The following is a 72,089-nucleotide window of genomic DNA, read 5'->3' as shown; positions in this document are numbered from 1 at the left end:
TCTGGAACAGCTTCCCCGCCTGTCTAAAACCTGAGCTTTAACACCCCAGGGTTTGGAAGCATTGAAGACTTTCCTTTATGCTTCTGCTTTCTCTTTCTCTCCCCCGCTGCTGATGTTCTCATTGTGCTGCACTAACTGGTTATCTGGCTACTCTCTAAACCTTATGGGGGCCAGGTTCCCTCCTGGCCAGTAGCTCAATAAACTGCCCCCCGGTCCACCATGCAGCATGGACTATATCTGCAACCACATGGTGCCATGCCTATTTGCACTTAGTTAGAGCCGGCCATCCCACCGTCACTTATTGGAGGTTGCTTATTGGACTCTCCCCTTCCACCCCATTGGCACTTTTCCTCTCATTTCTCCTTGCACTTGCATGATATGAATGCCACAAGGCCTAGCAAGATCATTTGTTCTGTTTCTCTTTGTTTTTCCCTTCCTTGTTGTTGCGACTAGCTACACCTTTGTACAGGGCATTATAAATGACTTATATCATATCATTATTGGGTAATTTTTTAAAGAAAACATAAATGTATTGGGAACAGGGGCCTTGATACCGGTAAAATGAAAGTAAATATTGTGATATGTGGTTTACTTGAAATATTTCGTTGTTTTTTAGTACACTGATTGCCAGTAATATTGTTCATTTTTGTGGCATGTGTTTCCAAAAACAAAACTGACTTCGCCATCTGCGAATACTAGATGAAGGGTCTCATTGGTATTTGTCCTTCAATACACCGCACTAGGAATTTGAAGGATTAAATGTGTTGAAAACCCACAAAGAAATGATAACATTCACTGGGCCTCATTACACGGTAGGAGGTAACCATGTTGCTATTAGCGCCATGGCTACCCCTTACCGCCTTCTGGGTCCGGGTAGGCGGTATGGGGACTTAACGGGTCATTCCCACCCTGGAGGACCCGGTAAATCCCCATGCCAATTACCATTCCCCATTTTCATTTGAGCCCCCCCCCATAGGGCTCAATGGGAATGGGGAAAGAGCTAATAACGGTAACGTTATTAGCGGTACCGTTATTTGCTCGGAAGTCCCTCAGGGGGTCCCTTCCTTAACGTGTGGTCTGACCACACGTTAAGGACTGGACACGCTGAGGGACCTCATAGTAGGGTGGTAGGGGTTACCGGCACCGGTGCCCTTACCGGTGCCGGTAATCCCCTACCGCCTACCGTGTAATGAGGCCCACTGTATTGAAAGTGTACATCAGAAAGTAAAGTTTCTATTTCAGAAAACTGTGTTTTGAAGCGGTTGGGCCTCCACTACATCAGAAGAATGGATTTTCAAAACACAGTATAAGAAAGATTTTAAATAATATTTATTGAAGTGTGGATTGAGTGTGTGGTGTGTGCAATATGATGAACTTTGTGACAGATGAATGTTCAATTTTACGCAAAGAATAGACATTGTACGTTTTAAGTGTAACTTAAATGTATAGTCAAAATAAGAATGTACTATGTATATTTAACTATAAAGTGGTTACTGAAATATGTTTTTGTATTCTCAATTTTACATAGTTATCTGATCCCTAGGTGTGCCTGTCATGGATACAGCCTACCGGCCAATGACTTCTTCAACAGTATTTGGACAATAATTAACAACAATGGATCTGTGATAACAATCATCTGGGACGATCACCAGACAACAATCTGTCCTTTCACAGTTGCAGTAACAAAGAGCAACATGGGAGCGTATAGGTTCTAGAAACATGTGGATGTGAAAGAGTTGCATTTATTTCAATTTTAAAGCACTAATTTCCTTTTTGTAATGGAGCGCCATGTGTGTAGATTACTCATCGGCCATGGAAGATCTTTTTTGGTGAAGAACGCAAAGAGTTGCATTAATCGAACGACGATCAGATTTGGCATTAGAAGATCACCATTGACAGTTACACTAAAAATTAGAACGATGGAAAGTTTGGTAGCTATGAACTGTGTTGGAAAACCTTAACCAAGATTTTGTGGACTTAATTAAATGTTATGATCATTGTGTCAAAATGAAAAGTACTTGTTACGGTCCTGACTATTGCTTTATTTCTTCCAATAAAATGTTTCTACAATTTTTGTAAAACAAAACAAATGTTTTGCATTTATTGTGGATGTGTGTGTTTCAGTTCCCCGTTCTGCGTTAGAGAGCCTTGTGTCCTTGGTGAGGACAGGGTACGTTTGGATATGCAACCGACTAACGTCATTCAAATAGGGGGAGCTCATACTGAGCCTATAGTGATGTTAGCGTTAAGGGCAGGGAAACGTAATCAGTGCCGCTAGGGCCTTTGAAATTAGGACGATAGAATGTTATTGAGTCTATATACGTTATTGAGAAATTTAAAGTATATGGAGTCCATAAGATTTTTTTTGCAGAAAGTTCAGTTCCGAAGTGTCCACGAAGCACGGGCACACTCGCAAAGTGTGAACCCATTCGGGAACGTGTCATTATGCCATGCACAAGTGTGCGGTCACGTGACACTGTCCAGAAAGTCCACGCTGACGTTAGACTTTCGTGAACGTCGACGAGCACAAAAACAGTGGAAAAAGTTGCAAATGTGTATAAGTGTTAAAAATGATGCTAGAAGGTTGGAAATGGCAGCGTTTTAGGGTGAATCTTTGTAAATTGGACACAAATGTTGCTATATTGGAACAAGTATGATATTAGTCATTTATAGGAAATTAGCCTGCACTATTAAAAACACATGAAATTCACTGAAAAAACTTTGTTAAAGGAACATTATGGTTAAGTTCCACTTAGGGTTACAAGTAAAACCGAAACCCCCCAGAAATTTGCCAGGTATGGTAAACTAAGCAACCATAACTCACACCAGCACCGTGCACTGCTAATAGTAACACCCATGAGATAAAAGATGACATCACAAATGTAATTGAAGACATCAATGATGACATCACATATGAAATTAATTTTAATAAACAGGGGTTTGAGATTATAATGTTGGAAACAAGATTTCAGGGGTGATCCAGAGACCTATAATGAAATATTTAATCTATTAAAGAATGTACTCATCTAAACAAAACATTATATTGGAGTGCTGTTGTTAATCCAGGAACCTAATAATACATAAACATAAGCAATAGCTGCAGCATGCACCATAGAAGTACAATATTTTTAATCTTGTATTTTTGGATTCCAAAATAATCAATGCTACCTTATCAGAGTTGTGAGTAATGTTAAACATGTAATAAATAGCTAACAATTCAAGACAATCAGTACACATGAGGACCCACAATGCATACAAATCAGAGGCACATACAGGGAAACTTCAGTAAGGAAGAAATAAACAGCATCACCAGAAAATTTCAATAACATTATAGTTCATCCTCACAGATACAAATGATTCACGGATACAAATGAATGGTGTGTTTGAGGCCTGCTTATTGCCCCATGTATGTGCACCATCAGCTGAGACCAAACCCTAAGGAAAGTACTTTAAGCACACACGACTAGGTCAATGGGCCTCATTACGAGGTTGGCAGTAAGGGATTACCGGCACCGGTAAGGGCACCGGTGCTGGTAATCCCTTACCGCCCTACTACGAGGTCCCTTAGCAGGTCCCTCCCACAACGCCTGGTTTTACCAGGCGTTATGGACGGGGCCCGTTAAGGCACTTCAGAGCTAATAACGGTACCGCAATTTGCAGTACTGTTATTAGCTCCTTCCCCCTTCCCATTGAGCCCTATGAGGGCTGAAATGGGAATGGGGAATGGCTTTTTCAATGGGGATTTACCGGTCCCGCAAAGGTCAGAATAGACCGGTAAGTCCCCATTGAACGAGGACGGACTCGGTACCGGTATTGGAGGTAGTCATGGCGCTAATAGCGCCATGACTACCCCCAACCTCGTAATGAGGCCCAATGTCTAGATATATAGCACCTTTTGAATGATCATATTTTGACTGTAATTAATCAGAAACACCTGGCCTAGATATGTCAGTGAACAAAAACAGGTGGCCTAGATATGTGATGTCATCAGTGATGTCATCAATGACATTTATGATGTCATCTTTGATGTACTGGGTGTTAGTATTAGCAGTGCACGGAGGTGGCGCAAGTTATGTTTGCTTAGCTTATTAGTGCAAATTAACTATAAAGTCCCGTTAACAACGTTTTTTCAGTGAATTTCATAGGTTTTTATTAGTGCAACTTAACCATAATGCCCATTTAACAAAGTTGTTTCAGTGAATATAAATATATATATATATATATATATGTATATATATATATATATATATATATGTTTCGCACAATCTCTGATGCGTGAAAAGGCAATCACTCTTCCACAGTACACTGATATACAAAGATAACCCGGGCACTCATAGATGGGTGCTTTGTGAAATGTATTTAGTGCATTGTAAACAACAAACCTTAAAAGATTGGTTAAGCATGCTCAACCATAATAGAGCAGGCAAAGTTAAAACACTCACCCACAGCGGTACAAAATGTGTGTTCTGTGCATTACAAGAGCTTCTTTGGGCTCTGATAAAACAGTTGTTCTTAGTCTCTTCCTCAAATATAAACAATCCATATTGTCACTGTTCTCAAAGCCATGTGACTACCATGAGTTTGTCACAATAACAAAATGACCATCTTGGAATGGAGTTAAATACTTCAATTGCTATATAAATCAAATACTTCATGCTGAATAGATTAAGAGGCCGATTCATGGAATTAATGTGTGCTGAAAATGTTGGCGCAAGCATGCGAAAACGTGCGATTCGCATTGAAAGAGAGAAAATCGCAGTGCAAGTGCGAATATCGCAGGGAAACCAGCGCACGTCTATTCATGGAAGTCCATGCGCGAGTAAAATCAGGGATGTGCGCTGAAAAAGTGCACGGAGCACGCAGCCGCACAGGTGATCTAACGGCGTGTGCTAAGGCCACAGAGAAAGCGCACATAGGGCGGCGCAGATAACCAAAGTAGGCGGAACACGGGGCGTAACACTCGGAATGGGGAACAACTCGTGAAAATGTGGGCGTCACGGGGGAAGTACAGGAGGCAAGTGCGTGGAACGCCCACACGCTCGCCCACAACACGTATTCATGGAATCGAATAGGGCAAACCAGCGCACGGGCAAAGACGCACACAGACCCAAACCCGTCCGCCACACGAAGGCAGGCGGTAGCGTCCCTGCGCTGGAAAAAAATGGGTGCTAAAATGTGCGCTAACAAAAAGCACGAATATACAGCTCTGATGAATGTCCCATACTGTTTCATTTCGAGCTGAGGACCCCGTATACAGAGGTACGCCGGACATACTGCGATCTGGGACCCACTGTGGCCCTTCACAGTCAGCGGGAACCCGAGAGATGTCGGCCTGAAGCACTCTCAGGCATATTCCTAAGTGCAATCACGCACACACTATCCTTCAACCACGTGAGGATAGTTCCCAGCTTGCCACTGCCACCGGAGCAGCAGAATCAACGGACAGCACCACCAATGGTGCCTTTCCTGACGAAGGCCAGCATATAGACCGGCTTCAATCAAGCCATGTTTTGGCCGAAACACACCTGTGTCGATCCCCGTGACACAACTGTATCTTCCCCCTTGTGTATGTTGTGTAAATATCTGTTGTGTACACCTTGTGTGAACTAACCCTGGGGCCATTTTCAAGCCTCAGGCATACTTTCCCTGCTTGATAGCTCTTTCTCTATCACATCCATACAGGGAATGTACTTCAGTGTGGAGTTTTAACCTCAATACATCAGAGGTTGACACTTAAACCGTGTTACCATCGTTCACAATCACTTTTGTCCGTTTGATGCCAAAAAACTTTCGTGCTTATCGAAAGACCTGTAAAATAAATTGTTGAATGAACTAAAAAAGGACTGTGTCAATGTAAAATAAACATACATGCACGGCACAACTGGCTTACTTGTAGGATCTTCTTCATCCTGATTATTCCTTTTTTTGTCCACACTGTGGCCCCCTAGGACAAATGACGTGCAAAGGGGTACACGCAAACAGCGACTCCCGCTGTGTGAAAAATGTGCTTGTGCGTGTATTTCGGGTGTGAGCAGGAAGTTTTACACGCGATCGGGCCTGGGGGAGCGGGGTACGTGTATTTCAGGGGTGCGCGAGAAGTTCCACACGCGATCGTGCCTGGGGGAGCGGGATACGTGTATTCCAGGGGTGCGCGGGAAGTTTCACACACGATTGGCTTTGGGCGAGCGGGGTGCGTGTAAATCTAGGGTTCGCAGTAAGTTTGACACGCGATAGGCCCTGTGTGAGTGGGGTGCATGTATTCCTGGGGTTCGCGTGAAGTTGCACATGCAATTGGCCTGGGTACGTGTAAATCTCGGGTTTGCGGGAAGTCTCACACACGATAGGCCCTGTGCGAGTGGGGTGCGTGTATTCCTGGGGTTTGCGTGAAGTTTCACACGCGATTGGCCTGGGTACGTGTAAATCTGGGGTGCGCGGGAAGTTTCACACGCGATTGGCCTTGGGCGAGTGGGGTATGTGTATTTCGGGGGTGCGCGGGAAGTTTCACACGCGACAGGCCCTGTGCGCGTGGGGTACGTGTATATCTGGGGTGCAGGGGAGTCCTACACGTGAATTGTCAGTGTGGGTCCTCCCAGGTGTTCCCTCTACACCCCCCACGGCCCCTGCAGGCAGCCCACACCACAGGGGACTACCCTGCACCCCTGGTCATGTCCGCAGGCAGCCCATCCACCATGGGCATGCCCCCCAGGCAAGCCACATGTCAGCTTGCACTACTGATCACCAACGCATGACCGCCTCCACCCCCACCCCCCAGCAGTGCAGGGCACCTGCCAGCAGGCCCCCACTCATGTCTCCTTGCACACCCACCCCCCAGCACTGAGGGGCACCTGCCAGCAGGCCCCCACTCATGTCCCCTTGCACCCTCACCCCCCAGCAGTGCAGGGCACCTTCCAGCAGGCCCCCACTCATGTCCCCTTGCACACCCACCCCCCAGCACTCAGGGGCACCTGACAGCAGGCCCCCACTCATGTCCCACTCATGTCCCCTTGCACTCCCACCCCCCAGCAGTCAGGGGCACCTGCCAGCAGGCCCCCACTCATGTCCCACTCATGTACCCTTGCACACCCACCCCCAACAGTGCAGGGCACCTGCCGGCAGGCCCCCACTTGTGTCCCCTTGCACACCCACCCCCCAGCACTGAGGGGCACCTGCCAGCAGGCCCCCACTCATGTCCCCTTGCACTCCCACCCCCCAGCAGTGCAGGGCACCTGCCAGCAGGCCCCCACTCATGTCCCCTTGCACCCCCACCCCCAGCAGTGCAGGGCACCTGCCAGCAGGCCCCCACTCATGTCCCACTCATGTCCCCTTACACCCCCACCCCCCAGCAGTGCAGGGCACCTACCAGCAGGCCTCCACTCATGTCCCACTCATGTCCCCTTGCACCCCCACCCCCCAGCAGTGCAGGGCACATGCCAGCAGGCCCCCACTCATGTCCCCTTGCACACTCACCCCCCAGCACTGAGGGGCACCTGCCAGCAGGCCGCCACTCATGTCCCCTTGCACACCCACCCCCCAGCACTGAGGGGCACCTGCCAGCAGGCCCCCACTCATGTCCCACTCCTGTCCCCTTGCACCCCCACCCCCCAGCAGTGCAGGGCACCTGCCAGCAGGCCCCCACTCATGTCCCCTTGCACCCCCACCCCCCAGCAGTGCAGGGCACCTGCCAGCAGGCCCCCACTCATGTCCCCTTGCACCCCCACCCCCAGCAGTGCAGGGCACCTGCCAGCAGGCCCCCACTCATGTCCCACTCATGTCCCCTTGCACCCCCACCCCCAGCAGTGCAGGGCACCTGCCAGCAGGCCCCCACTCATGTCCCACTCATGTCCCCTTGCACCCTCACTCCCAAGCAGTGCAGGGCACCTGCCAGCAGGCCCCACTCATGTCCCCTTGCACACCCACCCCCCAGCACTGAGGGGTACCTGCCAGCAGGCCCCCACTCATGTCCCCTTGCACACCCACCGCCAGCACTGAGGGGCACCTGCCAGCAGGCCCCCACTCATGTCCCCTTGCAAACCCACCCCCAGCACTGAGGGGCACCTGCCAGCAGGCCCCCACTCATGTCCCACTCATGTCCCCTTGCACACCCACTCCCCAGCACTGAGGGGCACCTGCCAGCAGGCCCCCACTCATGTCCCACTCATGTCCCCTTGCATCCCCACCCCCAGCACTGAGGGGCACCTGCCAGCAGGCCCCCACTCATGTCCCCTTGCACACTCACCCCCCCAGCACTGAGGGGCACCTGCCAGCAGGCCCCCACTCATGTCCCCTTGCACACCCACCCCCCAGCACTGAGGGGCACCTGCCAGCAGGCCCCCACTCATGTCCCCTTGCACACCCACCCCCCAGCACTGAAGGGCACCTGCCAGCAGGCCCCCACTCATGTCCCACTCATGTCCCCTTGCACCCCCACCCCCCAGCAGTGCAGGGCACCTGCCAGCAGGACCCCACTCATGTCCCCTTGCACCCCCACCGCCAGCAGTGCATGGTACCCGCCAGCAGGCCCCCACTCATGTCCCACTCATGTCCCCTTGCACACCCACCCCCCAGCACTGAGGGGCACCTGCCAGCAGGCACCCACTCATGTCCCAATCATGTCCCCTTGCACCCCCACCCCCGAAGCAGTTCAGGGCACCTGCCAGCAGGCCCCCACTCATGTCCCACTCATGTCCCCTTGCACCCCCACCCCCAGCAGTGCAGGGCACCTGCCAGCAGGCCCCCACTCACGTCCCACTCATGTCCCCTTGCACCCCCACTCCCAGCAGTGCAGGGCACCTTCCAGCAGGTCCCCACTCATGTCCCCTTGCACCCCCACCCCCCAGCAGTGAAATGGCGATCCCATGACACAAAGCAAAAGTCAACTGTGTACATCAACAAATGTCCGCCACACGAAGGCAGGCGGTAGCGTCCCTGCGCATTAAAAAAATGTGCGCCAACAAAAAGCCATATATACAGCTCCGATGAATGTCCCATACTGTGTCTCTCTAGGACAAATGACGTGCAAAGGGGTACGCGATAAACACGGACACCCTGTGTCATAAATAGCGTGTATTTCGGGGTGAGCGGGAAGTTTCACACGTGATTGTGCCTGGGCGAGCGGGGTACGAGTACTTCAGGGGCTCGCGGGAAGTTTTACACGCGATTGTGCCTGGGCGAGCGGGGTACGCGTACTTCAGGGGCTCGCGGGAAGTTTTACACACGATTGGGCCTGGACGAGCGGGGTACGTGTTTACTGTGGTGGGCGTGGAAGTACAGGAGGCAAATGCGCGGAACGCCCACACGCACATGCCAAAAAAGATGCGCTAATCTGGAAACACGGACGCCAGCAGGAAGCAGGCGTACGTCGACCCACGCAGCATAAAAGTGCGCGCAATCAACAAACAAACTCAGATGCCAGGATGAATATACCGTTCCTAGCAGCAGTGGCCGTGGGATACCGCAGGAGGAGGAGGAGGATAGTCAGGGCCAGAATATTTACACCCAGAACCAGCCTTTTTGGGATGCCTGATGATCACGTGTATGGGAGGTACAGGTTTCCACCTCACATAATACTCGACCTGGTCAGTGAGTGGGAGGATGACCACACATCACCCACCCTCTGCTCCCAAGCATTCAGCCACCTGGAGAAGGTCCTTAATGTACTGCACTTCTTGGCCACTGGATCATTTCAGCGGACAAGTGCCATAGTGGGGGGGGTCACAGGCCACGCAGTCACGCTGCCTACACCAGGTCTTGGCCATCATGACTGCACGCCCATCAGTACGCAGGCACATATACCTGCCCAGAACACCTGCATAAAGGCAGGCTGTCATCCAGGATTTTTACGGGGTGGCACACTTCCCCAAAGTGCTAGGTGCCACTGACTGCACCCATGCGGCTCTACGTCCCCCCCAAGGCATCTGAGCACATCTATAGAAACCGCAAGCACTGGCATTCCATCAACGTCCAGGTAGTATGTGATGCCAAGGGAATTATCACCTCAGTATATGCCAACTATCCAGGGTCCACCCACGACATTTACAGAATGTCAACCCTAAACCGGGACCTAGAAGCTGGGCGGCATGGCGATACATGGCTGATCGGTGAGTATAAATGCCACAGCACATGCATGCGCATGTCAGATACTGAGTAATGTTACAACCCTACCCTCTGAGCACCCACATGATGACGCCAATTCGGAACCCCACCACGCCACCCGAGGTGAGATACAACACAGCCCATATTGCAAACCGGGGCATAGTGGAGCGAACATTCGGAGTGCTCAAGTCACGCTTTCACTCCCTTGACCGTTCTGGCAGGCAGCTGTTATACGCTCCCCCAGTAGTGTGCAGGATCATAGTGGCAACATGTGTCCTGCACAACGTTGCAACACGCCGGGGCCTGCCCGTGGACATGGTGGTGCCCCTACATCCCCAACCACATGCACGCCCGCTGCACATGGGAGGGGAAAGGGCACGGGGTGAGGCAGCCCGTACGCAGCTGGTGGCTAATTACTTCACCTAAAATCACACCCCTGTGGAGTGCACACAGCCCTGGCAGATACCAGCTGGCTATCAATGATGATGAGTCAAGTGACAGTCAACTGTCACAACCATACCAGCCTGAGATTGTTCACCTGGAAGTGTTCCATTGTGTGCATCCCTTCCTACACAAACACCACCAATGCTGTGTCATCAAAAGACACACTTCTATGCTGCTAAAATCATTACCCCCTTGCAAGATACAACATGACAACAGTGCCATGTCACCCAACACCTCCCCAGCACCGCCACCCAACACACCATGGCATGTCATGCTATGTGAGAGCAAACAAAGGAATCCCCAAAACATGACACAAGTGTCACAAAGTACAGTGTCCCGAATGGAAAATGGCCACACACAATATGCTCCCATTAATGTAGAACTGACAACAAACATGACCAAAGACTTACCACAATGCAATGCAGCTAGCCAACCCCAAACATAGCATTCACATGACAGTACTAAATTAAAGGTTACGTAGTCTTACAACCTGGTGATGCTAGCACACCAACCACTTCCAACTGTACAGTGTTGGTGCCACGCAAATCTGGAAGTGCACTGCTTACAACATGAACTCCATCTCCAATGTAGACGGCCTTGTGAAGACATGAGGAATGAACCTGCAAATTAGGAGGGAGACATGGATGCACAAGCACCCATCAATACACCATGCAGTGTACAATACTACAACAGTATGCACTAGGAATGTATACACAGTATTGACTACAGACTGCCCACACATCAAATGGGAGTCCAACGTCACTGTGTAAGTCACTGTCACTTGGGCACACCCTTTGCAAGCCCATGGAAACGGGAAGCAGGAGGGGTGTGTGTCTCACGAACCCAAGCATCTAACCCAAACTCAGGACAAGCCTGCATGTGCCCAGCCGGAATACAGTGGATGCCCACGGGAGCCACACAAGGCAACACACTGTAACAAAAACTCAGAATCAAAAATCAAAAATCAAAAATCAAAAATGGCCATGTGGGGGCCAGGGGGGGGGGAGAGTTCACCCAGGAGGTCCAAGGACAGGGTGCACACCAACAGCCACCTGTGTGGATGTTGCGAAAAAAAAACACCTCCATGGGCTCATGGCCTGCATGGCTACGCTATCGTGCGAGAATCAGAATCGCTGTGGTCGCTCTCATCACTCTGTGCTGCTGCTGCCACAGGAGGTGGTGGTGCTATGGGAGGCAGCCCACGCAAAGCCCTAGTCTGGTCCTCCATGGCAGCAAGCATGCAGGTGTGGAAGGTCTCGTTTTGGAGGAATATGGTGCGGAGATCCCCATGCACCACCTGACATGATGCCCGGACCTCCTCCCGAGTTGCCTGCATCTCTGCTGAGAGCGTACTTGTGACCCGCTCCAGCAGCTGTTCTGTCCTTGTGACAGTGGAAGCCTCAAGGTCCACAAGAGTCTGCCCGAGGTGATGGACTTCTACCCTCAGGGCTTCCCTCTGGCCCTGGGACTCTAAAGAAATGGCTTCCCGCAGAGTGTCCAGGGCCGCCCGTCTGTCCCTGTTGGACGCCAACATGTCCTCCCTGAGTGATCGGCAAATGGAGTCTGTTGCCTGCTGTAGTTGCTCCATCTGCCTTTCTGGGGGGACAATGGAAGTGGCCACCCTCTCCATATCATGAGCCATCATCTCAGATGCTGCTGCCTGTTGGTTTGCCATACTGTATATGGATTTCTCCCATGCGGTATTGCCTGGTGGCGTACGGCCACCGCGTTGGCGGGCACCACACCTGTCTGGGGCAAGGCGAACTGTGCCTTGCTGTGTTGGCACTGCCTGAGGCTGCAGGACTGCATTCCCCCTCTGATCTGCTGGCCGAGGAACAGGATCAGATGTTGCGGAGTGTGGCCCTGCATCCGTAACCACCAAAGGCGGACCTACCAACACTGACATCCCCATAGTGGGATGTACTTCTGGTGCAGGTGGGTCAGACAGAACAGAATCCCTTCCAGAAACACCTACCTACGAAGCCACATAGGTCTCATCATCCGAATCAACACCTGAATAGAGGTCTGGGGAGGTGCACCCAGAGACACCCTTGGAGAGAACGGTCTGCAGCAAGAGTGGGTTCTCACCCACCACCACACCCTGTCCCCCACTGGTGCCCGGTCGTGCCTGAGATCCCTCCTGGGTCTGCACCATCTCCTCACCCTCAACAGCATCAAGTGCGTCATCCCCTGCAAAAACATGAAAGCCAAAAAATGGAAACAGGCATCAGCACCATGGCACACAATTAGGCCTCACAAGCTACAGAGCCAGTACATGATTGACACATGTCCCGCATGACTATAACCCTCCCATGCATGCACTGTCACTGAGTTTGAAGGGGAGGAAAATGTCAGACACTGATGACAGCAAGATGGAAGAGCAACACATTAGCTGAATGCTGGCTAGCAGAGCCATCACACATTGGCCTGTGAGTGGCATGTCCAATCCACATAAATGACAGATGCCATCACACAGATGGCATGCACCATAGGCATGTCACATATCGTTTGACAATAGGGCTGAGAAATGCGTAGTGAAAGTGGGGGGATCGAAACAATCAGCCTGAATAAACAATGAGAAATACAGAACAATGTTGTTGCAAGATGTCACTTCAAGGGAAACTGGCGTGATGTTGCACAAAATGTCTACTCTGGGCAGAAGGGATACTGTAATACCCAAAACCAGGGGCGCAGAATGTTTTGGATGAAGCACACGGGTGACCCAAACCACTCAGGCACAAACACCCTCACCTGGCACTCAATCAGAACCCCTCACACACACAACATACACATGGATCACACACACATGCATGTGCACTCACCGGACAATGCCTCACAATCTGGGAGTTCTCCCACACCTTGGATCTGTTCCTCTGTGGCGTAGGTCCCAGCAACAGACTCATGTACAGTGAGTTCAATGTCCTCTTGTGGATACCCACCTCCAGTCACCGGAGTAGCGGCATGACTTGAGGCCAGCTTTTTCTTTGCCCTGCGCTTAAGGTCATTCCAGCGCTTGTAGCACTCACCAGCTGTGCGCCTCACTAATCCAAGGGCACTTATGATGTCCACGACGGTCTGCCAGTGTGCCTGACGTCGAGCAGGTGTGGTCTTGCACCCTGAAGTGATCAACATTTCGCTGTCATGTGCGGACACATACTGCACAAGTGCATCACGTTCGGCATCATTGAAGCTAGGCTTCCTTTGCGTGCCGGACTGCGTAGCCGTGTCTGGGGTATCAGCCTGTAGTGGACGAGCACTCTTCCTCTTTTTTTTGGGGATCCTGAGTGGCCTACGCCGCTCTGGCCACTAGGGGCAGGAGCACCGGTGGACTGGGTAGTTGGAGTGTGGGAATGCACACTGAGCATGGGACTTGGTGCAGGCATTGGCTGAAGTGTTACGTAGTCAGGGGGAAGGTTAGCAAGATGGACTAGGACCAACACTGCCCTGGCTGGGAGAATCAGAGCTGGGGTGGATGGAGCTGCAGCTGCCCCTGCAGCCTCCCCACCCTGCCTACTCAGGGCAGCAGATGACATAGCTGCCCCTGATCCACGTGGCCTGGTGACACCAACTTGGTGACCTGGAAGTCAGCCTGGGAGTCACCCTCTGCCAGGTCAGGTGCCAGAATGGGCCGGTCCAACAAGGGCTGAGCAGAGATGGTGTCGCCACGTTTCCCTCAACTATGGGGGGGGGCATGGGTGTCCCTGACTGGTCCTCCACACATGGGGGGCTAGGGGTACCCTGCAAATCCCGGCCACATCCCCTATAGCGCCCACCATGCCCACCTCTTGAGGCTCGGCCACCTTTGCCACCCTTACTGCTTGGTGGCCTCCCAACCATGGCACTGATGTTGTTGTGCGTATGGGAGTTGCAGTAAACTATTGTCCTGGGCAATTGGGGGTCAGAGGGGTAGGGTACTAGATGGAATTCGTACCCTAGTGCTCTAGAAAGGATGTATGTGACCCCTGGGGAAAGATGACGGGTCACACAACGCACAGGCACCCCAAAAACAGAAAATAATGTGCACGCAACCCCTCGTAGATCACGTGCGTGGAAAAATGAACCTGCACTACGCTGTGGCACCCAGAAACACAAAAATGAATGTACGTGTGTTACACGCAGCCTACAATGACCTCTGAAGGGGTACGCGACACACGGGGCAAGCACAGTTGGTAAATACGTGCCCGACTCACCGTCTGCCTGGAAAATGAGCGTGAAAAATATGCGCGTGTGCGCGTTGGCAACACCCCCGCCAAAAGAAGAATTGTACGCTGTCTGAGGAGACAGGACAAAAGAAGAAGTGAATGCTGTTTGAGGAAACAGGCCCAATGGAAAATCAGAAAAAAAGCTGTCAGAGGTAACAAGGAGTACGAACTAGAAATGCTGTAAATCACGTGTGAACCGACAAGAAGTACAGAATTCACCCACTCGCTCTCCACGAAAAGCATGTACAAGGAAATTACGTCCTACACGTACCTTTTGAACCGGCCCACACGTCCAACGTCACTTCCGCATCTACGCGCTAAGGCCCTATCCTCCAATTACACGAGCTGACATTCGGACGTGCAGTTCTTGGACGTGTAACATGCACCCGGGTTCAGGGAAACGTCCGTGCGAGCACGTCACAGACGCGCTTATGCGCTAAGGGCCTTTCGTCCAATGAAATTGCATACGCGTGCTGACGCGCTTATGCGCTAAGGGCCTTTCCTCAAATTACACGCTGACGTGCTAGATTTTCACGTGCCAAATCACTCCGTAACAAGCTGGCCACGCGTTCGAACATGGAAGACCATGCTCCTGCCCAGAAGGCCGAATTACTGCCCCCAAGAGCCCCGAGCATGCTCCCACCTGCCATCTGATGCTGCCTGATTGCCTGCTGCCCACGTGCCCTGCCATTTGCTGCCTGCACGTTAGCCCGGGGTGCTGTTGCTGTGACCACCCCTGCTGGAACCGAAGACTCCCGACTGCTATTGCATTGCCTCACAGCCGAGCCCCAGGACCCAGTTGCCTACCCACACCTGCCTCTGGGGTTGCCATGTCGGGCACTGCACCATCTGGCACCACTGGCAACCCCAGCCAGAGAGGAAGAGGACCACCAGCTTCAGTGCCATGGAAGTTGGTGTCCTGGTGGAGCAAGTCCTGGGGCAGTATGATGCCCTCTTCAGAAGGTCGGCCGCCGCCAAGGAAGGACGGACTCGGATCTGGACGGACATCGTGACTGCCATCAACGCGCAGGGGGTAGCAGTCCGCGACTTCCAACATGTCAAGAAGCGCTGGGAGGACTTCAGGTCCAGGACCCTCAACAAGGCCCGGCGCCTCTTGAAGGCAGCGGATGCTAAGGGGTGCCATGGCCACCTGTCGGAACATCAGATGAGGGTCCTGGAACGCATAGGCCCAGTGCTCCACGCCCTGATCCTTCAGAGGCAGACCCGTCTGGAGTTGAGCGGTAAGTGGCCAAGCATTGCTGTGTGAGACAGGGCATGTTGCAGTGTGCTGGTAGTCTGATGCTTGCCTGTATGCGTGACATAGGCCATGTATGGATATGTGTGTGCAGGGACATCATGGTCATGCATGTGAGACCAGTTATGTGTGAGCCACATGGTTGGTGCATGTGTTTTAAAGCAACATGGGGAGCTCTATGTGGAATGCACACATGAATGCATGGCTGTCTCTATTCCTGGACATGGAGGGGGGTGAGGAATGGGTGCTGATGTCATGTACATGTATGGTGCACATGTGTGTGTGTGTGTGCCTGAGAAGTGTGTGTGTGACTTTTAAACGCCATGGATGCATGTGACTTTGAAGGCAACATCTTGGTTTACAGGGGCCCTTCTACATGGATGTTGATGTTGATTGCAGGCACCCGGACTGTTTCTGCATGTGTGTTGTGTGCATTCACCCATGTGTTGTGGAATGACAGGATGGAAGTGACATTTGACAGTGCCACTCTTGTGTTATTGCTTCCTGTCTAGGGTATTTAGTACTGTACCCTGATGCTTGTGTTCTATGTCTCCCGCTACGCAGCGTCAAGTGAAGAAGAGGGCAGAGACGGCGCTGTGGAGCCAAGTGGCGGGGATGCCTCCACTGGGCAGCGACGCAAGGCCCAGCCACCCTCCCAGGAATTACCATCATCCGGGAGCGAGGGGGCTGGTGCTGCGTCTGCCTCAACGGCTGTGGCGGAAGGGCCGGGTGAGCCCCCACAGGGTCTTCCAATGGCGGCAGACGGTGTGGAGGTTGGTGGTCTCCACAGAGGAGGAGGAGCCCGCTACTGAGCTGCACATGGGGCCTGGTGGGGGTAGTATCACTGGTGCAAGTGGTGCAGTCCAGGGCCAGGGTCAGGAGGCAGCACAGGTCACCACAGAGGGGCCTGTGCATGTCGCTGTCCTTGACCCTGTGACTGCACCATCATGCACCAGCAGGGAGGCCCCATCCCAGGCCCGTCCGCAGGTAGGGGAGAGTGCCATATCACCTGCCTCTCCACTACCTGCGGGCGAGGGGTCCCGCGACCAAATGGGTTCCGTCCTGGTGGGTGTCGCGTTGCGCACGCGTGTCATTCGTGATGACATGCGTTCTTCCTGGGCGGAGAGCGCACACCATCACGAAGAGCAGCGTCGTGACGTGGCACTGCTGGGAGGGGCCCTGGTTGGAGACCTCTGCTCCTCTGTGGAGGCTATGCGCCGGTCGTTCTCCACATCGTCTTCCGGCCCAGATTCCACCAGGGCCCCCTGTGGACCTGGCCTGACCAACACAGCCAGCTTGGTGGAGATCCCATCCCTGCCACAGTCGTGAGTTGGCGGTCCAGCAGGGGTGGACACCACAACTGGAGACCAGCAGATGGAGGATGTGCAAGCACCATCGGACAGGGCACATGGACAGCAGCAGCAGCAGCAGTAGCAGGCTGTAGGTGGCAGCAATGATGGCTCGGGGCTATCAACATCGGAGGGGCAGGCATCGGCCGAAGGGCAGGAGGACCCTGGACGGGAAGTGTCTTCCGTGTGGCAGCGGTTGGGCCATGCGATAGATGCGGAGCGGCAGCGGGAGGAAGAGGCACGGCTCATGATGGTCAGGGCGGAGAACTCCATGCGTAGGGCCCTGAGGCAGGCCGAGTGCCTCGAGGCAAACCGCAGGGACCTGGGGTTCCAGTTGTCATCGTCCCTGCGAACCCTCAGGGTCATGGAAGAGGACCGCCTCCGGGAGATAGAGCAGGAGTTCGATGATGCCATGAGTGGTACATGAGTGGGGGCCTACTGGCAGGTGCCCCTCAGTGCTGGGGGGTGGGGGTGCAAGGGGACATGAGTGGGGGCCTGCTGGCAGGTGCCCCTCAGTACTGGGGGTGCAAGGGGACATGAGTGGGGGCCTGTTGGCAGGTGCCCCACACTGCTGGGGGGTGGGTGTGCAAGGGAACATGAGTGGGGGCCTGCTGGCAAGTGCCCTGCACTGCTGGGGGGTGGAGGTGCAGGGGGACATGAGTGGGGGCCTGCTGCCAGGTACCCCGCACTGCTGGGGGGTGGGTGTGCAAGGGGACATGAGTGGGGGCCTGCTGGCAGGTGACCCTCAGTGCTGGTGGGTGGGGGTGCAAGGGGACATCAGTGGGGGCCTGCTGGCAGGTGCCCTGCACTGCTGGGGGGTGGGGGTGCTGGGGGACATGAGTGTGTGCCTGCTGGCAGGTGCCCTGCACTGCTGTGGGATGAGGGTGCAAGGGGGCAATTCGTTGGTGATCACTAGTGCAAGGTGACATGTGGCTTGGCTGGGGGGGCATGCCCATGGTGGATGGGCTGCCTGCGGGACATGACCAGGGGTGCAGGGTAGACCCCTGTGGTGTGGTCTGCCTGCAGGGGCCATAGAGGGTGTAGAGGGAACACCTGGGAGGACCCACACTGCCAATTCACGTGTAGGACTCCCCTGCACCCCCGAAATACACGTACCCCACTCGCACAGGGCGTGTGAAACTTCCCGCACCCCAGTAATACACGTACCCTGCTGAAATCGCGTGTGGAACTTCCCGCACACCCCAGTAATACACGCACCCTGCTGAAATCGCGTGTGGAACTTCCCGCGCACCCCAGTAATACACGCACCCTGCTGAATTTGCGTGTGGAACTTCCCGCGCACCCCAGTTATACAGGTACCCTGGTGTGATCGCGTGTTACACTTCCACGCACCCCAGAAATACACGTACCCTGCTGAAATCACGTGTGGAACTTCCCGCACACCCCAGTAATACTGGCACCCTGCTGAAATTGCGTGTAAAACTTCCCCGCACCCCAGAAATACACGTACCCTGCTGGAATCGCATGTGGAACTTCCCGCGCACCCCTGTAATACACATACCCTGCTGGAATCGCGTGTTGAACTTCCCCGCACCGCAGAAATACACATACCCTGCTGAAATCGCATGTGGAACTTCCCGCGCACCCCAGTAATAAACGTTCCCCGCTCGCCGTTTGCTGTTTGGAAGCCCTATATACTGGTCCAGGGTTAGCGCAGCCCTTTGCGATGAATTGGGAATTTTGATGGCTTTTCCATGCGCGAGGGCGTTCTTGGGGGCGTAACTGGCACAGCTGCAGGGCCGCTGCGCCACTCTGCGCCACGGCTGGTTTTGGAGGCTGAAATCCATGAATACGCTGTGTGCGGATATCGATTTTAGCACACGCGGCTGGCGCAGACATTCGCACGCGCACACTGTGCGCCAGCCGCGTGCGCCACTTTTGTGCGAAATTCTATGAATTATCCTGTAAATGTAAGCAATGTTATTTGCATCCAATGTGTTTTATTTCCAAGGAAAATGACAAATGGATTTACTAAATGTATTTAAGAAAATACTGGAAGCATTTAGTTGCATGTGAAAATAGTATGTTGATAAGGTATGAGCACACACGACATATGGTAAGTTTAGTTAAGGCTTTATTAAGATACATTGGGCATCATTACAAGTGTGCCCGTCCGTTAACAGTGGTGCCGGTAAGCCTAACAGCACCATTGTTACCGGACCGGCACACTACGAGTCTGCAGGCGGGTGTGGTCACATCCACCAGGGTCAGACCTGGCATGTGGAAAAGCACCTGCCCGCAGACTTTCACAGGAGCACCGGCATCGTTATTAAAGGTGCCGTTGCTTCTGTCATCCCCATTCCCATTGAGTCCTATGGGACTCAAATGGGAATGGGGATTAACAATTTACCTGCGCCTGACTTCCCAGATCCCCGGGGTCGTAATGCACAGGTGATTCCGGCAAGCCAGGCACTGGTAAATATTACAAGTCTGGTGGCAACCCACTTGCAGCACCGTCAGGGTTACCGCCAGTCTTGCATTGAGACCCATAGAGAACAGCAGCCACCACAGCTGCCAAACTCTCGTAAACGACCACAGGTTCCAGAACCACAAGTGGTTCTGGAACACAAAAGAACATAACACATCTCCCCCTTAATAATAACAACACATAGCACCCCAACGGCGAGCCTCCCTTTACAAAGCATTACAATAATACGTGTATAGGTGAAGACCACCAAATTTAGAGCATCATTAAACACTCAGGAAATCCTAAACTTGACAGGAAATGAGTCTTCCACCAACACACTGCCTGCCCATCACCACACTACTCTCAACATTACTCTTAGTGCTCACGCTTCCCCCATCCACCACCATATTACAACCACCACTCTCACTCTCCCTTTATTCAATCTGAAATTTACTCAAACCCAGCTTACCCTTCGATCACACCTGTCCACCATCCACAATCGCTACACTGTCCCTCACTGCCTCAATCCTTTTGGATCCTAAAAACTTACTTTCCAAACACTTGAGACCATACCTGGGATTCTTTATAAACATCAAATCTCCAATAACCCAATCTTGTTCCTTTACTTTGGAAGTATAATCAAATGCTCTCTTGTGTTTACACTCCTCACATCTCTGATGTCTCTAGGAAGGCACACAACAGCTGCACCTCTTCAGAGGTATTCTTCTTTTCCTCTCCTTCCCACAGAAGCTCACTTTCTCTAGAGCTCTGGTTCTGTCTAGGCTGGACTACTGCAACAGCCTCTTTCTAAATCTGCCTGCATCTACTCTCCGCCCTCTGCAAGTCATCCAAAACAGGACTGTGAGTCTTTTCCATGGCCTCAAGCCCAGGGATCATATCTTTCCAGGACTGGAATCTCTGCATTGGCTCCCACTGGCGGCAAGGATTAAGTTCAAAACCCTGTACATTGTCCACAAGGACTTCTGGGGCCTGGGGCCTCAATAGCTTCAACTCTCTTTTCCTAAATATGTTCCTTCTCGAGCTCTTCGCTCCTCCGCCTTCAACTCCCTCAGGGTTAGGCCCTTCTCCAAGCAGCGAGTTGGTGGTAGATCTCTTTCTCCTGCTGGGGCCTCCCTCTGGAACAGCCTCCCTACCTCTCTGAAACTTAAGGAGAACCATCTCTGTTTCCGGAAGCACCTCAAGACCTTCCTGTTTACTTCTGCTTTCTCTCCCCTGCTGATCTCCTGGCTGAATCTGAAACTGCTGGTTACCTGGCCACCCTCTGTTCTCGGGCCCAGGTCCCCTCCCCACCAGTTGCACACCTGCACTGCCCCCCTGGCAACCATTGCACTCAGGGACTGTTTCTGTATCCCTACAGCCTCTACTAGCACTTGAAACCTGATGTCTGCACTTACCCTGGCACTTGCCACCTGCTGGCGCACGTTTATTTATTATTTATTGTCTTTATTTATTATACTGTTATCCTATGTACTGCACTGCCCCTCAACTTTGCCCCCGCACTTTTCCCCTTCCCACCTCCCCTGTACTTGCGCAATCTCATTGTCAGCTGGCCTAGTTGGATCGCTGTCTCTGTTTCCCTCTGTTTCCCCTCCTTTGCCTTGTTGCGCCTTGAAACACTTGTGTATAGGTGCGTTATAAATGCTATATCATATCATATCATACACTGAGCCTCCTCCGCCAATCTCATCACTTCTTTGCGATCAACATTCACGCTGCATGCCAACCCCAACCAACCTGGACATAACTTGGTACTAGGTTGCCGTCCTTTTAACGAGACAATGGGAGACACCCTCGAAACTGAGTGTAACAAAAATGTCCTCATGATATCTGAGCAAAACTGCACACCATTATCCGTCACAATTTCTGTGGGAAAACCTTCACAAAAAAATATTTCCTCCAGAAATGTTACTAATTCTGCCGTTGTGGCTTCCTTTAGCCCTTTCCACTCCATCCACTTCAAGTGATAATCCACCAACACCACAATAAACTTGATACCATCACCCAATCCCTGGATAGGACCCATCAAATCTACTGCCACTTTCTGCCAAGGCTCTTCTGGTCTTTGCACTGGACAAAGTTGTTTCTCCCTCGCCACTTTACTCTTGTCACTTGCTAAACAAACATCACACTCCCTGACCTTCCTATCCACTTTGCTACCCATAGCTGGCCACCAGTAACTTTGTCTTAACATCCTTTTTGTACTATTCATTCCACAATGTTCGTGATGAGCAATGTCAATTAGTTTGTCCCTCATGCCCTCAGGGGGAATCACTTTGTGCCCTCTCCTATGCCTCCCCCCAGCCATCGACAAACTTGTCCCTTACCTCATAGAATCGATCAAATTTCTTCTCTACTTCATCTTTACAAGGCCAACGTTTCACAGACCTCTCCTTCACCTTACTGAGTACTGAGTCACCTCTCTCAGCTACTATCCAAGCCTCTTCACTCAAGGCCCCCTGTTCAATATTGGCCACAACCATCTCATCTTCCTGCAACTTCTCCTTAATTCTGCTGTCCCCTCCACTGGAACTCGCGAGAGACAGTCCGCCACCACATGCTCCTTGCCAGGGACATAACATATCTGGTAATCATAGTTCTGTAAACCTAACATCCACTTTGAAATTCTGGGCAACCCCTTGGCCCAATTCCCTCCAGCTAACATTTCCACCAACAGTCTGTGGTCCATCCTTACCATAAACTGTTCACCCCACAAGAAAAATGTAAAGTGCATGACAGCCCAAAACACTGCTAATGCTTCCCTTTCCACCACTGAATAATTCTTCTCTGCCCCCCTTAACGGTCTGGAAGCAAAATGCAAATATTCAAACGAAATAAGTTGTCCACTTTTCCGTCTATAAATTTGTCGTGGTGTCCCTCCTTTAATGAGTTGGGGCACAAACTTATTCCCATGTTGTCCTTGCTTAAGCCGTCATGCAGTATTGGGCAAGGGGAATAACGAGGAACTAGTCACATTTCTGTGTATTGGTTAAGTCTGAGTCTGCTTATAGAAACAACTTCAGCCAAACATGTGGTGACGTATGTTTTATATGCAAATAAATAAAGTCAAAAAGAAAATCAAAACAGTCAAAATGTATAGTGCAATGACAATTTTCTCAGTTAAAGTGTGGGGTGCAGTAACAGTTATTGACAGTGGCAGATATATTCAGTGTGGACAAAAAACACATTCAGCATCTTGTGCTTAATTCTATAGTCAAAAGAAGACAAAACATATGTACGACCCTAATGGTTTACAATAACCTAACATATTTACAATGACATAAAATAAAACAGTTAAATCAGAAAAAATGTACGGAGACTCCACATTAATTCTGTGGAGCAATCTCCTAAATCGTTTTCAATTGAACAGGGTTTGTGGACTGAATTATTTCTGGATGTGAAAAACAAAACCAATCTTGTATTACTTTCCCCAAATCCTACAATCCTAAACTCCCGTTTAGGTTGACCTGTGAGGTCTGGGTCTTGGACTTTTCAAGATATCTTAATGTTAGCCTGGACTGCAAAATGGAAGCAAAATGCAATCACATGCTCCTCCTTCTCGCAGTCCAATTGCGACAATGATGCACCGAACCCCAGCAGGCTAGCATCCACTGTCAGCACTGTCCTCCGTACACTTGCAATTCCCCCCAAGGACGATGCCTAAGCTATTCCTTCCTTTATCTTCTGGAAGGCTTCTTCACATTTTTCCATCCACAGGAAGGTAACTCCCTTCTTTAGCAACTCTCTTCATGGCGTTGAGATAATAGCAACATTACAAACAAATGTGTGCTAGAACTCTGCCATTCCCATAAATAACCTTAATTGATCATTATCCCGTGGGGCTGATGCTTTACTTATACTTTCCACCAAACTGTGCTTGGGAGAAATCCCTTGAGATGAGATCATGTGCTCTAAATATTCTACCTCCTGCACACCAATTTTGCACTTACTGTGCTGTACTGTCAAGACAGACTCACTCATTTTCTCCAACACACACCTCAATACTCTATCATGTTGTTCCATGTCATCAGCAAAAATCAAAATGTCATCTTGGAATACAATGACATTGCTGACCCCTTCCAGCACTTTCTCCATCACCTACTGGAAAACCACCACAGTCGATGATAGCCCACACGGCATCCTCAGATATTTGAAAGTTCCTTCCTGTGTAATGAATGCTGTGAGGTCTTGACATTCTTGGGACTCAAGCACTTGGTGATATGCTGCTGATAAATCTATGACTGTGAACCATCTAGAATCTCCCAACACAGATAGAGCCTCTGATATAACTGGTAAAAGGTGTCTCTCGACTAAGATGTTCTTGTTGCGCTCTCTCAAGTCAACACACAAAAAAATCTTCCCATTTTTCTTTGCCACTAGTACTACTGGAGATAACCATTCTGTACCATGTGCCTGTTCTATCACAGCCCCTTTGGAGAAGACTGTCTAACTCCTCATGCAATTGCTGTTACATGTTGTGGAAACTGGATGCACTTTGTGCACCACAGTCTGAGAACTGCTCTTCACTTTGATACAATATTCATAGTCCTTTAATTTCCCCAGATTTTCCGGAAATACCTTGAGGAACTCTGCGACTCATTTGTCATCCACTTCTGCTATTGACACTGCAATCTGTGCATTTTGCATTTCTCGCCAGACAAAACACACTGGTTGCTGCATGCCTAAGGTTACCACACCTGAAGCACTTGTTCCCTATCCACTCATTCCTTGACCCAAAATGTTTCTTTTTGTCACAGCGCACATTTCTTTACAATTCTTTTCCATTTTCATTTACTACATATATTGCGTTGTTTGTTCAATACTCCTAGTCAGTTTTACTGCTTGTTCCTACATCATATACATTGCCAGCAGTTTCTCTTGCACCCTGGGATTATTGGTGCACCTCACCCGCTGATCACGAATCAACAAATTTGTCAAAGCACCAAATTCACAAGTGTGGCTTAATGTTCTCAGTACAGCCACATACCATTCTACAGACTCCAATGGGTCTTGTGTCCTTTGGAAATATGTGTGTCTTTCAAAAGTCACATTCTTCTTTGGCTCAAATTGCGCCTCTATTTTTTTCACCACCAAAGTGAACTCACCTAGGTCCACTGCGCCTTCACTTTGTGGTTCAGGGAGTCCATCAAAAACACTGCACCCCTCTGGGCCTAAATTGTGAAGCAGCCCTGTAGTTTTGGTTAAGTTGCTCAACCCATTGGAAAAGCAGTTTTTGTGCGGCTTATAACATTGACGCTGTTTGACAAATTCTCATCAAACCTTGGCAAAAATGTATATGGCCACCTCTGAATGGTTGTGCGAAGTATGGAGCTGTTTCGTCAAGGGGCGGGGGCAAAGTTATAGAGGGGATCCCAAAATGTTTGAATCCTCATAGACATAATGGAAAAATATATGTGTTCACGTCAACAGCCCAAACCGCTGGATAGATTTGCACCAAACCTGCGTGAGGAGCGGTGGCTTGGCCTCAAAAGCGTGATTTTACAAATTTGGTTATAAATCCGTCCAGTAGATATTTAAAAAATGGCCAAAAGGTAGGTCTGATGACTCACTTCCTGATTCGGTGTACACAGACACTTCTGGACATCAAGATCGTAGTTGGGCTGATTTAAGGTTTCATTTATTTTCCTGATATCAGTTTCTGACCAATTAAGTCGATTTCCCTGGATATTGGACTCGATATTTACAAAGTATTTCTTCTTTATATATGTAGTTTCAGGGCCATAATACCAGTTTAGGATTGCATGATCACTTAGGTTGTTAAATTTGATCTTGATCCGACTACATTTTAAAATGAGGTCATAGTCCACCATCATATAGTCAAAGGCCATATATCTTGTGGGCCAATGTAACCTAGCTGCCCATTGATGTATTGTAACTAAGGCATTAACTTGTAACAGTGCCTCGATGCTCCTGGGCAGTGTGCACGCTATATGAATGCAAATAAATAAGTAAATAAATAAATAAATAAGTGATTTATAAATACCATTCATCCATTTATAGTTTCCTTTTTGACCCCTGGGTATCTTTTCAAATTGTAACAAAACTTGACCAATAGAATGTATTTTTGTGTACAACAGAAGGAGAAAAGCTATGGCTTCCTGTGCTAAAATCACCTGCCAAGATAATAGCGGCAGAGGAAGGGATACCATGCCATTTGACAATAATGCAATCAATTCCAGCTTGAATATCTTTGGTATGGATCCCTCTCGGCACGTCATAGACATTTATTATCAATATAGTTGACATCTTACTTCTTTTTCCTCTAAAACTAGCTGCTAATATATAAGGAGAATTAATTTTGTCCAGAAAACAAATCAGCTCATGTTCCAGCTTGGTACCAATAGCCAGGCCGCCGCTTTCATGGCCTCTATATGAAGGGACAGCAGCATTGTAAAAAATCCCCCCGGGGGGGGGGCGCCAGAGCCCAGCATGAAATGTAAAAAAAAAACATGTTTTTTTTTATTTTTTTTATTTTGAAAGATTGGAGGAAATGGGAAGGGGCAGCTCACATGGTCAGACTGGGCCATACAACGGTTTTAGGCACCAATGGAAAAATGGCCAGCAGTTGCAAATGGATAGTCAGTGTTTAGTCACAGACTGTTTGAATAGTACCCACGGGGTTGTTTTTTGTTCAAATGTAAACAAATGGTGATATTTAAAGAATATTTATCCAGCAACAATGGTCAAAAAAGTGGCCCATTTTTACTGGCCTACACTAGCATTTTGCATTTTTGGTACGATCATCGCCCTATTGCCCTATAGGCCAGTCCAAGCCTGCCGGTTCATCCATAATGGGTGAGGGGGCGTCCACCCACTGGCCACCTCACCCATTATGGAGGAGCTAAGGAGCCAGCCCAGTGAAACACTGAGCACTCCCTCAGCTGCTTTTTCCAGCTGAGGGAGTGCTCCTGGGCTGGCTGAACTGTCAAAGGGAAACTCTGTTTGCCTTTGACAGTTCATTTCCCCAGCCGCACATGATCACTGAGCCATGCAAGGCTAGGGGTGTTTTACTTTGCCAGCATTGCATAGCTCATTGGAAATGCTGGCTGGGGCACTGCATGTATGTATGTGCGAGGGGGTGTTCCTGTGCATCCTCACACATATCGGCAGAGCAACCTGGAGCGGGGCATTTTAGCAACCACACGAGGTATGTTTATGGCAATTTATTTTTTATTTAAATGTGTATGGATGTGTGTATGCTTGTGTTATGGGACTGTGGTGGTAGCAGGATGTGACGGCAGCACTGGGATAGTGGTGGTAGTAGAGTGGGGAGAGCCTAGGGTCTGTACTGGGAGTAGGGTGCGGTGACGGCACGCAAAGGTTCATAGCGATCTCTACATACTGTCCATCTGGCACTTTTGGGGGGGCCCGGCTTGCCCACACTTTGCTCAGGGGGGGGGGGGGCCCAGGCCAAAAAAGTTTGAAGACCACTGCTCTAGACCAATGGGATGTACTAAAAAGAACTGATATCCATGAGTATTCCATGAGATCCACTTTAAAGAGTTCTCCGGGATAGTGCCCAGACATCTGCCTCTAAGTTCTCCATATGGAACTTGTTTGTAAAAAGGGGTCAACGTATTGCTCTGTCCATATTCTCTGGACCTCTTATCTGCATTGCTTTGGTTAAAGGTTTGATTTGATTCGGTCTATGCATAGGTTTTTTTGTCTTCCGACAGATGGTAGGTGAAAGACCCAATTTTGTCAAATCTGAAATATTTGACTTTAATAAAGCCACAATCAGATCTGTAGTGAATTAATCCAAGAGCCAATTTGTGTGGCTGGCCATTGTATGAAGTTCAATACAGGCAAGGTCAGATGAATTTATCAAACCTAAACTGGGAAGCTGCTCTATCATGGCCAAAAGATAGGGACAATTTAGAAAGGGGCAATAGGGTGTAGGTTGTAGGTTGTATCTCTTCTAACATAAACCATTTGCACAAGTTCCCACTTGAGCTGGAGTTTATATCAGACATTGCAGTTGTCACCAGTCTTTTTTATGACCCAGATTTTTGGGTGATACGCCGGTTTTATTAGGCATTGAACCTACGGCCCTTGAGTTTCTTAAGAGTTGTTTATCCAAAAGCAGTAGTCCGGGTTTAGAGAGCAGCAAGATGAAATAGCACGGGATTTAGGACAAGCCATATTTAAAGGGAATGGTGCTGATGTATACAGACGATTTGGAAGAAGTGATGCAGGCCGACGGCCCATTGCGAAATGCCTGGCAAATAGAACCATCTGTAAGGGTGCTTGTTAAAAGTTTTTTCTTTTCCCATAGCAATCGGTTTTTAACATCAATCGACCCATCAGCTGGAATATTTATTTTGGTAATGCGTTTAATTACTTGGGATTGAGCGGCTACATTTTGACCACATTTTACCATTTTTACAGGCTTTGATTACACAGGCCTCTGATTTATTTTGCTTATGGACTCAAACTCGGGTGAGAAGAAGATCTCTTCATAGTCCCTATTGTCAATACGGTATTCCTTCTCAGATGAATGAATACACGGTCAGGAGGCTAATGAAACCCTATCCCGTGCTGATACAGTGACAATAGTATGGGCTTCCCACCATTGCCTTGCACCATTCCTGTGATGGAATTAGAAGGAGGAGGCTTATGATGTTTTCTTTGCTGTTGTTCCACTAGCTTGACGAAGGTCACCTTAATTTCAACCTGGTCCTTAGCTATAGTGGCTATACTTAATGATAAATCGTCCACTTTGGATAGTAGTACATTCTAGTCACTTTGCAGCATGTTGCCATTAGTTGTGCACTCCGATTCCTGAACATTTAAGCTTGCATGAGCACTGTCAGCAGAGGTAACAGATGAGTAGTAGGAATCAGAGGACGAAGCCAAAGCAGTAAGGGAATAAGATACGTTTATATCTATTACATTGGATCAGTTTTGTATTACTGTAAATCCTTCTCACCGCCTAAGGATGCTCTTTTAAGACCAACAACCATTTTCAAAAGATTGTTGTTGTTGTCTATCGTTTGTGATGGGGATTGATCGAGCATGTCGTCAGCGATGCTCGTGGTCTTCTGATTCGACTTCAGTGGTTTGGAGGAGTCGAAAAAGTGTGTAAAGGTGGATTGTGAGGTTTTGTGAATCTGTTGTTTGCCGATAGATCTTTTAGCTGTTACGCTGCTTTCTGCTCGCACAGAAGTGTTGGCTAGACAATTAAGCAAAAAATGTTTTCGCACTGCGAAACGTTGCTTTTCGCATATTAGATTATTTAAACTTCAGATGAATCAAGACTTTGCAAATACCAACCAGTATAGGAAGGCTTACCTCTGCCGTGGTTTCAATTCCTCTCATTAGTGCTGACACACTCTGGCTGCCTGTGAGAACTTCACCGCTGCAATTATAGTTTCGCCCAACACTCTTTTGCAATGACTGAAAAGACTGCAACACCTTTGCCACAATTTCTCCACAACGCATGCAATATCGCGCTTGTCCTGAGATTTTGTCAGTTAGGCCGGGCCAAAGAGTAGAACCCAGAGTTGCCAGGCGCAGCAGTTGAGTTCAGCACAGATGAGTGGCTACTGCAAAAACTGCCACACCTTTGCCACAACTTATCCACAATGTGTGCGCTAACATGCTCCTCCAGGGATTTTGTCAGTTGGGCCAGGCCAAAGAGTACAGCCCAGAGTTGCCAGGCATAGCAGTTGAGTTCCGTACAAACGAGTGGCTACTGCAAGGACTGTCACACCTTTACCACAACTTCTCCACATGGCTACAATATGTGTCTGGGGCTGCTGATGGTACTCTTGTTCAGAGAAGATTTGCCTAGCTTCAGTGCTAAACTGCCCTTGCAGGTGGGACTAGACTGTTCTGCAAATAGTTTTTTTCCCTCTTGAAGGGTGCAGTGAGATAAAACGTGGTTGTAGAGACTCTTGAGTGGAAAACATTCAATAGAACTTTATGTGTGAGCCATGTTCATTCTCAGTAGAGGGGCTCCCATACTTTTTCTACATTTTGTAAAACGTGGGGTTTTACCCAAAGTTACTAAAGGGTAATTCGCTGAGTTTTGTTCGCCCCACCAATCAAGTGAAAATTGAATCAGGCTCTTGACTAACTCTGCCTTTGAATCATATAACAGCAACATTTTCAATATGCAAGTAAAGAACCCAACTGGTGTGCAGAAACACTATCAGGGTAATTCATAGAATTTCGCACAAAAGTGGCGCACGCGTCTGGCGCACAGTGTGCGTGTGCGAATGTCTGCACCAGCCGCGTGCGCTAAAATCGATTTACGCGCACAGCGTATTCATGGATTTTAGCCTCCAAAACCAGCCGTGGCGCAGAGTGGTGAAGCGACCCTGCAGCAGCAGCAGTTACGCCCCCAAGAATGCCCGCAAGGAAAAGCCATCAAAATTCCCAATTCAGCGCAAAGTGCTGCGTTAACCCTGGACCAGTTTACAGGGCTGCCAAACAGCAAACGCCAAGCGGGGAACGTGTATTTCTGGGGTGCGCGTGAAGTTTCACACGTGAAAGGGCCTGTGCGAGTGGGGTACGTGTATTACTGGGGTTCGCAGGAAGTTTCACATGTGATTTCAGCAGGGTACATGTATTACGGGGTTCGCGGGAACTTTCACATGCGAAAGGGCCTGTGCAAATGGGGTACGTGTAATACGGAGGTGCGCGGGAAGTTTCACATGCGATTGGCCTGGGTATGCGTATTTCAGGGGTGCATGGGATGTTTCAACCGCGATTGGCCTGGGTAGCTGTATTTCAGGGGTGCGCGGGAAGTTTCACACGCGATTGGCCTGGGTACGTGTATTTCAGGGGTGCGCGGGAAGTTTCACATGCGATTGGGCTGGGTACGTTTATTTCAGGGGTGCGCGGGAAGTTTCACACGCGATTGGCCTGGGTACGTGTATTTCAGGGGTGCGCGGGAAGTTTCACATTCGATTGGCCTGGGTATGTGTATTTCAGGGGTGCATGGGATGTTTCAACTGCGATTGGCCTGGGTAGGTGTATTTCAGGGGTGCACGGGAAGTTTCACACGCAATTGGCCTGGGTACGTGTATTTCAGGGGTGCGCGGGAAGTTTCACATGCGATTGGGCTGGGTACGTTTATTTCAGGGGTGCGCGGGAAGTTTCACACGCGATTGGCCTGGGTATGTGTATTTCAGGGGTGCGCGGGAAGTTTCACACGTGATTGGCCTGGGTACGTGTATTTCAGGGGTGCGTGGGATGTTTCAACCGCGATTGGCCTGGGTAGGTGTATTTCAGGGGTGCGCGGGAAGTTTCACACGCGATTGGCCTGGGTACGTGTATTTCAGGGGTGCGTGGGAAGTTTCACATGCGATTGGGCTGGGTATGTTTATTTGAGGGGTGCGCGGGAAGTTTCACACGCGATTGGCCTGGGTACGTGTATTTCAGGGGTGCGCGGGAAGTTTCACACGCGATTGGCCTGGGTACGTGTATTTCGGGGGTGCGCGGGAAGTTTCACACACGATTGGGCTGGGTACATGTATTTCAGGGGTGCGCAGGAAGTTTCACACGCGATTGGCCTGGTATGTGCATTTCAGGGGTGCGCAGGAAGTTTCACACACGATTGGGCTGGGTACGTGTATTTCGGGGGTGCGCGGGAAGTTTCACACGCAATTGGAGTAGGGTATGTGTATTACTGGGTTGCGCATGAAGTTTCACACGTGATTTTGCTGTCAGAGCGGGGAACGCGTATTTCGGGGGTGCACGGGGAGTCCTACACGTGAATTGGCAGTGTGGGTCCTCCCAGGTGTCCCCTCTACCCCCTCCACGGCCCCTGCAGGCAGCCCACACCACAGGGGACTACCCTGCACCCCTGGTCATGTCCCGCAGGCAGCCCATCCACCATGGGCATGCCCCCCAGCCAAGCCACATGTCATGTTGCAATATGATCACCAACTCATGTCCCCCTGCACCCCCAGCAGTCAGGGGCACCTGCCAGCAGGCCCCCACTCATGTCCAACACATGTCCCCCTGCACCCCCACACCCCAGCAGTGCAGGGCACCTGCCAGCAGGCCCCCACACATGTCCCCCTGCACCCCCAACCCCCAGCAGTCAGGGGCACCTGCCAGCAGGCCCCCACACATGTCCCCCTGCACCCCCACCCCCCAGCAGTGCAGGGCACCTGCCAGCAGGCCCCCACACATGTCCCCCTGCACCCCATCCCCCAGCAGTGCAGGACACCTGCCAGCAGGCCTCCACTCATGTCCCCCAGCACCCACACCCCGCCATCATTGACAGGCACCTGCCAGCAGGCCCTGACACATGTCCCCCAGCCAACACGTCATCAGAATCCAGATCCCTGGCTCTTATGGCCACACAAATCCCACCCCACAGCACCCCAGTCCAAACACCCAACCAAGCTTTACATCCACTCCAAATTGAAATCCCCATTACATGATAGATCACAAATAAGCAGTATGCGCATGAGTACAAGTCTGTCCAACCCACACAATGGCAACACGTGACTGAGAAAACCCACATTGTGACATGCATGAAACCAATGAGAGAAGACCACACATTGAAGTAAGAAACAAAAATGTATTCAAGTCAAAATGAAGGAATTAAGTAAAAACACACAATAATGCCAATAATAATGAAAATGCAGCATGTCCCAAAAAATGATAAATAAAAAAAATGACAATCCAAATTAATCCAAATGAAAATGTGTCCAAAGTCACCGGCCATCAAAGCAAATCCAAAGGGAAAGAAAAGCGTAATATCCATTGCTCCATGGTGAAGAAAAATAAAGATGAAGGAGAAAAATCCACTGTAAAACTATGTACAAATAGCAAATCCAGGGTCCATGAGCCCAACGACATAAATGAAACCTACAATGAAACCTACCTAATTACTAACTATATACAAAAATGTGGGGCATAGTCCATGCGCCCCAAATGAAAGAAAAAAGAAGTGAAACTTAACACTAATGAACTATATATAATGGCGGCGGGCAAGTCCAATGGCTCACTTGTTGATGTCATCGGCCAGGGCATCATCGAACTCCTGTTCAATGTCTTGGAGGCGGGCCTGTTCTCTGTCCCCGAGGTCTCGCACGGATAACTCCATGTCCACCTCCAACTCCCTGCGAATTCCCTCGAGGCACTCAGCCCGCCTCAGCGCCCTGTGCATGCAGTTCTCCGCCCTGACCATCGTGAGCCGTGCCTCCTCCGCCCGCCGCCGCCACACGGAAGACACTCCCATTCCAGGGTCCTCCTGCCCTCCGGCCGATGCCTTCCCCTCTGATGTAGATTGCCCCGAGCCATGATGCCTCCCACGTTGAGCCTGCCGCTGCCTCCGACGCAACTGCCTCTGCCAGCATGACGGCATCCAGGCTGATGGAATCCACCGACGCTGTTGTGCACGTGCCCTGCTCGATGATGCCAGCACATCTTCCATCTGCTGGGGTCCAGTTGCTGTGGTGTCCACCCCTGCTGGACCTCCGACTCCCAACTGTGGCAGCGATGGGATCCCCACTGAGCTGGCTGCGTTGGTCAGGGCAGGTCCACAGGGGGCCCTGGTGGCATCTGGGCCGGAAGACGGCATGGAGAACGACTGGCGCATAGTCTCCACAGAGGAGGAAAGGGCCGCCAGAGTGGCCGACACATGTACAAAACCCCCGACCATGGACACTCCCAACTGGGCCACGTTGGCACGCTGCTCTTCGTGATGATGTGTGTGCTCCCCCCGGAAGGCACACAGGTCATCACGCGTGTCATGCGTGCGCAGCACGACACCGATCAGAACGTTCTCCATACGGCCAGGGGTCCCCTCGTCCGCAGGTCGAGGAGTGTCATATGACATGGACATCCCGCCTACCTGCGGACGGGCCTGGGATGGGGCATCCCTGCTTGTGAATGGTTGTGCAGTCACAGGGTCAGGGACAGTGACATGCACAGGCCCCTCCGCGGTGACCTGCGCTGCCTCCTGCCCCTGCCCCTGGACTGCACCACTTGTACCAGTGGTACCACCCCCACCAGGCCCCATGTGCGACTCAGTAGCGGCCTCCTCCTCCTCTGTGGAAACCACCAACCCGGATGGCTGCACACCGTCTTCCGCCGTTGCAAGCCCCTGTGGGGGCGAACTCACCCATTCCGCTGCAGCCGTAGTGGCAGACGCAGCACCAGTCCCCTCACTCCCAGACAATGGTAAATTCTGGGAGGGTGACTGGGCCTTGCGTCGCCGGCCGGTGGGGGCATCCCCGCCGCTTTGCTCCACAGCGCCATCTCCGCCCTCTTCATCACTTGCCACTGTGTAGAGGGAGACATAGAACACAAGCATCAGGGTACTGTACAATGGTCTCTAGACAGGAAGCAATAGCAGATGAGTGGCACTCTCAAACATCACTTCCATCATGTCCCTCCACAACACATGGGTCAGTGCAGGCAAAACACATGCAGTAACAGGCATGGCGCATGCTATGAACATTAGCATACATGTCCAAGGGACTCTTGAAACATACAATGCTGGTTTGAAACTCAAATGCTTCATGGGTCATGCCTATCACATGCACACACTGCACCGTAGTTTCATCCATCTGGCCTCGTACACCCCAGACACAGTGGATACAAGGATGAGTAGGCTGCATCAGTGAATCTGAACATTGTCACAGACATGTATCATGCATCCATGGCATTCACAAGTCACAGACACGCAAGTCAGACACACAGACATGGACAACATACATGTCCATGACCGCAGCACCCATCTCTCGCACCCCATCCATGTCCAATAACAGAGACAGGCATGCATTAATGTGTGCATTCCGCATGCTGCTCCACATGTTGCATTGTAACACATGCACCTACCATGTGGTTCACACATTACTGGTCTCACATGCATGACCATGATGTCCCTGCACACACACATACGTACATGGCCTATGTCAGACATACAGGCAAGTATCAGACAACCAGCACCCTGCAACATGCCCTGTCTCACACAGCAATGCTTGGCCACTTACCGCTCAACTCTGGACGGATCTGCCTCTGAAGGATCTGGGCGTGGAGCGCTGGGCCTATGCGTTCCAGGACCCTCATCTGGATGGTACTCATGCTGCCCCGGCCCCCCTCCATGAGGCGCCGGGCCTTTACGAGGGTCCTGGACCTCAAGTCCTCCCAGCGCTTCTTGACTTGCTTGATGTTGCGGATTGCCGCCCCGTCCGCGTTGATGGCAACCACAAAGTTGTCCCAGATCCTATCCCGTCCTTCCTTGTTGGCGCGTGATGTTCCGAAGAGGACATCATAATGCCCCAGGACATGCTTCACCAGTACACCAACTTCCTTCTGACTGAAGCTGGTGGCCCACTGCCCCTCTGGCTGGGGGTCGCCAGTGGTCTCAGATGGTGTTTGCCCCGACATGGCGACCCCCGAGGCAGGCGTGGGTGGGCAACTGTGTCCTGGGGCTGGGCTGTGGAGCGATGGTATCCCAGTCGGGAGTCTTCTGTTCCAGCAGGGGTGGACACAGCAACTGTACCCCTGCAGATGGCTGATGTGCAGGCACCAAATAGCAGGGCACATGGGCAGCAGGCAGGCAGGCAGCAGCAGATGGCAGGTGGGAGCGTGCTCGGGGATCTTGGGGGCAGGAAAATAGCCTTCAGGGCAGGAGCGTGGTCTTCCATGTGTTTTCACGTGGCCAGCTTGATACGGAGTGATTTGGCACGTGAAAAAATTGCACATCAGCGTGTAATTCAAGGAAAGGGCCTTAGCGCGTAAGTGCATCAGCACACGCACTCGATTCCATTGGACCAAAGGCCCTTAGCGCGTAAGCGTGTAAGTTACATTACACGTGCGGGCGTTTCCCTCATAGCACGCGATGACAGAGCACACATGGAAAAACTGCACGTCTGAGTGGCATCGCGTGTAATTGAATGAAAGGGCGCGTACACGCGTAAGTGAAGTGTACGTGTGGGCCAGTTTAAAAGGTACATGTAGGACGCCATTTTCGTGGAGGGCGAGTGGGTGAAATCTGTACTTCTTGTCGGTTCACACGCGATAGGCCTTGGGCGAGCGGGGTACATGTATTTCTGGGGTGCGTGGGAAGTTTTACACGCGATCGGGCCTGGGCGAGCGGGCTACCACTCACCGTCTGCCTTGCGTGTAGAAGAACGCGCAGCCAACACCCACCCACTGTGAAGTAATAGCGTGTGAACCCCAACGCCTGGAAAACACACGCACCGTACCCCACGAAAAGCAGGTACAGAGCAATGGAAATCCACGTGGGATCTTCAAGCCCTGCCAGGGCAACGCCCATGCGTGATACGTCACAGACACGCTTACGTGCTAAGGGCCTTTGGTCCAATGGAATCGCATGCGTGTGCTGACGCGCTCACGCGCTAAGGCCCTTTCCTCGAATTACAAGCTGAAGTGCAATTTTTTCACGTGCCAAATCACTCCGTATCAAGCTGGCCACGCGAAAACACACGGAAGACCACGCTCCTGCCCTGAAGGCCATTTTCCTGCCCCCAAGAGCCCGGAGCACGCTCCCACCTGCCATCTGCTGCTGCCTGCCTGCTGTCCACGTGCCCTGCTAATTGCTGCCTGCACATCAGCCAGGGGTGCAGTTGCTGTGACCACCCCTGCTGGAACTGAAGACTCCCGACTGGGATACCATCGCTCCACAGCCCAGCCCCAGGACCCAGTTGCCCACCCACACCTGCCTCTGGGGTTGCCATGTCGGGCACACCACAATCTGGCACCACTGGCAACCCCCAGCCAGAGAGGCAGAGGACCACCAGCTTCACTGCCTCTGAAGTTGGTGTCCTGGTGGAGCAAGTCCTGGGGCAGCATGATGCCCTCTTCGGAAGTTCGCACGCCGACAAGGAAGGACGGACCAGGATCTGGACGGACATCGTGACTGCCATCAAGACGGAGGGGGTGGCAGTCCGCAAATTCAAACATGTCAAGAAGCGCTGGGAGGACTTCAGGTCCAGGACCCTCAACAAGGCCCGGCGCCTCTTGAAGGCAGCGGATGGTAAGGGGCGCCAGGGCCACCTATCGGAACATCAAATGAGGGTCCTGGAACACATATCCCCAGCGCTTCACGTCCAGGTCCTTGAGAGGCAGACCCGTCTGGAGTCGAGCGGTAAGTGTACATGCATACTGATTGTGAGCTGTGCGTGTGGTGGTGTGCCAGTAGTGTGCAGGTTGCACATGTGGTTTTGTAGGGCCATGTATGGATGTGTATGTACAGGGCCGTGAGGCTAACACATGCGAGTCCTCTCATGTGTGAGACACATGGATGGTGCATGTGTGTGCAAGCTTGCATGCCAAATGCAGATGTGTGAGCACACATGTTTGAATGACTGTGTATGTAAGTTGGCATGGTTGTGGTGTCACACATGGATGTCGGTTCCAGCTGCATGTATCTGCACTGTGTACATGTGCATGAGTGTATTTCACAAGGGTGCAACAGTGATGCAACATGGATGCTTGGGACACTGATATGTAGAAGACTGATTGCCAGATGTGACATGGATGCCGATCTCATCACTGCGACAGTTGGTGGAGGTGTACACATGCATGTAAGTGTGGTGGCTTGTGTGCATGTCTAGTGCACTCCCTGTGTTTCATGTGATGTCTGGCTCGCCTTTGGCTGCTCATGCTGTTGTATGTGTATGGATGGTGCTGGCTGTTGCCATATGGCTGTGGAATTGCTCATGTGTGTGAGTTGACATGCCATGTGTGTTGGGGATTGTGATGCCATGTCTAAAGTTTGACGCTGCCACTCATTTGCAACTGGCATGTGTGTATCAGTCCATTGTACAGTGACCTGATGCCTGTCTCCAATCTCTCCCTGTCTGCAACGTCAACCGATGAAGAGGGCGGAGAGGGTGCTGTGGAGCACAGTGGCGGGGATCACACCACCAGCCGGAGACGCAAGGCCCGGCTCCCCTCCCAGGTTGTGATCTCGTCAGGGAGTGAGGAGTCAGGTGCTGCGTCCCAGGCTGCAGCTGCCGAGGGTAGGTCCAAGAGGCGGAGGTCAGAGTTGGACTCCTCGGCAGCAGAAGGAGCAGCTGAGACCCCACAGGGTCCGACGAAGGAAGATGGCACGGAGTAATACAGGTTGGTGGGGAGTTTGGTGGAGGAGGAGGCCACGCAAGGGACAGAGACGGGGTCTGGAGGTGGGGATTCCACTGGTGCCAGTGGTGCAGTGCAGGGGCAGTGACAGGAGGCAGCACAGGCCGCCGCGGAGGTGCCTGTGTGTAATCCTGTCCCCGATCCTGTGAATGCATGATCCCGCACCAGCAGGGTTGCCTACGTCCAGACCTGTTTTCAGGGAGGGGATCCGCTTACAACAACTGGCCTTCCTCTCCCTGCGGACGTGGCTATCCGGGACCGGGTTGAGCCTGTCCTGGGTGGGGTGGCGTTGCATCAACGGGCCATGCAAGGTGACCTGCAGTCTTTTCATGGGGAGACTGCACGTCTTCTTGAATGGCTCGTTGACCACGTCAGCCTACTGGGACAGGGCACCCAGGCCGGATTCCTCTGTTTGATGAACATTGCTTCGACCCCCTCCTCTCCTGAGCACCCTATGCCCCAGTCGTCCTCCGTGCCATCTTCCCACCCATGTATCACCTGGGTACCCTGTGGAGCTGCCTCTGACCTTGCAGCCAGGCTGGTGGAGGACACATCCCTGTCACAGTCGGGAGTCGGACGTCCAGCAGGGGTGGCCACCTCAACAACTGCACCCCAGCCAGAGGAGGATGTGCAGGCAGCAGGAGCGAGGGCATGGGCACAGGCACAGCAGCAGCAGCAACAAGGTGGGAGCCATGATGGCTCGGGGCCTTTGACATCGGAGGGGCAGGCATCGGCCGGAGGGCAGGAGGACCCGGGACGGGAAGTGTCTTCCGTGTGGCAGCGGTTAGGCCATGCTATAGATGCGGAGCGGCAGCGGGAAGAAGAGGCACGGCTCACGATGGTCAGGGCAGAGAACTCGATGCAAAGGGCTCTGAGGTAGGCCGAGTGCCTCAAGGCAATTCGTAGGGACCTGGAGGACCGGATGTCATCGTCCCGGTGAACCCTTGGGGCCATGGAAGAGGACCGCCTCCGGGACATCGAGCAGGAGTTCGATGATGCCCTGGCCCGGGAAATCAGGAAGTGAGCCGTCGGACTAGCCCGCTGCCATTGTATATAGTTAATTAGTGTGAGGTTTCCTTTTGGTTTTCATTTCATTTGGGGCGCTTGGACAATGCCCCGCCTTTTTGTATATAGTTGTTCATTAGGTAGGGTTTTTGTAGGTTTCCTTTCAATGGTTGGGCTCATGGACCCTGGATTTGTACTTTGTATATGGTTCAACATTGGATTTCACTTCATTTAAGTTTCTTTTTTACCATGGATCAAGGGATGTGTCTTATTTTTACACTTTGGATTTGGTTGGACGGACAGACTCTTTGGACCCATTTGCTTTTGGATTGATTTGGATTCTGCTTTCACACATTTCTTTTGAATATTTTGGACATGCAGCTTTTTCTTCATAATTTCCATTATTGTGTGATTTTGTTTTATTCATTTTGTTAATTATTGAATACACATTTATTATATACTTTACTGATATGGTCTTATATCATTTGTTTTGTGCATGTCACAATGTTGATATTTTCACAGTCATGTGTCACCATTGCGTGGGTCTGAGGGACATTGATTCATGGCCATCCTGGTTATGTATTTTCTATCATGGCTTTGGGAATTCAATGTGGGGTGTTTGGACTGGGGTGGGATTTGTGTGGCCATGAGGGGCATGGGTCTGGAGTGTGATGACCTGTCGGGGGGACATGTGTGGGGACCTGCTGGCAGGTGCCCTGCACTGCTGAGGGGTGGGGTCCTGGGGGACATGTGTGGGGGCCTGCTGGCAGGTGCCCCTGACTGCTGGGGGGTGGGGGTGCTGGGGGACATGAGTGGGAGATGAGTGGGGGCCTGCTGGCAGGTGCCCTGCACTGCTGGGAGGTGGGGGTGCTGGGGGACATGTGTGGGGGCCTGCTGGCAGGTGCCCTGCACTGCTGAGGGGTGGGGTCCTGGGGGACATGTGTGGGGGCCTGCTGGCAGGTGCCCTGTACTGCTGGGGGGTGGGGTTTCTGGGGGACATGTGTGGGGGTCCTGCTGGCAAGTGCCCCTGACTTCTGGGGGTGGGGGTGCTGGGGGACATGAGTGGCACATGAGTGGGGGCCTGCTGGCAGGTGCCCTGCACTGGTGGGGGGTGGGGGTGCTGGGGGACATGTGTGGGACATGTGTGGGGGCCTGCTGGCAGGTGCCCCTGCACTGCTGGGGGTGGGGGTGCTGGGGGACATGTGTGGGGGGCCTGCTGGCAGGTGCCCCTGACTGCTGGGGGTGGGGGTGCTGGGGGACATGGGTGGGACATGAGATGCGGCCTGCTGGCAGGTGCCCTGCTCTGCTGGGGGATGGGGGTGCTGGGGGACATGAGTGGGACATGTGTGGGGGCCTGCTGGCAGGTGCCCCTGCACTGCTGGGGGTGGGGGTGCTGGGGGACATGGGTGGGACATGAGATGCGGCCTGCTGGCAGGTGCCCTGCTCTGCTGGGGGATGGGGGTGCTGGGGGACATGAGTGGGGGCCTGCTGGCAGGTGCCCTGCACTGCTGGGGGTGGGGGTGCTGGGGGACATGTGTGGGGGGCTGCTGGCAGGTGCCCCTGACTGCTGGGGGACATGAGTGGGGGCCTACTGGCAGGTGCCCTGCACTGCTGGAGGTGGGGGTGCTGGGGGACATGTGTTGGGGGTCTGCTGGCAGGTGCCCTGCACTGCTGGGGGGTGGGGGTGCTGGGGGACATGTGTGGGGGCCTGCTGGCAGGTGCCCCTGACTGGTGGGGGACATGAGTGGGGGCCTACTGGCAGGTGCCCTGCACTGCTGGAGCTGGAGGTGCTGGGGGACATGTGTCGGGGGCCTGCTGGCAGGTGCCCTGCACTGCTGGGGGTGGGGGTGCTGGGGGATATGTGTGGGGGCCTGCTGGCAGGTGCCCTGTACTGCTGAGGGGTGGGGGTCCTGGGGGACATGTTTGGGTCCTGCTGGCAGGTGCCCTGTACTGCTGGGGGGGTTCTGGGGGACATGTATGGGGGGCCTGCTGGCAGGTGCCCCTGACTGCTGGGGGTGGGGTTGCTGGGGGACATGAGTGGGGGCCTGCTGGCAGGTGCCCTGCACTGCTGGGGGGTGGGGGTGCTGGGGGACATGTGTGGGGGCCTGCTGGCAGGCACCCTGCACTGCTGGAGGGTGGGGGTGCTGGGGGACATGTGTGGGGGCCTGCTGGCAGGTGCCCTGCACTGCTGGGGGGTGGGGGTGCTGGAGGACATTTGCGGGGCCTTCTGACAGGTGCCCCTGACTGCTGGGTGGTGGGGGTCCTGGGGGACATGTATGGGGGCCTGCTGGCAGGTACCCTGTACTGCTGGGGGGTGGGGTTTCTGGGGGACATGTGTGGGGGCCTGCTGGCAGGTGCCCCTGACTGCTGGGGGTGGGGGTGCTGGGGGACATGAGTGGGACATGAGTGGGGGCCTGCTGGCAGGTGCCCTGCACTGCTGGGGGGTGGGGGTGCTGGGGGACATCTGTGGGGGCCTGCTGACAGGTTTCCCTGACTTCTGGGTGGTGGGGGTGCTGGGGGACATGAGTGGGGGTCTGCAGGCCGGTGCCCTGCACTGGTGGGGGGTGGGGGTGCTGGGGGACATGTGTGGGACATGTGTGGGGGCCTGCTGGCAGGTGCCCCTGCACTGCTGGGGGGTGGGGGTGCTGGGGGACATGTGTGGGGGGCCTGCTGGCAGGTGCCCCTGACTGCTGGGGGTTGGGGGTGCTGGGGGACATGGGTGGGACATGAGATGGGGCCTGCTGGCAGGTGCCCTGCTCTGCTGGGGAATGGGGGTGCTGGGGGACATGAGTGGGGGCCTTCTGGCAGGTGCCCTGCACAGCTGGGGGTGGGGGTGCTGGGGGACATGTGTGGGGGGCTGCTGGAAGGTGCCCCTGACTGCTGGGGGACATGAGTGGGGGCCTACTGGCAGGTGCCCTGCACTGCTGGAGGTGGGGGTGCTGGGGGACATGTGTCGGGGGCCTGCTGGCAGGTGCCCTTGACTGCTGGGGGGTGGGGCTGCTGGGGGACATGAGTGGGACATGAATGCTGGGGGGTGGGGGTGCAGGGGGTCATGCTTGGTGATCAGTAGTGCAAGGTGACATGTGGCTTGGCTGGGGGGCATGCCCATGGTGGATGGGCTGCCTGCGGGAGATGACCAGGTGTGTAGGATAGTCCCCTGTGGTGTGGGCTGCCTGCAGGGGCCGTGGAGTGTGTAGAGGGAACACCTGGGAGGACCCACACTGCCAATTCACATGTAGGACTCCCCAGCACCCCCGAAATACACGTACCCTGCTGAAATCGGTGTGAGACTTACCGCGAACCCCAGGAATACACGTATCCCACTCGCACAGGGCCTATCGCGTGTGTTACTCCACGCATACCACTGAAATACACGTACCCCACTTGCACAGGCCCTTTTGCGTGTGAAACTTCCCGCGCACCCCAGAAATACACGTAACCCACTCGCACAGGCCCTTTCGCATGTCAAACTTCCCACGCACCCCAGACATACACGTACCCGGATCCAATTGCGTATGAAACTCCACGCAAACCCCAGTTATACACGTACCCCACTCGCCCAAGGCCTATCGCGTGTGAAACTTCACGCGGACCCCAGAAATACACGTTCCCCACTCGCACAGGGCCAATCGCGTGTGAAACTTCACGAGAACCCCAGAAATACACGTACCTGGATCCAATCGCATGTGAGACTTCACGCGAACCCCAGTTATACAAGTACCCCGCTCGCCCAAGGCCTATCGTGTGTGAAACTTCCCGCGCACCCCCGAAATACACGCACACACTATTTTTCACACAGCGGGTGTCCGTGTTTGTCGCGTACCCCTTTGCACGTCATTTGTCCTAGAGGGACACAGTTTGGGACATTCATCATAGCTGTATGTTCGTGCTTTTTGTTAGCGCACATTTTTTTCATGCGCAGGGACGCTACCGTCTGCCTTCGTGTGGCGGACGTGTTTAGGCCTGTGCGCGTCTTTGCCCGTGCGCTGGTTTGCCCTATTCGATTCCATGAATACGTGTTGTAGGCGGTCGCGTTCCGCGCACTTGCCTCCTGTACTTTCCCCGTGACGCCCACATTTTCACGCGTTGTTCCCCATTCCGCGTGTCACGCCCCGTGTTCCGCCTACTTTTGTTGTGTGCGCCGCGCTATGTGCGCTTTCGCTGTGCGCTTAGCGCACGCTGTTTGAAGGCGTGTGCGCCGAACAGGATTTCAGCACGCATCCATGGATTTCCACACACACAGACTTCCATGAATCGCTGTGCGCGGGTTTCGCTGCGATTTTCGCACTGGCACTGCGATTCGCACGCTTTCGCACGCTTGTGCTGAAAATTTCAGCGCACATTAATTCCATGAATCGGCCTGTAAATTTATTTATTTTTAATTATTAGACAAAATCATTATTCACACAATGATTATCAATAGGCAAGCCACTCCACTCTGTGGCAGAAAGCTTTTCCTTTTCTGACCAAGCTCTCACTACCAATAAACTGAAAACACAGTTTGCTCTTGAAATCACAGGTCACTTACATATAAGACAAAATCACATATATAGATTTCAGTTCTGGATTCTACTCCCCCCTTTTCACATATAAAGAGAACACAGATCTAATGAATACTTCAGATAATTGTGTTGTTCACAAGAATAACCGAATAACCCTAATGGGAAGATAATTAATCCAGCACCCTGGAACATGACAGGACAAATGGGTTTCACATTGTACTTTGTATGTGGCCTACTTAAATAACAGGTAGCACCTTTTTATTGAACAAAAACGATGACATTGACACGTGCAGCACCTTTTTTCTGACATCCCTATGCACTTTCAATTTCTAGCAACATTTTGGCACAAAGATATTTAATGAAATACTCTTCTCAACAGATAATGATCCCCTTTTTCTTTGCCTCTATGTAGTGAGAATGCCCCCTTCAATGTTGAGTTCCTTGCTCACCCTCTATAGAGACTGGGCTGTTAAATTAGCTATCTCCCCCTGGCTTCACAAGGATTTCACTTTTCTGCACCAGCACAGACCCAGAGATTCAGTTTATTATTGGGATTCCTTCTGTTTTAATGCAGGGTGCAGGGAGTGTTGAATAGTTTGAATTTTGTTTTTAAATGCACCTCTGCCCTTTAGGGGATTTCTGGAGTTGGTAAAGGTGATATTGGTGATGCTCAATTACTTTCAAATGATTATATCATTATTCACACTTTGCGAGATGTCAGAGATTTTGAATTTCTCCAAAATCACTCATTTGTCCATTGACTATGTGGGAATTAATACAATGATGCACTAATAAGGAAATGCTAGGGATCTATTCTGGATGCCCATCCCATTAATGTTTATATAGGGGGAATATTATAATTCAAAAAGATACCCACCAATGCTTTGTTCAGTTGGAATAATGCACTTACTCTGAATCTCTCTGGTTTCTGCACAGGAACAGTCAGCAGGGATCCCAGGTCATCTCATTACAAGCAATGGGACATGGTAATGGATGCCACTCCTGTCTCTGTTATGGATGGTCCAAGCCTCAGCCCTTTTGTCTGCCTCTCCTGGTCTCAGTCATAAATGATACTTCAGGCTCAGCCTTTCTCCTGTTTTTCTCTCAGATTTTGGTTCCACCTTTCTTCCAAGAAGATTTAGTTCTCCATTGTGTGTCCAGTTTTAAAACCTCCTAGCCACCCCCCAAAATATCTAAATCGGGATCTACCTGCTCATTGGCTAATTATTCTTATTGAACATCTATTTTTCTTCTCCGACAAGGCCTTGCCTCTTCCTAATGATTGGTCATCGGGTCTCCAGGCCCCATTTCTGGGAGTTCTTTCTCCACCCCTCTGAAATTGCATTTTTGAACATTCAAATATGAAGATAAAAACTTTAAACATGGCATTTTTCTCCGATTTTCAAATATCACAACCCATATATTTCTATATTGATCTGATCATGTTGGTCACAAATGTCTTGTGTCGGCTGGTGGTTGCCTGCACAAATGACAGATTTCTTGTCATTTACACACAAAAGATTACAGTTAGGATCACAATATTTTACAGAGCGATATTCAATTCCATAAACTACCAGATACCTAGCTCTTTAATACATAATTTATTCTGGGAAGTTGCAATCATAATTGACCTTATAGTTTTGGTTCCCAGGGTTCAATTGTGAGGGGAGTCCTATCAGCAGCCAGTTTTCTTTATGTCTTTTTCAATTTCAAAAATGTATGAACCATCTCTGTACCTGTCATGGTTCCCATGTTTTTGAGCAAAATATTATTTCCATAGAGACCTATTGTATCCCCTTAATTATATGCATATTATTAGTTCAATAAAATAGCACATTTCTCTTCCTAAGCCCTGTGGTCCAGCCTGTTCATCGCCTCTGTTGACATAGTGTGCAATAAAACCTCCTTACATTCTTACCAAGCCCAAGGTCACAGACAGACTACATAAGGAGAGGTTGACCTGACCAAAATGTGCTCTAATCATTTAAAATATTTCCATGGATTTCTTAATTGAAGAATATTACCAACTGGTGTATCGTTGTTCCTGTTTTACTGGATAAGAATAAATATTTGTACAACAGCCATAATTTAACCCATCGGTGTGCTGAGTCTAACATATTCAGCACAAATCAAGAATGTTATTTATTAAGGCTTTATTTGGTTCACACCACAGTAAACCTTTTGCCATTTCATCAGATTTAAATTTAGAATTAAACATCAATCTTGGTCCATTTTCCCTCTTATGATTTCCAGTCTCAGTTCTTCAAGGGAGAGGTTGTGTCCTCATTTATTTGCTTCTATGTCTTCGAAGATCGTCATCACCAGCTTTAGCAGTGCCAAAGTTATCGAAATCTGGTCCCCTTCTATAAATTCCTTTCACCCATCCTCCGGCGTCCTTGAAACATACTTCTTGATTTCCTCACCCAGTAATTTCATTCTTGCATCATTTATCGCGGGGCAGAAAATTACTAGATGCTTCAGCGTTTCTTGTGACAAAGTCTGCGGGTGGTATCTTGGCCTATCGGTCTTCATGGTCTCAATATTTCTCTTGTAGGGAACAAGTTGAGACTAAATCTCAGAAATTGCTCCCTAAAGTACCAGTTTGGAAAACCTTGGAGGTATTTCGGCAATGAGTTTAGCCTCCTTGCTTCTTTGAAGGGTTTACCGTACAGCTTGTATGTTTGTCGTTCCTCCTGAGTTATAATCCAATCCTGAATGAATCATTTTCTTTTGATCTTATTTGGGTACTCTATCAGGGTTTTATCTGATTCAGTTAATTCAGTGAATATTGCTTGGCAAATTGCTCTCCACTCCGATAATGTGAGTTCAGTGGTTTTGTTACAGGACTTTCTTTAAAACTACTAACCCCACCTTTGGTGTCGGTTCAACACATTTCCGATAAAGGGAGAAAGATGTCCAGGTCACAATGGCAAGTATCGATTTTAAACCCAACTCCATCCTAATTGCCTGGATTGGTGTACTTTTGTGTAATTCCCTCTATGTTTGCCTTTTTCTCTGAAGGAAATTAGAAGGATGTTTCAACACCGTAGGTTAAGATCGGAAGGACCTTCATGCGCTAAAAAGAAATCATCTGGGATATTGAGAAACCACACATTTTTTAAGGAGGATTCTGCCATGGCTTGCTAGATTCTTCACCTTCATTCTTAGTGCCTCTTGGAGCTCATGGAGCGTCCGTTTTACTTGTGTTCACACACACAACCCTGATAGGTGAATGATCTTACCTCTGGGATTTTTTCCTCTGTTTAAATACCACCCTTTGGCCTTTTTATAGTTATTTCTTTTAGCTTCTCCGAAGATTATGATCCTCGATTTCTTTGGCTTTATGAGTAGGCCTTTCTTGTCTAGATGTTTCTGCAGTGCATCTAACTGCCGTTGTAAACCTATTTGCGTCTGATCCACCTATACCACGTCATCAGCGTATAACAATCTTCCTATGGGAATCCTGGCTAGTTTTGGTGGAAAGCAGCGGGTGTTCAAAAAGGCTTTGTTTAGGTCTGATATAAACAGGTTGAAAAGTTCAGGTGCCAGGGGGAATCCCTGTTTTAGGCCTGTGTTAGTTGGTATGGAGTTTGACAGCAAGCCAGATTGATCTAGCCTCACCTTTATGGAAGTTTTTGTATAAAGATCTTTTGTTATTTCCAGGATAGTGTTCGGACAGCCACATTTTTCCAGCTTCTTCCGTAGATTTGGTTGTTTTACGGTGTCAAAGGCCTGGGTGAGGTCTATGAACGTCATGTAAATCTTCAGCTCTTTCTTCCTCTCCACTCGAGCCTTTAGAGTATTTATTACGAAGATGTTCAATGTCATCCCAATTCCCTTGACAAACCCTGCTTGCCATTCAGCTCTCCGTCCTGATTCACTACTCCACTTTGTCAAATCCTGCAAGATCAATGATGCAAATACTTTACCAGCAACATCCAGCAGCACTATTTGGCGGTAATTACTCGGATTTGAACTTGCCCCCTTTTTATAAATCGGTATTATCACTGCTGTTTTCCATATTGCTGGCACCTTCTTTGATTCTATAACATATTCAAACAGCTCAAACAGGAATTTAGCCCATTGAATTAATTGAATTTTGCTTTAACATGGCATTAGTCATCACGTCTGGCCCCGGGGCTCTTGTATTACTGGATTCTACAATGATCTCTTGAGTAGCTGATGTATCAAAGCATAAACACGCTTGTTCGGGTCACTCCTTTTCCTCCAGAACGAAGAGTTTAGAAACGTGCATTTACCATACTGTTCCTAGCATAGGATTTGTTACTAGGGTGTTCATGGAGAATCAAGCCCATTGATTAAACCCCAGAATTCTGATGTATTTTTGAAGTGATTTTTGACAACATGGATTCCGCATCTCGTTGTAACAGCCTCTTTCTGTGCAATCGTGTCCAGTTCCTATGTTGTTGTTTAAGTTTATAGATTTGTAGATTCGACTGCCTTGTTGGAATTGTGTTTAGCCTACGGATGTTATATCGGAGGATCTTCTTTTTATTGTGGCTGTCTTGGTTGATATCGTGTCGATGACACATGTTTTTTTTTTCTCCACCCTTCTTTATTTCAAAGTCTTGGAGCAACCAAGAATAATTAATCATTTGATCTCCTTCGTGATCATTCAGAAGGCATACTTCCCGCTGTAACTTTTTCATCAGGCCAGCAATTCTTTCCAGACAAATCCTCAATCTGTTTCTTCCAGGTGTAACCCCTATCACATCTTTGTATATGTCTCCATGGACACCCATTATGGGGCACAGGTCAGTCTCAACATGTTGCAATCACTTGTATACATTTCTTCTACCACCAATATCCGAATATTGGTGGACATGTTGCAAGATGTACAAATGTAGTCATGAATTTGGCCAGTTTTCCTTGCTTTTATCGTTATCCTCTCCGGGATGTCCCTTTGTGTGTAACCATTGAGGATATATATGTCTCTAGAGCTGAGGCTATTTCTTCACTTTTGACCCCGTCTTTCCGCTTGGGTCATGATGGGTAAATCATCTTCAATTTCACCTCAGTTTTTATCAAAGCATATGGAGTTCAGATCTCCATATAAGATAAACCTGGGATCTTTCAATGTTTCCCTTTTGTTGTCCATTAGGTCAGCGACTTGATCAGGACGGTTACCATTTTTTCTGATGGACAGATTCCAATGTAGGTTCATGATGATTAATACATTCTCAGTTTCTCCCTCCCGTCCACGTCAATCTTTCCAACCAATAGTTTAATGTAGGGGTTTGGATAAAGCTTTTCTAAGAACATGAAGTGTAGTTGATTTTTTTATAGTGAGCAAGAAGCCTGACATTGGTCTTCCTCTATTACCGTTCACCGCCAGGTTCAGGTAAAGCATGTATCCCTCCAAAATTGTAGACATATTATATCAACCTTCCCAACTGGCAAATCTCCTTTAACGAACAAATGGGAGAATCCCCTGGTATTCCAACTGGCAAGAGTGAATTCCCTCTCCTGTTAATTTTCTTGTCATTATGGATTGTTGATTCTATCTGCCAGTAAGCAGGCCAACCACCTCCATTTATCCTTGTCTCCCTCCTTTTTTGCCAATATTATGTCTGTCTTGCTCCTGCATTATGATTTTCTTAAGATTTTCGGATGTTTTTGATTTTGTATCTTTGTACTTATGTGAGTCCGCCTTTTTTGTGTCTACTACTTCTGGTGTCAAGGTCCTAGGTTCTTCTGAGACCCTCACCTCTGCTCACAGCTCCGTGAACGATTTGTGTTGCAGGCTGTGTTTTAAAGAATCTGTGCCTCCAAATTGCAAAAACAGTGTAGAAAGACTGCCAACTTCGAAATGAAGCTGGATACACAACAGCAGCACCTCCTGCCTCGACTGTCAACACCTCTGCTCACAGCTCCATACGACATAAGACTCCATGTAATATTGGGAAACAGCTGAAACCATACCATCTTTCAATTAAGTGCCCTAACAGTTATTCGTTTGGACATAGGATGTTGACTTCATTGTTTGGACTTTCTGGATTGCCGCAATGAAGAGGACCTTGCATGGGTAGAAACATGTGTTGCCTGTTGTACAAATATATATTCTTATCCAATAAAAAAAGGGATGAGGTAAGCATTGTCACCTGTTGATCCACCAGTTGTTAATTGTCTTCAATTAAGAAATCCATGGAAGTAGTTTAAGTGATTAGAGTGCATTTTGGTCAGGTCAACCTCTCCTTCTGCACTCTTTTGTCCTTAGACTGTAATTGATGTGTAATTGCGGTGTGTACATTGTAGTTTGATGTGAAAAGTGGTATCAAAGAAAGCACTACATGTTAGTGTGATCTCATGATTTTAGTAATTGTGGGTTTATGTACTGTAGTACTTTGATTACTATTGGAGATGTGTATTTTGAGGTTATTTAATGAAAATTGTGGTTGTGGGTACACATTTTGAGTTCATTTAATATATTTAAATGTTAATGTGTGTGTTTTCCAATGTATTGGATGTTTGGTGTGTATGTGCTGTGTGCTGAAACGATATAGTTATGCGATTGTGTTACTTTTCTAATTATTTGTGAGGGTGAGTGAATTGAAGCTACAACCATTTGTCAATGAATAACAAATGGCAAAACCGTTGGCTACAAATGGCAAATCTATTGGCTCTGCTATTTGTCTTATATCATACATATTTACCCAACTGATTGTTTGTAGTAATTAAACCTATAACCATTTGTTTGTCCGTTAACATCTATGAAGTAATGGGGTTGTCAGGCTGACACACCCAGGTAAGTTTCAAGGTAAGTTTATTCCAAGTGTCTTAGATAGTACAGGCACACTGGCACATCCCATCCTGCCAGCTTCCAGATCCCAAGTGACACTCAAGGAACTCTCATTGCCACTTGTACATGACAACACGAACCATAACTCACATTATGACAAAATACATACATCAAAACTATTAGTTTTGCGGATGCTTGTTATTTTATACATTTTTACCTAAGTGATTCCTCATAGAAACGCATTTGGAAAGGCACTTCATAGTAAAGAGCATTTTGAGAAGGGAGCACTGATGCTGTATGTATTTGAATAGGCCTCATATATATTTTATTACACTTCATACATATTTAAATTTTCAAGAATATAGATAAATAAAAGATTTTTCTGAAGTGCACATGGTACGTTTTTCAAAATGTTTGTGAGACAATCAAGTGAATGGCAAACTTCAAAATTTGTGACAAAAATGAAAATAAATCGAAGTGGAATGTTTTGAGAAATCGTCTTTTAAAAATCTGTTATCCCTCAGAAGATGCCCATTCTAAGTAACTGGAAAAGTTATCGGGAAAAGATTTTTCTTTTCATTTTCCTATTTAAACTTTGATGTTACTATAGAGCTGTGTGGGTCTTCACCGCACTGAACTTGCAATGCAGCAAAGTAGTGTGCAGCGAGGGGAAGGTGCAGGATGGTTTCTGTATGGGGTGAGGTAGTGGGCGGGTGGCGTGCAGCAGGGGGGCGATGTGTGGGATGTGCAGTCGCTCTGCTGCAGTAGAGGAGGAAGCAGAACGTCACCTGGAGATGAAGGTACGTGCAGGTGGGGGTACCACTGACACATCCACCCTGCCCCCACTCCTCCTACCCCATCCACCCACCCTACCCCCTTTCCCTCTACCCCTACCCAATCTACCCCCTTTCTCTATCCCCACCCACCCTTCCCCCTCTCTCTTTACTCAACCCTACACCCTCTCTCCTTAACACCCCACGCACCATACCTACTTTCCCGCTCATATTTCCTCTTGCTCATCACCAATGTCACACTCTATCTATGGTTTCCTCTCTTGCTCTTTTCCCCTTCTCATTTTCTTTCACACATGTACCCTTTATCACATCTAACCGATGTAGCTGGTATTGTCTGTCATTATGTTGCCTTTCATGCTTTGTTTACAACTTACTGCTCACTTATTCTACCTCTCTCCATTATGAAATACACTATTCCAGTTCACACGTCCTACCGCCCTTCTGGTTATTGACATTCTCGTACCCTTTCTACTTCTATTCTTGCCTATCCTCCTATTCTATCTCAGCCTCCCTCCCTCATTTCCTTAGGCATCTGGAATGCCAGATCCTTATGTAAAAAACCTCAAGCTACCCTCGATTTATTCCAGCGACTGAGTCTCACTGAATCCTGGATATCCCCCTCTAATACCACCACTCTGCCTTCTCTTTTTTCTTCTACTTCTAACATTGCCCATTCCCCCCACCAATCTGGCCATGGTGGTGGGGTAGGTATTCTATCTTACTCCTCTTGGGTACACCAGACTTATTGTAGACTCCTGTTTTTTTCCCTTCATTTGAGTATCATTTCTCTACTTTTCTTAAACCTTTTCCTATTTCATTATTTTCATTGTTTATTGACCTCCTGGACAACTTCTCTCCTTTATCTCTGATCTTGACACTTACATCTCTACTTTTCTTCCATCTTCTCCTCTCTTTTTACTCTGTGATTTAATTTGCATCTTGACTCTATTCCCTCTTCCTGTGCATTTCTACCACTTTTGGACTCATATCATATTTTTGCTCTTGACTGCCCTCCATCTCATTCTTCAGGTGTTTCTCTTGATCTTATTTTCTCTTAAATTCTGAGTTAGTTTCTTCGTATCCTATGTAATCTTCTGATCATTTCCTTCTATAATTTTCCATTCTCATCTCTACTAAAAACTTTCTGTGTCGCAATCTTTGCTTTTTTGATTTACCCTCCTGTCTATCTTCCTTGACTTATTCTCTTCCTTCCTTGAGTTCATTCTCCACACTAACTGTTCATTCCACTCTTGATCCCTTCCTAACTGTATTTACATATGCCTTGGATTATTTCTATCTGTTACGGAGAATTCTCTGTTAAGGCTAATTTCCCAAACCTAGTGATTCCCCCAGCAGCTTTCCTGGATTTTTGGGGTTTATTTTTTTCTCCTGCTAAGAGTGCGACTCTTTTACTCCCAGTCTTAGGCATGATTTGAGAATGTCCTTTGACCGTGAATGTGTTTTATGGGCTATGGGGGTCTTTTACTCCATAGGGCTTCATGTGTTTTTCGTATGTGTGTTACACAGCACCCTCAGTGCAGTAACACAGGGGTGTCATAGTGACCCCCAAACATAGAATCCATACCCTGGGACTGACTACTGTCTCCCAGGGCATGTAAAGTCACCATTGGCTTTACTAGTCTCAAATTGTGAACAGAACCAGTACAAACCATCATATTGTGGAAGTACTGGTAGGGGTAATTCGATTGCCCCTGGGTCTGTTTACCAAGGGGGCACTGTCCAGTCCCCGCTTGTCGAGTTTCTGGCTGGTGGCAGTGGATACCACGCAAAATATTCCACTGGAATATTTCTTATGGGATTTTCCCATTGATTTTAAACACACCACTTTTTGGTGCAATGTTAAAGATACTGCTGGGTTATTTATTTAACATTAATTCCCCGGTTGGGTCTTTTTGCCAGGACTCGGTTTTAAAATGACACTTGTGCTCGCCTCTGAGACTCTAACCCAAGTCGAGCCCTTTGTTCCACTTTTTGGCAGGCTTCTGCACAGAAGCCCTCCAAATGGTGCCAATCTGTCTGGGGTCTACAGGATGTGTGGGAGGGGGATTAGGCACCCGGAACTGAGTTGCCTCGGCAACTCAAGTCGCACTGTTGTGTGATTGGCCCAGTGTTGAGCCGCCCGGCTCACCACTTAGCATGTTTGAGTGACAGCTAGGCTGTTGAATGGGGTTTTTTCTGCATAAAAGCAGGGCTTTGGGGACTGGAACTTCAGAAGTCGCCATAGGACCTAAAGAATCCAAAGAGGGGAGAAGCTGAGCCATCTACAACGACGATAACACCGGTGGAGCCCTGCTGTAAAGAACTCACCACTTCCCCGACGACAGAGGAGATCTTCTTCCAGGAGAGTCTTCTTCCCTTTGAGCTGGTGGGACCAACCAGTTTGCCTTTTTCGCCTTCCAGGACGTCTCGTGGTCGAATCACCCATGGATAGCCACGCTTCACCACTGACCGCGAATAAAAGGGTCGTACCTTTTAATCGGGAACTCCACGGCTGGTTTCATCCCTGGCAGTGCAACGACTTCCAGCTTTCTTCCTCGTCGAGATCATCTCTTCCTCTGGTCGAAGCCATGACTTGCACCCACTGCCAGGAACAACTGCCCCCGCTGGAACGTTCTCACCATTTAAGGTACTGTGTCCCGCCTGACCACCCTTGTAACGGACTGTCCAAGGTGTCCCGTAAATCCTTGACTTTCCAACTGGGTTGGCCTCCAAACCTCCTAACTTTATCTTTCTGAACTGATCCAACCTCTTTTCACATTTTCTGCCAAGACTTTGAGTGCATTTCCATTGTGTGATCTTGGGCACATTCAGCCTTGCTCTCTCCAAGAGTGTGCCTGGCCTATGGACTTTGGCTCTACAGTAGACCCTGTCTTTCTTGACTTTCTGTGGGTACTTAAAAGTGTTGGCACTGTGTTATTTCCATTCTCTGCCTTTTCTCTCCCTTTTTAACGAATTATTGGAGTGCCATCTAAGGTTACGCGCTCACCTCTGTTTTGCTAATAAGTGGTGTCTTAACCTAGACTTGTCGAATAATTTACTAGGGAGGTGTATATACTTATAGTGACTGTGTTTGAACTTGCTTGATATATTGGTGCCAGTGTATTTTCATAAGTGTGTTTTAAATAAATAATTATATACTTTTAATACCAAAGCTCTGGTCAGTGTTTGCTTGTTCTACTGTATTGTTAGCCCTATTGTGTATGCTCAGTATACTGCCTAACTCTTCTTGAGAGAAGTCTGACTGCTCAGCCACAGCTACCAGGTAAATCTGGGTGGTGCAGACTGCTACCAATTGGGTTTACTGCTTACTCCTGTGGTCTTAAACTTTTTGCAGTAGTCCCTAAGGGAACTGCACAGGTTTCTGCCTAACACTATCCGACTCGTCCTTTCACTCCTTCACGCAAACCCCCACTTCCGTGGCGCACCTCTTCTCTTTTAACTCTTCGGTCCTCTCTCTGGAAACTTGAACGCTGTTGAAAAAAGTCTCAAACCCCTCTTGACCTTGAACATTTGTCCACTGAACATTCTTCCTATTACTCTCTTCTCCTTGTGAGTAAATAGCAATACTTCTCTTCTCTGACCTTTTCCCTTTCTCCTCATCCTCTTCGTCTACTTGAGCTTGTTAATTCTATTCTTTCTGCTTGCTCTTCTGACCCCTCTAATTCTTCCTCCATCTCTGCCACTGATCTCACTGACTACTTCACCATTATAGTCTCCAACATCTGTGCTTCCTTCCTTTCTTCTTCTCCCCCTTCTGTTTCCTCTTGCTCTCCTTCTTCCTTTCTGTGTACCTCTTTCTTCGCTTTTGTCTTACTGAGTCTCATACTGCTCAGTTTCTCTCGTGCGCACCCACTGCTTCTTCTTCGGATCCTATTCTATCTCAATGAATCTCTCTAATCGATCTTCGCGCTCTTTCGTTCCTTACTATTCTTTTTAATCTCTCTCTTATTTCTTCTGTTTTTCCTGATTCTTTTAAACACGCTACTGTTATTCCTATTCTAAAGAAACCTTCATTTGGCCCTTCCCTCCCTGCTAACTTTAGACCTGTTTAGCTTCTTCCTTTCCATTCTAAAGTTTTCCAGAGGATTGTTTATCCTCAAATCTTGTTTTATCTTCACGGTCATTCTCGTCTTCCCCCCCACTTCACACTGGCTTTAGACCCGCTCATTCTACCAAAACTGTCTTCTTGCATGTTTTGGATTTTCTTTTTTCCGCTCGTCACATCAAACTTTCTTCTATTCTGATTCTACTTTACTGTTCCACAGTTTTTGATACTGTCGATCACCCTCCCTTGATTTCTACTCTCTCCTCCTTGGGCATTTCTGGTTCTCCTTTGGCATAGTTCAAGTCTTATATTTCTGTAAGTCCTTATTCCGTGTCTTCGGCCGGCCAACTCTCTCCTCCGCATACTCTTCTCTATGGTGTGCCCAAAGGCTCTGTCCTTGGCCCTCTTCTCTTTTCACTATACACCATTCCTTTATCTTCTTTGATTTCCCCATTCAATCTTTCATGTCATTTCTATGCTGATGACTTACAAATCTTCTTCTCTTTTTCTGAATTCTCTCAATCCCTTCACACTAAAATCTCTGCTTGTCGTTCCTCTGTCCAAGCATGGACGGCCTCTCACTTTCTTCACCTTAATCTATCAAAAACTGAAGTTCTTTTCTGTTCTCCTTCTTCTGCTTCTCCCTTCCTTCTTCTATTCCTTCCCCCTTCTCAGCTCCCCTTTTCTTCTTCTGCCCATAATTCAGGTTTTCTTTTTAATTCCTCGTTTTTCTTTCCCACTCATATTTCTCTAGTGCCTGCAACTTTTGGTTCCTCCGTCTTCATCTTCATCGCATTTGTTTGTCCCTTTCCTCCTTTTCACGTGACCAAACTTCTTATCCTTGCTTTAATTTTTTCTTGTATTGATTATTATTTCTCTTTACTGGTTGGATTGCCTGCCTCTCCTCTTGCCCCTCTTCGCTCTTTCTGTTATTCGGCTATCCGTCCACTTTTGGGATTTTTTCCTCAATCTTCTATTTCTTCTGCTCTTTTTTCGGCTGCTCTCCTTTCCTATGAGTCTTGCCTATTGTTCCATTTTCTGTCTACTGTATTTACACGTCTTCATGGTCTTGCCCCTCAGTATCTTGCTTCTCTAGCTCCTTTTTATTCACCTGCTCGTGTTCTCCACTCCCAATCCACTTACTGCTTGGTTGTTCCTACAACTCCTTGTGCTTCATCTCGTTTTCATTCTTTTTCTCTTCTTGCCCCACTTCACTGGAATCCTCTTCCTCTTTCTATTCGTTCTTTGTCTACCTACAGTCTTTTTCACGCTCGCTTAAAGTCTCACCTCTTATCCTGGTCCTCTTCTTTGTGATTTGCTTCCAGATTTACAGTGTATGATTGTGCCGTTTGTTCTTTTTAAATTGTAATCACACTTTGGCGAAAGTGCAATATAAGTAACAATAAATACAAATACAATACATGCCCCTTTAAAAAGTTGTGCTCTCCTCCTTGCACCCTGGTGCCTATAAATACACAATACAAAGAATCGCAGTAAACGTCCAAACTATTGACTTTATCAATGCTTGTTTCTGTAGGCAATGCCCAATGGGCAGGTTGTCACAGTGCCACAACCATCATAACTACTGACATGGTGTCTCCGTCCTTGTCAGTCTCAGCATTGAGGCCATGAATTGACAGGGTATTGAATCTGGCATGTACCCTTTGAAGACATCTCCAGGCCCTAAGTGGGGTTAAAACTGATTGTTCTGGGGGCTTTAGCCAGACTCCTGATTATACGGATTATTCCATCTCTGTGAATCCGGTGCCTCTCATTATCAGCATAAATTCACCCCGTGCTTTCCAGATGAAGGGTTCATTAAAATAATTCACAGTGAATTAAGCAGTGAGCCGCACAAAGGCCCTAAATAGGAGAAATTACACGCTGTCAAAGAACGGCTCTGGAAACGCGTCTGTCTCTGCACGGCATGCAAAAAGGAGTGTCTTTAGGACAAGTCTTTTTTTATTATTATTTTTTTTTTATTACGAAATCCAGGTCACTGTTACACATTCTTACTGATAAGTGCCAGCACTTTCTCATAGCATCTATGTTCGGCATTCTCGCACGCACAGGACTGGGCTATTCCCCATCAGACATGGTGGGCGGGTGGGGGATCTTGTGGTTCATGCGCACAGGCACTTTGCACTCTAAAGATTTTAATATTTCCGTAGAAGTTCTTCCTGTGGAACATTTACTTCTTTAATACTGAAAACAAAATCACACAAGAAGAAAAAAAACATGTTCCCAATTCAGTGCAGCTTCATGTAATGCAGCACATGCACACAGCCACACCACATCAGATCCACATGTGGGACAAGTCCCCTGGGAGAGTATCCCAACCATTCACAGGGGTGTGTACGAATCATGTGATATGTTGTCAGAATATATCCCTCAGCTCAAATCGGCAGCGTATAACACTATCACCTGGTCTTCTTTTTCATGACGCGGTTAATGCCTTGATCTCCTTTTAAACTGGCCAGTTTTCATATCTGAAAGGCACTGAACTAGATATTTTAACAATACATAATGGTAATTTTATTTGAGCTTAAATTAGCATATATTGACCATAAAATAAGGAACAGTCCCACAAAGGGTACTGTGGTCGTCACGTTGTGCATTTGAATAATTAGAGTATATGGCATATGGTTGGGGCATTTCAGTGTTTCTTCTTGCAGGGTTTCAACCGGTAGCATAGCTCAGCGGGTTGAGTGCTCGTTGCTGTGATCTGTGTTTGATGTGCAGGTTGCAGGTTCAAATCCTGGCAAGAATGACTCAGCCTTTTGTCCTTCCGAGGTCGATAAAGTGAATACCAGTTAAGATTGGGTAATAATTATGTATCTAAAGCACTTTGGATAAAAGCGCTTTATAGATATGAGTTACTATTCCTTAAAACTGGCCCTTCTGTTATGCATATATTGCACAATTGAGCGACCAAAGTGCCTGGTGTTTTGTATGTTATGGACCTGGTGCATTGGATTCTGTATTTTTGTAAGTGGGATGCATGTCTGGTCCTTTGGGCATTTAAATGCACTTTCTTTTTAACTATATGGCATTTCTCAACATCATCAATGTATAACATTTTATACAATTGAGAAAAGCAATGCCCAAAGAACAATAATGAATGCCATGTGCCTGAGGCATAGTGCAGAACAGTTTTTTGTTGTTGTTTTTTTTGTTGTATTTGGGAGTATGGATAGCATTTAACATGTCAGAGTTACAGTGAATGCCCCCTGTTATTGAAAAGCTTTGTATTGGTTCAATTTTTCAGAGAGTGACAAGACACAAACAAGCATTGGCACGTTTGGGCTTTTTCATCGCCAACACCTTTTGGGTACGTAAGCTTCTTCCTAAGTCTCAAGCAGAGGAAAAGGGGAGGCAGCCAACACAGAAGGTGGGGGCAGCTACTTTGGCAACAATTGCCACCAAACATCTGCAAACGTGCTGTCTTGGCAAGGACTGCCGCCTGCTGCCAAGGTTCTTGCTCTAGTCCTAAACACTGCTATCAAACACAAGAGTACTTGCCTCATTGCCACCAAATAGCCAGACGCATTCCTAATTGCCCGGACTGGCCACCAAATTGTGGAGGCATGCCCATAAAATGACCAGAAGCTTGCCCCACTGCCACACGTTGTCAACAACTGCTCAGATACTTGCCCCATTACCAATGATTTCTGTCAGCTGCCCAGCTTTTTGCCCCATTGTCGTGCAGGGACATGAAAAGCACAGGTACCTGCCCCATTGCCAAGGGTGCCCATCAAAGGCCCAGATTATTTCCTCATGAGCAAGTATTGTCTTCAGCTGCCAAGCCAATCTCCTCACTAACATGGATTGCCATTCCCTGCAAATAACCGCCCCAGTGCCCCTTTCCACCGCCCCTGCACCTGCCTCCTAGAAAGTAACAGCATGCTTGTGGGACTGCGAAAAACGCCTTTCTTCTGCAATGCATCTGGATGGAAGAGGAGCTGGTCACAGGAGAAGAGGGCAGTGCAGCTGCACTCATCTGAGATCCGCCAGCATTATGGAAAAGCCAGCCACAGACAAATTGTGACGCATTGCGGCACTATGCAAACCCCACCTGGCTTCTCATTCCCAATGCTATTTTCACCGCAATTGGGAGGTGGTAATCAGGGGGGCAAAAGGAGGGGGCACGAGCACTCTCGACCAGCTGTCTTGGAATTCCTGGGCCCTGATCAGCGCCTCACTCCCACTATTCATGGCAGCAGTTTCAAGGAGACAGGTGAGTCACTAGAAGCTCTTATGTGCCCTGCTGCCCAAAGGCTTTTCCGGTGTGGAAAGTAGGGCACAACGTCTGCTGCGAAATCTTGCAATGGGAGAATGTTGCTGCTGTCTCTTTCCATGACATCATGAACATAGAAGACAGACTGCAAGCCTGTCTAATTGCACTGGAACACCAAGACTAAGCCGCAATCTAACAGTTGTCCTGCTGAGAGACACAATGGCCATGCTGCAGATGAGCACACAAAATGACAATATGTTCACCTATTGATGCATTGCTTGCACAGCCCATATCTCTGTACAACAGCACGTTTTCCCTCACATGAGCAGTACTTTCCACATCACCCAAAGGAGCCATTACTAATAAGCGTCCCTTGAGAGCTGGACCATGAGATATGCTTGGGATTTTTTAGAAATTGGTGAAAATTTCCTAAGCACGTTTTGAAGGGTGGGGCCGGACTTGCACAATAATGTCATATTTCAATGATATCAACCTTTATATAATGGGGTAACATCGAAGTGGTTTGAAACAAGATCTGTGTTAGAATGTGGATTGGCTGTTGCTGCCGACGTTGAGAAAACAAATTGTTTACCTCATTTTTTGATACATTTAGTATTTTTTTTAATTTAAATGGGGGGTTCCTTCCCTAACGTCCCTCAACGTGTGCACATCCCCTGCTTTAATGTTCCCCTTGTCTCTTAATGTTTCGCATGTGTTTGTCCTCCAATCCACCGACCTCATCCTTGTTATTATTGGCACCTGGCCAGGTAGTCCGGAAACCATGTCTCTGAAAGGTATTATTTTGCTATTTATTTTATAAAAGCGTCCGTGTGGAGACCCCTTTACTCCATGTAAAGTGTGGTAAAGTTTACTAAATGTTACTACATCCCCGGCAGTAACAGAGCCCTACAGACTCCAACTGAGAGCCATACTGGACATTAAGGGCCCTAAATGCCGAGTTTCCTGCCCCAGGAGCACAGTTAACACATGTTCCTGTTAATATGAGAGGAAAGGAAGTTATAGAATTCCAAGTTTAAGAATGTGGACGTTATTCCATCATTTTCTGGGCGTAAATTACTTTAATGATAAAAGAACATCAAGAGAAAAGCCCCAGTGTGGACAACTGATTGAATAGAGGGACTTCGGGAAATGTTAAAACATCTTTTGGATTCCCTCTGAGACTCCACAATGGAAGTCAGAATGTAAACACAGCGCGTTCCATGGAAGCCTTTGTGTTCTTACCGTCTGTTTTGTGACTTTTTGTGCACTTTAAAATGTGCCCAAAAGGATTAAATGCAGCACTGGGATCAGGCTATGGGCTATTCACACCGGGTTCACTCACGAGTGGCCTGAGTGCTAGATTTTCTGACCGGGAATAAATGCTCGCACTCCATCTGCAAAGTGATTGGAGCAGACATGTGTTACATCCAGAAAACACCACTAAAAATGGCCAGCGACGCTCATGCATGGAAGAGGAACTCTCCCATCCGTGGATAGCAAGGAGGGTGGGAACCCAAGGCACAAAGAGAGAAGCCGATCATCAGCCAGGAGGTGCACTGGGCCCCTCTGGTAGTGGGAGGATATGTCCCACATTCTGAGCCACCTGATGAAGTAGCTTACCACCCACCTGCTGCTAATTTGTTCTATTTCATTTAATCAGTCCTTGAGGGAGTCCCTTACGCCTCGAAAGAGATTGCTAGTCCTATTGATTTGTGAATAATGTTACTAAATCAAAGTGTATAATAATTCCCTACTTGGCACTGTTTTACTGGAGGTCCTTTGGCAGAAATTACATAACCCCCCCCTCAAGGCTCGGATATGGCCTTGAATCCAATTCCATGTTTGACCAGCTCTATAGTGCTTCATTCTATGTACTATTTTCTATTAGCACCCTGGGAGGGGGCGCAGGCCAATCAGGTTGGAACGCTGGCTGTATTGCATGGTACAAGCCCGCATCCCAGGCAGCCTGGGACAGGCCCTTCCCCTCCCCCTTCACCTCTTAGCACCCGTGAAGTTTCCTATGCGAGCACTAAGAGTAAGTATGTGTTTTTTTGTTTTTTTAAAGAAACTTATCTTGTTGCACGGTTGTGGTTTCTGCAAGTCAGCACATTATTAGCCCCCGTGTAGGAAACTACACGAGTACTAATGGCGGGCGGTACAGCCCTGTCAGTAGTGGCACTGCCTCCCTCGTAAAGGGACCCTCGCTCACTCGGGCCCTTACCGACAGGGTCCTCCTACCACCTCGAGAAATATCACCCCAGTACAATTCTACAATCGTTCCACCAAGCAGAGTCCCAATCTCCACTGTAACGTTGTCTTTGAATCCTGTGCAATTCTGCCCAACCTCACGGTCCTATGGTATGCTGCAATGCTCTGCAGTAACGTTTGGAGAAATTACTTGGGAAACCATCTGCATCTCCAGTAAAGCGGCGCTCTTATTTTGTGGAAACCACGGGATGTCAGCAGCCTCCCATATCACAAAGACTGAAAAGAGAGCCAGGGGTAAGAATACTGCAGTCGCCTTCGTCGTGTTTTCTTTGGTGGCAATATTATGTGGAGCCATTATGGGCGGATGTGAATGTGTGCGTCACGTGCCGTTTAAAAGCAACACCGGTCTTGCCTGCATATTCCACTTTATATGGAGTTAGGAGAACCAAGAGACCAGTGAACATATGATAAGATATATTGCGTAGCAGGCCTCCCATCGCAGGACACCTGCGGAGCGGTTCAGAGATCGAAAAGTCTGTGCTGTGAGGAGGGCACTGCCCTTACTCTGTCCTAAGAGCTATAATGATAAATTGCCTACTGCAACGGCCTGCTGCTGCCTGGGATGCCAAAGACTTTGAAACAGCGGTGGTCCATAGCACTCAGAGACACCGCTGTAAGCTTTACCCCGCTGAGCCTCGCAGATCACTAAAGAGTGCCTTTCACATGTCCGCATTGCTCCGCCTCCTAACCGCCCGCGAACCTCCCTAACTGGACTTCACTCTCAAAACAGCTGGCTCTTTGCAACTGGACGCTGCGTATCCAAGTGAGCAAGCCGGCCTAGATTTATCAAACAGACGAGAACGTCCTTATTTCACTTAATTGAAGCATAGAATCAGTGCTTTAAGTGGGCAGTCTCCAAAAAGTGGGGCTGAGTCGGGGTCCTGCCGGGGCCCCCAGTCCCACCATAACGTTGGCAGGACACATTATCCCGCCGCAGCCGGGACAGGAGATGAGCCCGCATAACATCAGGCAAGCTGACAGAAGTGACAGCCAGCCACAGCGACGCTGTGACTGGCTGGTATTTCTGTCAGTCACTGTAAATTCCTCTGGTGACCCCTCACGCGAGGGGTCACCAGAAGAAGTTACTGTGCCTTTGTTTCCCCAGGTCACTGAGGCATCTTTAACCCTATGCGAACTTGGGGATTCCTTGAAATAGTTTGAGCTTTATAAAAGATGGCTTAAAAAGTACTCAATTCAAGCCATCTTTTATAAAGCTTTGCCGACAGCAAAGATGCCTCAGGCTTTGTCCGTCTGCAAAGCTTTATAAAAGATGGATTGAATTGTGTACTTTTCAAGCCATTTTTTATAAACATAGAAATGTTTTTAAAAGACGGCTTGAAAAGTACGCAAACCATAAGTTATGCAAACAAATATGTAAATGTTATATATTAGTGTGCCCACCTTACTATGGTTGGTGTACTTTCCAAGCCATCTTTTCTCAACATAGAAATATGTTACATATTTCTATGTTTATAAAATATGTCTCGCATACTACACAAACCATAGTAAGGTACGCATACAAATGTACATTTGCTTACATGCATTTATATATTTGTTTGCATACCTTACTACAGTTTGTGTACTTTTTTAGGCCACGCCCATCCCACAAGTCACTCCCCTAAATGAGGGCCGCCCCTCGATTTCTTACCCCACTTATAGCCCTGCGTAGAATCGTTGTATATTTTGTTTTTAATGCACCAGACAAAATCATAGAAAGAAAAAAAACAGCAGCACCTGTGATTTGATATGATATGGCATTTGTAACGGGCCTATACACAAGTGTTTCAAGGCACGAAGAGGCAAGGAAGGAGACACAGAGGGAGCAGAGAGACACCGAAATTACTAGGCCAGGTGACATTGAGATCCTGCAAGCACAGGAAAGGGGGGGGGAAGTGGCAGTGGATGGGGCAGTGCTGTCCATGGGATCAAAACAATAAGAAGGAGTGCGACCAGCAGGTGGAAGGTGCAAGGGTAAGTGTAGACAGAAGGTGTCCAAAAGTGCAGGCAGGGGGGCTGCAGGGTTACAGATACAGACCCAAGTGCAAGGGTTGCCGGGAGGCAGTGCGGGTGTGCAACAGGGCGGGCAGGGACCTGGGCCCGAAATCAAAGGGTAGCCAGGTGACCAGTGCAGTATCTGACAGAAATCAGCAGGGGAGAGGAAGAGAGAAGGCAGAAGCAAAGAGGACAGTCTTGAGGTGCTTCCGGAACCGGATCTCCTCAAGTGTCAGAGAGGCAGGGAGGCTGTTCCAGAGGGAGGCCCCAGCTGATGAACGAGATCTACCACCAATTTGTTGCTTGGAGAAGCGACTGACCCTGAGGGAGTTGGAGGTGTAGGAGTGAAGAGCTTGAGTCGGAAGGTATTTGTGAAGAGAGAGTTGGAGGTATTGAGGACCCAGGCACCAGAAGGCCTTGTGGACAATGCAGAGAGTCTGTGACACTCGTTTTTCAGTTTAAACCAGTTTCTAAAAAGGTTTCTGTAGGCATAGCTAAGGGTTTCTGTGCCAAATCGAGGATCTGACTCGAAATATTTGTCCTACAGCTAATTATTTCCTGATGTTCTTTACAACAAAAGGTGTCCATTACAAGCCATTCATTTTGGGGCCGTGTCTGATCTCAGAAGTTTGAAGGGTGTTTCAAATAAAACAAAGCTGCACAGGTTAGAGGGAGAAGAACCATTGACCCTTTTCCAAACTGCACTGACCTCGATCAGAGGCTTTTCAGGCAGCCAGACACGAGTTTTAGAATGGTTTGGCATATGACCCCATTTATCAAGCCTGAAGATAATTCCAGCAGTCCACTCTTGGAGTGCTTGTAGCCTATCCTATCATTTCTTACCAATACTCATTGCTGCATAGTGCTGGAGGCCCAACATGGCCCCTATGTGCTTCTGAAGTCTCCAGCATTGCAAGCTCAACAGAGAATATCTTTTAGACAGCATATATATTAATAGTTATAAAAAATACTTTACCACTCCCTTCACCTGCGGTTCAAAGGTTAAGGAATCAATTCATGGAATAATTTGTGAGGGAAATAGGGAACTTGCACGCCAAACTGCACCCAAATCCGCATTCGTCGATTCATGGAACAGAGTGCGCAGGACTTTCTTGGGACTTGCGCAGAGTTCGCTCAGCTTCGCAACGTCTCTGCGAGCCGTTGAGCACCTTGTGTGAAACAACCCGCAGAGCATGGGCGTGGCTTGCACAGAGGGCTGGGAAGGGGCAGAACTCAGAAAATGGGGAAAACATGTGAAAAAGTGGGCGTTACATGCCCACATTTGTGCCAAAACACACATATTCATAGAAACACCCGAGCAGCCTCTCGGCATAGGAATGGCCACACAAATCCCTCAATCACTCAATCTTCTAGCACTTATTATCAGAGTAAGATACACGATTTGACTGAGTGCCTTGCTTAGATACCTTTTAAGTTTGTAATCATAAAAATACTAGTTAAAGATTAAACAAGCACATGGGTGCAGGGATAAACCCAAATTAGCGGTTTCATGCAAAACCAATAACTGGACAATTTAGCAAATGCTAGTGGGGATGATAGGTATTAACTGTCGAATGCATACGAGAAAGTGACCTTTTACCCCGCTTATAAAATCATGGCTTCTTGATACTTCTGGGTGTACCAATTGAAAAATATGGAACCTTTCTTCGAAATAGGAGAAGCTATAGTATCCATTGGAAAACTTTAATAAAAGCTATGGTCAGTCCAAACCTTGTAGATGGAAGCCTTTATTAATGTAGAGCCTCACTTTGTCACGAAGGTCCAATTAAACACTGTGTGGGGTTTGTGCCACAGATGGGTGGTGACAAATGGCATAAAAAGCATGACTAGAGAAGTTAGTGAAGAGGAGCAGCGACATTCGTTCTGCGGGAAAACCTGCTCCCTACCTCCCATATGTTGGAAGCTTGAGATCGTGCCAGGTTTGACACCAGCAGTTGTGCCAATACGCAACATGTGTTCAGAAAAAGATACCCAGTGCGACAACCCTATTTAATGTACCCCCGAAGGGCCAACAATTTGAGGGAGGAACTCCCTGAAAGAATATAAAAAAGAGCAAAGAAAGAAGCCTGTGATGTCATAAAAGAGTATGAACGACATCTGAGGATACTGGCTGAAGAGGATGCATGGAGCCTACAGAAACTAATGACGAAGTCAATTATCAAGAGAACCTTTAAATACGGAAAGGAAGATTACACATGCACAAAGTGCTGCAGAGAATCAACCGTTCAATAATTGTACAGATGCTGAAACGAAAGTAGACTTAGTTATCATACAAGCTGGTAATATGGAGTGAATAGAATTCAGGCGAAGCCGCCATTGTATAGAAGCTGGACATCGGTATCATGAATTTTAGTAAGCCAGGACCATGAAGAGTGAAGAAGAAAAACAATGTTGCAGCAAGAATACGCTGAATCGTGGAGCTGGATGGCAAGGCTGTTTGGCCTGAAGTCAGGACTGAAGCAGCCAAGGTCAGTTATTTATTCTGAAAAGAAGCAACCTAGCATAGATGAATCATCTCTTTTTAAGGTGCAAAGAAAGCACACCAAGAGTGCCAGTTTTAATTCATTTAAGACATTTAAAACCTGCAAAATGGACCAAATCATGGTTTCCTGTCACGTGAGCCAAGGATGAAAATAGATTTCGAACTTGGATTCCTAGAACATGATAGTGAGTGTCCGCACTCCCATGTATTCTCTGAGACAAGGAGACTTTGCAAGTCGAAGTTCAAAGACAATCTTCATGGCAGACGGTTTGGGTGATGAGAGATGCTGGGCTAATAGGTTGGGGAGGTAGAGTCAGGCCCATCTGCTTGCACCTGGGTATAGGCTTACCTGCTGCTAAGTGAACCGAATGTTCCAGACTGGCACAAGCGTGCCAACCAATTGTAGTGGTCCATATAACGAAGGACCTTATAGTTTGAAAACCAATGAGAAACCGTGTTGTTTCTGAAGATGATATCTTTTAGAGGTAGGGCTATGTATTCGCCCTGAGAGTGGGCAGCTAATCACAATCCTAGTTCCTGTATAATCTGTACTTAGTTATGGTTTCTTCTGGCTTCTTTTTTGACCTTGATCTTGTTGTATATTTATTATTATATTTTGGGTGCAATGATTGATGTTAGTGGAAGAGATAATGGTCCAGTTTGGTGCTATTTTTATTAGGGTAAGTAGACCTGATGAGGGTCTTCCTTGTAGTCCTTTTGTAGCTGGATTTAGTAATCTGATATATCCGTCACAGGCCGGTGTTTCCCTAAACCATGTTTCCTGTAGGCAGATGATGTTAAATTTTACAAGTTCAATTGTTGCTTGGTCGAAGAGATGTTTGTTTCCTCTTGTGTTCCAAGTGCATATCGACCATTTAGAGGGAATTTTCTTTAATTGTTATGTTTCAATTGTCTTATCAAAAGTGTTTTCCACAGAAGAACTGTCATAGATTCATTGGAAGGGGTATATTTCACCGCCCCAGTGCTTATTGTGACCTGAGTTTACTGTCGAGAAAGTTGTGTTCCTATTTTGTGTTCTCTGGGTCAATGAGATGGATACATCTAGATCTGACTCTCTGCATGAGTTGGTCGGAGTCTCATATTTTCTAAAGTGGTCTCCTTTTTGTATTGGATCTGTGCATTCAAAGCCCATCTTCTTCAGTGTTTCTTTTAGTGAGTATATTTTCTCCATCATTTCCTTATCTCTTAGCTCAATTTGGACAGTGTCTAAACAAGTGTGATCCTCAGAAATTATCAGCTTAATGTCGTTCGTTGAAATTGTTCTTAATTGAGGAATGCTTTTTAAAAGTATGAGGATATTAGTTCTATTAAGTATTAGGCACTCTGGTCTTCGTGTAATGTTCTTTATTCGTAAATGATAGTGTAGTTGTTCTTTCATCGGATTCACAAACTGTGGTGTTCAGATGCCTTCTTGTGGTGAGCTATTTTTGTTCTTTTCTCTGCATTGCACTTCTCTGTCATTTTGTGGTTGTCTCTTTATAGGAGTTTGATGATTTTTTCTTTGATTTTAATCGGCAGTGTAAATTCCAAGGATCCATTTGATATTTCTTCATATTTATCTTCATCTTCAGTTGCTCTGAGTGAGGTGTCAAATGAGTCCTCTGTTATTTCTTCGCAAGACATCTCATTATATTCAGTTTTCTTTTCTGTGTATTCACCTATGATTATCATGGTGGAGTTATTTATTTCATTGAATTTTCCATCCACAGCTTTTTCTTGCTTATCTAGATGTTCAGTTACATTAAGGAGGTCAGTAATACTTTGGTCGAGGGTTTCCCCAGTCATTGGTTTTTGGACTAGCTTTTTTTGGTGTTTATTTGTCTCATGTTGGAATTTGTGCCACTTTTTGCAGAAGTACTTGTCTCAGTGGTAAGCTGTTCTGCTTTTTCATCTGGAAGTTTTATGTTTCTTAGGAAAGCTTTTGAGCCCGTCTGTTTATTGGTTGACTTCTTTTTTTGTTGTTGTTGTTTTCCAGTATTCTGTTTTGGTAATTTAGGTGTTTGTGAGAATATCTGAAAGATGTCAGTTGTCTCTTTATTCGCTGTAGTTGGTGGGATTTCAGTTGATTGTAGGATCGAGAAATCCATGATTTTACCATCACTACAGTATGCTTCTCCATGTCCTACTTGAATTTGGTTTGTGGTTTTAAGTTCCATCTTGTTTTCCGTACTTAGACCGTGTTTTGTCTTTTGTTGTTGAGAAACTGTCATCCAGTTGATGACATTGGTCGTGAGTCGCGCTTTTTCTTCTCGATCGCCTCTTGCAATTTCGAAGAGTCTTTCCTGCTATTTTTGGGTTTGTTCCACCTCTATTTCAAGTCTTTTTTCTATTGTGTGTGTGAAGTTTTCCGTATATATCTGTTTTGAATGTATCATTGCTAGCAAAGTCGCTTGGTCGCGCATATTGTCTTTCATGTTTTCTTGTAGCTTCACAAACGGTATCATTGACTGAGAGATTATTGTGATTAACATGTTTTGTAGATCAATCATTGTCGTTGGAATTCTTGCCATATTGGTATTCTCTATTTCTGGGGTAGATGGTTTGTTTTTGTTTTTTGTATCTTTCTGGTTAATTTTTACATCTAGTTATTGTTTTTCAAATTGTAGGAATGGAGTATAGAAAGAGTCTTTAAAATCGTAGTTAAATTGTTGTGGACATTTTTCTTTCCCCTCTGATTTGTTTTCTTTTCCCTTTGATATCTCTGTTTTCTTTGCTTTGATTGATACTGGTCGAGAAGGTATTGGAGTTGAAGATGACTCTGGTAAGTTTGCTATAGTTAGTTGTCCGTAGACGTCTCTACACTTTTCTACATTACTCATTAAAGATTCTATCTCTGTAATATCAAGTGATAATTGGGCTGCAGTCAGGTTTTGTTTGGTCGTTTGATGTTTTTTCTTGTCATTTTTTTAAATTGACATAGCATGTGTTTGTAGCCATTTTAGTTTTGCCTGCTTTGCCTGTTCTTTTTTTGACGTGTTCATTTGTGATAGTCCTGGTACTTTTGAGTGCTCCAGATTAAATAAGGGGTGATTGTGCTCTCTTTCCTGTGTCCTTCTGTGATGTTGCGATTGTTGTAGTGGTAATTCAACTTTTCTCGTATCTGTTTGTGTTCTTCATTTGATTCCAGCCTTTCTATTCGCTCACTTTCTTCTAATGTATTCTGCACATCTGTTTTTTCTTTGTCAGTTCCCTCTAGTGTCATGGAGCTGCTTGTGTGTTCTGTCCTCAGTGTTCATATTTATCTTGTCTGATATTTCCTCCCGATTTGTCCCAGTGTCCTTTCCATGATCTACCTTAGTGTTGAATTTTTTCTCAATAATATCGATTGTGTGTAGATCTTGTATGTTCTGTGTTTCTTCAGTTTGCACTTTCATACTTTTGCTTTTGGTTTTGCCAAGGTCTTCTTTGATACAGTCTGTGTTTCGATTCTTTTCCATTATTGCTCCGTGTTCATTGAGTCTTTCTTCGCTTAATTGGATCGGGTTCGTTTTTTTCTTTACCTCTATATTAATTGTTTGTTCTTGTGTCTTAAAAATTTCCTCTTTCTTTGATTTTTGTCATTCTTTGAACTGGGTTTCTTCCCTTTTTGATTTTTGTAGTTCTTCCGACTGGGTTGTAATTTAATTTTGTAAAAGGGAAGGCTGTGACATGCCGAGTTCCTCTTGTTCTTATTTTATGTTTTTCTTCTTATTTAATATTTGCTCTATTGTTTGTTGGTTTTGATCTTTCATAGTTCTGTGTGGAGAAGCTGCTTCCAACTTGCCTCTCTGTCTGTTTTTTGGGCCAGCCAGGAGGGTTGGTTTTTCTGTTTTGCCAATTTGCATTGTACCTTTATGGTGAGGAGTTTTAGTTCCAATAACTTCGGGTTGGTGTCTGCTTCTGTTATCACTAAACTCTTTAGGGGGTTCTCTTGCAAAGACAGAAAGAGCAATTCCTTTGAAGTTGGGATATTCAGTTCAGTGGTTATAGGTTTTGTTAACAGGCAGGGTGGATCACAGGCTGGAGTGTATTAGTTCCCAGCGTACTCTCGCTGGCTTCTGTAGATAGCTGTAGGTTGTTACTAGGTCACAGGGAGGGTTTGTTGGTCTCGGCAGGAGGTTTTTGGCATCTCTGAAGTTGCTCAGGGAGACTTTGTTTGTCTTCGCAGGGGGGTTTTGCTGCGGTAAGTGCAGAGAGATGCTACTCTCTCGGGTCATTCACCAAGTACAGTGATGATGAAGCTAGTGCAGGTCCCGGAGGCAAGTGTACAAAACACTGCCAGGGGTGCCATGGGCCTTTGAAACCCTGAGATACATCAGGCAGCCAGTCATCGAGCTGTAAGGAAAAAAGGAGGGAGAAAGGCAGAGAGAAGAGGGATAGGTTAGCAGGGAAGAGGGAGAGAGAAGGGACAATAGAAGAGGCAACTCCTGAGGAGTTCCAGGCACCTAAGGATACGAGGCTATAGACACGGTGAGGCAGGGAATCTATTCCAGAGGGAGGCCCCTGCTGACGATAAAGATCTTCCTCCAAATCTTTTCTTGGAGAGCTGGCTCACTCGAAAAAGGTTGGAGGTACATGAGGAGAGGGGTCGGGAGGGAGAGTATTTAGGTATGAATCATTGCAGATAGGTAGTTCACAGGCCCCACAAAGCATTCTAAAAACCTTGTCGCTCACCCACAAATCTCTCAACAATGCTGCCCCCATCTACCCGGCCAAGAGATTCAATAAACAGACTTCCCTTAGACCACCTAGATCAGCTAACAGAGATCGCATATCCATACCTAGTTTCAAGTGCTCCACAATCAGAGGCTACAGCCTCCCTGTGAAAGCAGCCAAATTGAGGAACTCCCTGCCTCCCACACTGAGAATAGACCAATCATACCAAAACTTCAGATCAAACATCATTATGTGGCTGAAATCTAACGACCAGTAAATGATAACCCTGCTTTGCAACCAGTTAGGACTTACTCCTACGGCACCTTATGCCTTATGGAGTGCATCCTTCCCTACCTCTCCCGACCCGCCACCTTTGTGGTAACTATATCTGCCCCACTCACAGCCAGTATACCGCCCACCCGGTTATATCCACTATAAACCATGTATATATCGCTTCTGCAAAATGTCTGTAACATTTGTATGTACCCCCCTTGTGCAAATCTGATGCCTGTAAATATGTACCACCTGGATGTACCCTCTTTAAATTAATGACTTGTATGTACATTGTTTACCCTGTCTGCTGTAACTAAGCCTTGCATATATTTGTAACTGCTGCGCACTGTTAACTGTATGAGACGCATTATAAATAATAAAACAAACAACCAACAAACTTGTGTACAATGCATAGTTTCTTAAATGTGACCATTGCAGCCCTGGGTAGCCAGTAGAGGGATATCCGTGCCAGACAGATGCGGTTCCTGGTCTTGAGGCCAAGGATAAGTCTTGCGGTCATGTTCTGCATGAGTTATAGAGGGTGCAGATTAGAAGCAGTTAGGTTGAGAAAGAGTCAGTTGCAGTAGTCCAGTCTGGAGATAACCAGGGCTGTGGAGACAGTTACATGCTGTGAGAAAGTGAGAAAAGGTACAGTAACTCTGAGGAGGTGTAGCTGATAGTTGTACTTTCTAGAGATGTCTGAAAAGTGACATGAGAAGGAGAGAGTTGAGGCGAAGATGACCCCAAAGATTAATATCCGTGCAGGTGGGTTCAGCTGCAGGGCCAAGGGAGTCAGGCCAGAGAGAAAATGGGAAAGCTGTAGCAGGTGTCTCAATGCAAATGAACTCGATCCTGCTGGTGTTAAGGCAGAGGTTGTTTGCAGCACACCACAACTGAATCGTGGACAGTCTGATATGAGTGATGAAGAGGAGGCGGCTGAGGGTAGCCTGAAAGAAAGTTCTGTGTCATCCACTTAACACTGAATTCAGAGCTGAAAGTGCTAATCACATGTGCAAAGTTAGCCATGCACGCATAAAAGAACCAGGGGAATAACTTACATCCCTGGGAAATGCCACAGTTTGAAAGAGCCATAGAAGAAGGAAAGGCTTTGAGTTCCACCTGTAATGGGTGGTCTGAAAGAAAGGAGGT

This window comes from Ambystoma mexicanum, chromosome 7p (assembly GCF_040938575.1).
Source record: "Ambystoma mexicanum isolate Mex_15411 chromosome 7p, UKY_AmexF1_1, whole genome shotgun sequence".
Classification (NCBI taxonomy): domain Eukaryota; kingdom Metazoa; phylum Chordata; class Amphibia; order Caudata; family Ambystomatidae; genus Ambystoma; species Ambystoma mexicanum.
Note: the sequence above shows the minus strand (reverse complement) of the source record.